General features: G+C 44.2%; 2 protein-coding genes across 4 annotated transcripts; both read right to left on the bottom strand.

Moving 5' to 3' along the window:
• Positions 1-34328: 34328 nt before the first annotated feature.
• thg1l (tRNA-histidine guanylyltransferase 1-like) lies at positions 34329-40231 on the bottom strand. 3 transcript variants are annotated; one of them, XM_024406693.2, is made up of 7 exons: positions 39998-40231; positions 38266-38466; positions 36301-36477; positions 35973-36142; positions 35742-35830; positions 35358-35465; positions 34329-34915 (listed from the first exon to the last, which is right to left on the bottom strand). In XM_024406693.2, exons 1-7 carry the CDS (start codon positions 40051-40053, stop codon positions 34754-34756), a joined length of 963 nt encoding a protein of 320 aa, XP_024262461.1. In that variant the 5' UTR covers positions 40054-40231; the 3' UTR covers positions 34329-34753. The 3 variants fall into 3 exon arrangements, with proteins under 3 accessions (XP_024262461.1, XP_024262462.1, XP_024262463.1); XM_024406694.2 differs by lacking the exon at positions 39998-40231 and adding an exon at positions 39329-39673; XM_024406695.2 differs by lacking the exon at positions 39998-40231 and adding an exon at positions 38959-39305.
• Positions 40232-47409: 7178 nt separating this feature from the next.
• On the bottom strand, positions 47410-67939 carry LOC112238098 (clathrin interactor 1). Its single transcript, XM_042325985.1, has 12 exons — positions 67771-67939; positions 58465-58569; positions 58203-58299; positions 57134-57242; positions 56420-56590; positions 54220-54424; positions 53665-53887; positions 53445-53538; positions 51745-51810; positions 51302-51609; positions 50459-50654; positions 47410-49871 (listed from the first exon to the last, which is right to left on the bottom strand). The coding sequence occupies exons 1-12, from the start codon at positions 67809-67811 to the stop codon at positions 49546-49548; spliced, it is 1941 nt and encodes a 646-aa protein (XP_042181919.1). The 5' UTR covers positions 67812-67939; the 3' UTR covers positions 47410-49545.
• Between the last annotated feature and the right edge of the window lie 4150 nt (positions 67940-72089).

Raw genomic sequence — 72089 nt, 5'->3', positions numbered from 1 at the left:
TACACAGAGAAACAGATATAGGGAGAGATACACAGAGAGAGACAGAGATAGATATACACAGAGAGACAGAAATAAAGAGCAACCCAGACTCAACCCTATTAAAGAAACAATCCTATCTACAACATATACAATCCCAAACCTTTCTGTCCGGTCAGAAAAGCTATTTTTCCCTCCCAGACATTTGGATAATAACATATATAGAGTGACTGTTTGTTTGTCCAACAACACTATGACAGGGCTTTCAGTCAACTCTTCTGGACTTTTCTAACATCCTTACTGAATGGGTACATGTCACACCTGGGTGAACTCATAGTTAGGAGTATGTGATAGTCTGGTCAAACACACACAGATGCTCTATAGACAGACCAACAAACATTCAGGGTCTTGTGCAGATGTTTATTTTTTTGCTCTGATTGGTTCCAAGTCTGTCTCAATCCACTCTTCCTGTTTTCATTCAAATACTAAACCACACTACCAGCTGTTATAGGTCTCTCTCTTTCTCTACCCCTCACTCTCTCTCCCTCTCTCTCCCTCCCTCTCTCTCTCAGATCCATCAAACTAAGGAATGCAGTTGGACCATGCCAAACACACACACACTTGGGAGACATATTTCTTCATCACTGGGTTTGGCTGAGGGCTCACACGAATAGCTAGAACAAACTCAAGATTATCTATACCTCCATCCATCTCTCTATCCATCCATCGTTTCTATACCTCCACCTATTTCTCTATCCATCCATCTCTTCTATTCCTCCGCCCATCTCTCTATCCATATCTTCTATACCTCCACCCATCTCTCTGTCCATTCATCTTTTCTTTACCTCTACCCATCTTGGTCAGATGGTAGTTTCTCCTGAGGGCTAGTTTCAAACACAGAGCCATCAGCAACGATCAACTGCAACGAGCAACAATATTTTATATTTTTATTTTACCTTTATTTAACTAGGCAAGTCAGTTTAGAACAAATTCTTATTTTCAATGACGGCCTAGGAACAGTGGGTTAACTGCCTCTTCGGGGGCAGAACAACAGATTTGAACCTTGTCAGCTTGGGGATTTGAACCTGCAACCTTTCGGTTACTAGTCCAACGCTCTAACCACTAGGCTACCCTGCCGCCCCCGCCTCAAATCTATATACTCAAATCTATATCATCAAATCTACATCATCAATTCAATACTCATCTTTAAAACCAAAACTATTTAGGGCAAAAGAGTTCATCTTAAAAAAGGAAATAGAGGAACTAACAGTACAGATAGATAGCAATAAAAACTAACATAGAGGCACAGAATAAGTTAGAGGAAAACTGAAAGAAATGGAGGGACTTATTTAAGAGTGTAAGTGTAATATATTGTAAAAAATAAAGCAAACTGGATGAAATATGGGTATAAATGCACCAAATTATTGTTTTATCTTCAACATAGAAATTCTAACAAAAATAATGTATAGAAATGTGTTATCCATGATTTATAAAACTATATTTTGAAAGAGGAAGCAAAGTACTTTCATTTCAGTCTCCTCCATTTCCACTAACTGAAGGTACTTCTAGATTCAATTAAAGCCTTCAAGTCTGGGAAAACCCCAGGGCTGGATGTCATACCAGTTGAGGTATATCAAATATTTTTCAATGTACTGAAAGGTACGTTATTAACATGTTTTAACCACTCTTAAAAATGGTAGACTTGTAAACGGCTGTAGTCGGATGAAGAAGGAGACCAAGGTGCAGCGTGGTAGGCGTTCATGATTTTTATTAAAACTGAACACCGCAACAAAATAACAAAGTTGAACCAAACAAAACAGTTCTGTCAGGTGCAGACACTACACAGAAAACAACTACCCACAAAACACAAACAAAAAAGGACAACATACCTGTATATGATCCCCAATCAGAGACAACAATAGACAGCTGCCTCTGATTGGGAACCACACCAACATAGAAATAAAGAAACTAGAATGCCCACCCTAGAAACACCCTGGCCTAACCAAGATAGAGAATAAAAGCCTCTCTATGACCAGGGCGTGACAGACTATCAAATACTCAGCAAGAAGGTCTGATTTCACTATTACTGCCTGAGAGTCACACAGGAAGTATGGCGAAGCCAGGTAGGAGACCTGCGCCAACCTTCCTGTGCTTACCGGAGGGCGAGAGAGACCGGGCAGGCACCGTGTTATGCTGTGGAGTGCACGGTGTCTCCAGTGTGGGTGCATAGCCCGGTGCGGTACATACCAGCTCCGCGTATCGGCCGGGCTAGAGTGGGCATCGAGCCAAGTGCCATGAAGCCGGCTCTACGCATCTGGTCTCCAGTGCGTCTCCTTGGGCCGGCTTACATGGCACCAGCCTTGCGCATGGTGTCCCCGGTTCGCCTGCATAGCTCAGTGCGGGCTATTCTACCTCGCCGCACTGGCAGGGCGACCGGGAGCATTCAACCAGGTAAGGTTGGGAAGGCTCGGTGCTCAAGAGCTCCAGTGCGCCTGCACGGTCCGGTCTATCCGGTACCACCTCCACGCATCAGCCCTCCGGTGGCAGCTCCCCGCACTCGCCCTGAGGTGCGTGTCCTCGGCCCAGTACCACCAGTGCCGGTACCACGCACCAGGCCTACAGTGCGCCTCGTCTGTCCAGCGCTGCCGGAGTCTCCCGCCTGTCCAGCGCTGCCGGAGTCTCCCGCCTGTCCAGCGCTGCCAGAGTCTCCCGCCTGTCCAGCGCTGCCGGAGTCTCCCGCCTGTCCAGTCTGCAAGTAGCCACCAGTGCCGCCAGGAGCCGCCAGTGCCGCCAGTCTGCCAGGAGCCGCCAGTCAGCCAGGATCCGCCAGAGCCGCCAGGATCCGCCAGAGCCGCCAGTCAGCCAGGATCCGCCAGTGCCGCCAGTCAGCCAGGATCCGCCATTCAGCCAGGATCCGCCAGAGCCGCCAGTCAGCCAGGATCCGCCAGAGCCGCCAGTCAGCCAGGATCTGCCAGAGTCGTCAGCCAGTACGGAGCTACCCCTCTGTCCCGAGCTGCCCCTCTGTCCCGAGCTGACCCTCTGTCCCGAGCTGACCCTCTGTCCCGAGCTGACCCTCAGACCAGTGGGGTCATTTTAGAAGGGTCGCCGTGGTTAGGATTCCACGGAAGCGGACAATGAGGCGGACTAAGACTATGGTGAAGTGGGGGCCACGTCCAGCACCAGAGCCGCCACCGCGGATAGATGCCCACCCAGACACTCCCGAATAGGTTCAGGCTTTGCGGCCGGAGTCCGCACCTTGGGGTTGGGGCTACTGTCACACCCTGACCATAGTTTGCTCTGTATGTTTCTATGTTTTGTTTGGTCAGGGTGTGATCTGAGTGGGCATTCTATGTTGGATGTCTTGTTTATCTGTTTCTGTGTTTGGGTCTGATATGGTTCTCAATCAGAGGCAGGTGTTAGTCATTGTCTCTGATTGGGAGCCATATTTAGCTAGCCTGTTTTGTGTTGGGTTTTGTGGGTGGTTGTCTCCTGTGTCAGTGTTTGTACCACACAGGACTGTTTCGGGTTTTCACGTTTCTTGTTTTGTAGTTTATTCATGTATAGTTTCATTATTAAAGAACCATGTATAGTTTCATTATTAAAGAACCATGAATTATAACCACGCTGCATTTTGGAAGAATCCCGTTACATTATCGGATATTATTCATTCAAATCAGACAGGTTTCTTACATGGACGATAGACTGGAGATAATATAAGACGAGTACTGGAAACAATAGAACACTATGAAATATCTGGGAAACTAGGTCTGGTATTCATAGCTGACTTTGAAAAGGCCTTTGATAAAGTAGAAAAAGAGAAACTCTTATACAATGGGTTTAAACTATGTATAGTAACCCCAGGTGCAAAATAGTCAATAATGGCTACTTCTCAGAAAGTATTCAATTGTCAATAGGAGTAAAACAAGGCTGTCCACTATCGCCATATATATTTTATTATGGCCATTGAAATGTCAACTATTAAAATTGGATCCAAAAATAACTTCAAGAGGCTACAAAATTCAGGTCTTAAAAACAAAGGTGTTATTGTACACTGACGATTTATGTTTTCTGTAAAATTATTTGTGGTTCCCTGCACAGCCTCATAGAGGATCTATATACTTTTTCTAACCTCTCTAGATTAAAACTGAATTATGATAAGAGCCCCCTATATTACGTATTGGATCACTGAAAAATGCTACTTTTACATTACCGTGTAGTTTACCAATAAAATGGTCCGACGGTGAAGTGGACAAACTCAGTATTCATATCACAAAAGATACAATGAATTTTAATAGAAAGTTAGCCAAATTAGATAAGATTTTGCAACCATGGAAAGGACAACACTTGTTTATTTGTGGAAATATCACCCTGATTAATTCTTTAGTCAAATCCCAGTTCACTTATCTATGGGATCGGTGTCCCTAAACCGGGACGGTTGTTGCTAACTTGGGCTGTGTGTGAGAGAGTGTGTCTGTGAGAGAGAGTGTGTGTGAGAGAGTGTGTCTGTGAGAGCGAGTGTCTGTGAGAGAGAGTGTGTGTGAGAGAAAGTGTGTGTGACGTAAGCACAGAGAGACACAGCCCATGAAGAAAGCACAGAGAGACACACCCCATGAAGAAAACACAGAGAGACACAGCCCATGAAGAAAGCACACAGAGAGACACAGCCCATGAAGAAAGCACAGAGAGACACAGCCCATGAAGAAAGAGAGACACAGCCCATGAAGAAAGCACAGAGAGACACAGCCCATGAGAAAACACAGAGAGATACACATGAAGAAAGCACAGAGAGACACAGCCCACAGAGAGACACAGCCCATGAAGAAAGCACAGAGAGACACAGCCCATGAAGAAAACACAGAGAGATACAGCCCATGAAGAAAGCACAGAGAGACACAGCCCATGAAGAAAACACAGAGACACAGATGAAGAAAGCACAGAGAGACACAGCCCATGAAGAAAGCACAGAGAGACACAGCCCATGAAGAAGAAAGCACAGAGAGACACAGCCCATGAAGAAAGCACAGAGAGACACAGCCCATGAAGAAAGCACAGAGAGACACAGCCCATGAAGAAAGCACAGAGAGACACAGCCCATGAAGAAAGCACAGCCCATGAAGAAACACAGACACAGCCCATGAAGAAAGCACAGAGAGACACAGCCCATGAAGAAAGCACAGAGAGACACAGCCCATGAAGAAAGCACAGAGAGACACAGCCCATGAAGAAAGCACAGAGAGACACAGCCCATGAAGAAAGCACAGAGAGACACAGCCCATGAAGAAAGCACAGAGAGACACAGCCCATGAAGAAAGCACAGAGAGACACAGCCCATGAAGAAAGCACAGAAGACACAGCCCATGAAGAAAGCACAGAGAGACACAGCCCATGAAGAAAGCACAGAGAGACACAGCCCATGAAGAAAGCACAGAGAGACACAGCCCATGAAGAAAGCACAGAGAGACACAGCCCATGAAGAAAGCACAGAGAGACACAGCCCATGAAGAAAGCACAGAGAGACACAGCCCATGAAGAAAACACAGAGAGACACAGCCCATGAAGAAAGCACAGAGAGACACAGCCCATGAAGAAAGCACACAGAGAGACACAGCCCATGAAGAAAGCACAGAGAGACACAGCCCATGAGAGACACAGCTAACGCTAATGTGACTAGAATGACGCTGTAAACAACGGCGAACTTTCTGGGACATAGACATGTCGTATATAGGCAGAACGCTTACATGCTGCTAATCTAACAGCAGTGGCCAGTTTACAGTGAAAAATACCAGGCTGTTGTTTGAGGAAAGTGCACAACAACAAAACACTTGTATCACGGCAACCGGTTTGATACTTTCACCTCTGAAGGTAAATAATGTACATACATTCAGTAATGCTGCTCTGATTTGTCATCCTGAGAGTCCCAGAGACAAAATATAGCATAGTTTTCTTTGATAAAATACATTTTATACTCAAATGTAGGAACTGGGTTCTACAGTTTGAACCCCTGCTGTCTCTGTATATTCCACTTTATTTAGAACGGCAAGCCAGACAAAATTAAACGGGCCTATTTATATAATGAATATGAATTATTATTGATCACGGGGTGAGCCATTCATACTAATTCACATGACAAACTCTCACTTTCGGTTATTTCAATTTGAAATAATCTCCAAAATAACGCAATTTTTAAAACAAGCAATAGAAAGCTGGTTAAAATGTCAGTTTAATCCAACAGAAAAGACAGAACTAATATAACAAATATTATGGTTAATCTCAAATATAATAATTGATAAAAAAAACATGTATTTTTATTTTTATATATGTAATCTTTGTAAATTATATTATAAATCAGACTAGGGGAGTTATGTTGCACATGCAGTTAACACAAATCTATGGAAATGTTTTCTCTATCCAAAATTACAACGAACTGACTGCAGCATTACTGAAAAAATGGAGGAGGCAAGTGGAAAGAAGAGAAGGAAAGGAAGTTGTCTTTCGGCCCTGCATTAAAGACCAAAATTGGCTAAAGTGATAAATTAAAAAGTATACCAGTTTCATTTAAGGATGAAAAATGTACAGCTGCACCATACAGGTTGCAAAAATAGTTGGGAAGAGATTTTAAATGTACCGATTCCATGGCACATGGTATATGAACTGATACACAAAACGACACCGGATTCAAAACATAGAGTTTTTCAATTTAAATTATTATACAAAATTCTTGCAAGCAATAGAATGATGGCAGTTTTTGGTCGCAGGTTCAGGAATGGCTGAAAAAATGTAACATTTCTTGGAGCTAACTCTGCAAATACCACTGCTGGGTGATTTGATAAGTCATAGTCAATAGATCAATAATATAATAATACTCTTAGCAAAGGTGTTAATCTTTCATTTACAATCCGTAGAAACTGTGAGAATAGGAAGGTTCGGAACTTTTGTGAAAAATCACAGCGCAGTTGAAAAATATCTGGCAAATAGAAAACTGTATGGTCTTCAGAGATAGATGGGAGGGGTTGAAGGTAGCTGAAGGCTGGGACTGGCTGGTCTTCAGAGATAGATGGGAGGGGTTGAGGGGAGCTGAAGGCTGGGACTGGATGGTTTTCAGAGATAGATGGGAGGGGATGAGGGGAGCTGAAGGCTGGGACTGGATGGTCTTCAGAGATAGATGGGAGGGGTTGAGGGGAGCTGAAGGCTGGGACTGGATGGTCTTCAGAGATAGATGGGAGGGGTTGAGGGAGCTGAAGGCTGGGACTGGATGGTCTTCAGAGATAGATGGGAGGGGTTGAGGGGAGCTGAAGGCTGGGACTGGATGGTCTTCAGAGATAGATGGGAGGGGTTGAGGGGAGCTGAAGGCTGGGACTGGATGGTCTTCAGAGATAGATGGGAGGGGTTGAGGGGAGCTGAAGGCTGGGACTGGATGGTCTTCAGAGATAGATGGGAGGGGTTGAGGGGAGCTGAAGGCTGGGACTGGATGGTCTTCAGAGATAGATGGGAGGGGTTGAGGCTGGGGAGCTGAAGGCTGGGACTGGATGGTTTTCAGAGATAGATGGGAGGGGATGAGGAGAGCTGAAGGCTGGGACTGGATGGTCTTCAGAGATAGATGGGAGGGGTTGAGGGGAGCTGAAAGCTGGGACTGGATGGTCTTCAGAGATAGATGGGAGGGGTTGAGGGAGCTGAAGGCTGGGACTGGATGGTCTTCAGAGATATATGGGAGGGGTTGAGGGGAGCTGAAGGCTGGGACTGGATGGTCTTCAGAGATAGATGGGAGGGGTTGAGGGGAGCTGAAGGCTGGGACTGGATGGTCTTCAGAGATAGATGGGAGGGGATGAGGGAGCTGAAGGCTGGGACTGGATGGTCTTCAGAGATAGATGGGAGGGGTTGAGGGGAGCTGAAGGCTGGGACTGGATGGTCTTCAGAGATATATGGGAGGGGTTGAGGGGAGCTGAAGGCTGGGACTGGATGGTCTTCAGAGATAGATGGGAGGGGTTGAGGGGAGCTGAAGGCTGGGACTGGATGGTCTTCAGAGATAGATGGGAGGGGATGAAGGGAGCTGAAGATTGGGACTAAAAAGACAAAAGATAACTAATGTAAAATATACTGTCTGTGAAATGTATGTAGTATGTATGAACTGGAAGATGAAGTAGAAGCCTAAGTATTGTTGTACATTAGTTTACTCCAATTAGGGGAGGGGTGGAAGGGTTAGGGGAAAATAATAAAATATATTTAAATAAATATACAGAACCAGTCAAAAGTTTGGACACACCTACTCATTCTAGGGATTTTCCTTATTTTTACTATTTTCTACATTGAAGAATAATAGTGAAGACATCAAAACTATGAAATAACATATATGGAATCATGTAAATGAAAATGTAAATGATATCCCATTCACCATTCAATTTCTTAGAGGGGGAGTGTACTAAAAGAGAAAACAGGAGGAGTGGGGAAGAGGGGGGAGGAGGATGAGTGAGCATTTTTTGGCTCTCTTGGCTCTCTCCTTTGGAATTCTGGGGCAGAGTAGAGAGAGGGGGGAGACAAGACCTGCTCCATCCCCAACAAACAACCACTCTGATGGTTATCAAGATACAACCTCCCTCCCTCCCTCCAGCACAGGCCACACACAGCCCCCAGCAGCACAACAGGTAACACATGAATACTCATTAGGGTTCACTGTATCTGGTTGACATCCCCCTGCACTGGGCAAAGGTAGACTGTGCTGCTATGACATTTATGTAGAGTCTGCAACCTTTCTCGCTCTCTCCCCCGTATCTCTCATGTAATCTTTTCCCTCTTCCTCCTCCTCCTTCTCTTCCTCCTCCTCCTCCTCCTCTCACCTCTGCTTTGAGAGTAGTCTCTCTCTCTCTCCTCTCTCCTTTTCTCTCATTCTCTCTTTCTCATTTGCCTCTCTCCATCTTTCTCCCTCTTTTTATTATTTCTCTCTTGCTCTCTAACTTCTCCCTCTCTTTCCTCTCTCTCTCTTCTCTCCCTCTCTCTTTATCTGTGTGATACTAATCCCAGTCAGCTATCATCATGCTGAGCAGTACTGAGTTGGCAGTCCTTATGGGAGGTTAAAGCATGACACAGTGATGGTACTAGGGGAGGTTACAGCCTGACACAGTGATGGTTCTAGGGGAGGTTACAGCCTGACACAGTGATGGTACTAGGGGAGTTTACAGCCTGACACAGTGATGGTCCTAGGGGAGGTTACAGCCTGACACAGTGATGGTCCTAGGGGAGGTTACAGCCTGACACAGTGATGGTATTAGGTGAGGTTACAGCCTGTCAGAGTGATGGTACTAGGGAGGTTACAGCCTGACACAGTGATGGTACTAGGGAGGTTACAGCCTGTCACAGTGATGGTACTAGGGGAGGTTACAGCCTGACACAGTGATGGTACTAGGGAGGTTACAGCCTGACAGTGATGGTCCTAGGGAGGTTACAGCCTGACAGTGATGGTCCTAGGGAGGTTACAGCCTGACACAGTGATGGTCCTAGGGGAGGTTACAGCCTGACACAGTGATGGTACTAGGGAGGTTACAGCCTGACAGTGATGGTCCTAGGGGAGGTTACAGCCTGACAGTGATGGCCTGACAGTGATGGTCCTAGGGGAGGTTACAGCCTGACAGTGATGGTCCTAGGGGAGGTTACAGCCTGACACAGTGATGGTCCTAGGGGAGGTTACAGCCTGACACAGTGATGGTACTAGGGGAGGTTACAGCCTGACAGTGATGGTCCTAGGGGAGGTTACAGCCTGACAGTGATGGTCCTAGGGGAGGTTACAGCCTGACAGTGATGGGTCTGACTCCTGACACTACAGTTACAAACACACAGACACAACATGTAATTAAGATGGTACAGGAAACAGTTCTCTGTCTCTCTCTCTTTTGCAGAACATTTACAAGGTTTAAAACGTATTTCTGACAAGTTATAAATAGCTCTCTAATGTATGCAATGACTGACATGACAAGAGGAACTGACGATGCAATACCCAATTTCGAAATTGCAGCGTGTGCATTTTACTATTACAACTTTCAAGAGTAGGTTGAAAGCCAGACTGAGTTCCTTTATTTTGTTGTTGAGTGTATGCACAATGGGTTATGGGTTATGGAGTCCAGGCTCCAGACAGATGCCGTGATTGAGAAACAGCTAGTCTGAGAGCAGGACTAAGACAAAAGACTTGGTTCAGTCACGAATGAACGAAAGACAGAGAGAGATAGAGAGAGGAGGGGGAGAGAAAGAGAGGGAGGAAGAGGGAGAGAGGAGGGGCAAGAAAGAGAGAGAGACAGAGAGAGAGATGGGGATTAGGAAAGATGGATAGATGTGGGTAGAGAGAGATGGGGATTAGGAAAGATGGATAGAGAGAGATGGGGATTAGGAAAGATGGATAGAGAGAGATGGGGATTAGGAAAGATGGATAGAGAGAGAGGGGGATTAGGAAAGATGGACAGAGAGAGAGGGGGATTAGGAAAGATGGATAGATGTGGATAGAGAGAGGGGGATTAGGAAAGATGGAGAGAGAGAGGGGATTAGGAAAGATGGACAGAGAGAGAGGGGGATTAGGAAAGATGGATAGATGTGGATAGAGAGGGGGATTAGGAAAGATGGATAGATGTGGATAGAGAGAGAGGGAGATGAGGAAAGATGGATAGATGTGGATAGAGAGAGAGGGGGATGAGGAAAGATGGATAGATGTGGATAGAGAGAGAGGGGGATGAGGAAAGATGGATAGATGTGGATAGAGAGAGAGGGGGATGAGGAAAGATGGATAGATGTGGATAGAGAGAGAGGGGGATGAGGAAAGATGGATAGATGTGGATAGAGAGAGAGGGGGATGAGGAAAGATGGATAGATGTGGATAGAGAGAGAGGGGGATGAGGAAAGATGGATAGATGTGGATAGAGAGAGAGGGGGATGAGGAAAGATGGATAGATGTGGATAGAGAGAGAGGGGGATGAGGAAAGATGGATAGAGAGAGAGGGGGATGAGGAAAGATGGATAGATGTGGATAGAGAAAGAGGGGGATTAGGAAAGATGGATAGATGTGGATAGAGAGAGAGGGGGAAAAGGGGCGGGTCAGTGGGTCGCATTCTGTCCTGGTATCAGATGACATCATCAGGGTCTCTCAGTGTGTGTGTGTGTGTGTGTGTGTGTGTGTGTGTGTGTGTGTGTGTGTATGTGTGTGTGTGTGACTTCACTAGAGCTAAATGGAGGGGGGCAGGGGATGACGCAACTAGAGGCTACTCAGAAATGAATGATGAAGGGGCTTTTATGGCAGAGCCGGGAGGATGTGTGTGTGTGTGTGTGTGTGTGTGGGTGTCAGACTGTCTTAGCCAGGGGTCAAGCTAAAGTCACACAAGCACATAGATCTGTAGCGGTGAAAGACTAAACATCAACTGAAAGAAAGAAAGACAAGCAAACGTACCAAAGTCACAGAGAGAAGAGATGTCTCTGTTATATATCAAACGTACCAAAGTCACAGAGAGAAGAGATGTCTCTGTTATATATCAAACATACCAAAGTCACAGAGAGAAGAGATGTCTCTGTTATATATCAAACGTACCAAAGTCACAGAGAGAAGAGATGTCTCTGTTATATATCAAATGTACCAAAGTCACAGAGAGAAGAGATGTCTCTGTTATATATCAAAACCAAAGTCACAGAGAGAAGAGATGTCTCTGTTATATATCAAACGTACCAAAGTCACAGAGAGAAGAGATGTCTCTGTTATATATCAAACGTACCAAAGTCACAGAGAGAAGAGATGTCTCTGTTATATATCAAACGTACCAAAGTCACAGAGAGAAGAGATGTCTCTGTTATATATCAAACGTACCAAAGTCACAGAGAGAAGAGATGTCTCTGTTATATATCAAACATACCAAAGTCACAGAGAGAAGAGATGTCTCTGTTATATATCAAACGTACCAAAGTCACAGAGAGAAGAACTGTCTCTGTTATATATCAAACGTACCAAAGTCACAGAGAGAAGAGATGTCTCTGTTATATATCAAATGTACCAAAGTCACAGAGAGAAGAGATGTCTCTGTTATATATCAAACGTACCAAAGTCACAGAGAGAAGAGATGTCTCTGTTATATATCAAACGTACCAAAGTCACAGAGAGAAGAGCTGTCTCTGTTATATATCAAACGTACCAAAGTCACAGAGAGAAGAGATGTCTCTGTTATATATCAAACGTACCAAAGTCACAGAGAGAAGAGATGTCTCTGTTATATATCAAACGTACCAAAGTCACAGAGAGAAGAGATGTCTCTGTTATATATCAAACGTACCAAAGTCACAGAGAGAAGAGATGTCTCTGTTATATATCAAACGTACCAAAGTCACAGAGAGAAGAGATGTCTCTGTTATATATCAAACGTACCAAAGTCACAGAGAGAAGAGATGTCTCTGTTATATATCAAACGTACCAAAGTCACAGAGAGAAGAGATGTCTCTGTTATATATCAAATGTACCAAAGTCACAGAGAGAAGAGATGTCTCTGTCTGGTGTCTGTCTGGTGTCTGTCTGGTATGGTGTCTATCTGGTGTCTGTCTCGTCTGGTGTCTGTTTGGTGTGGCGTCTATCTGGTGTCTGTCTGGTCTGGTTTCTGTCTGTCTGGTTTCTGTCTCTGTGGGTGGTCATCATTCTCTACATCCTGACTGTACAGTGGGGGACTTGTGATGACCTGAAGCTTAAACTACTCTACTGGGAAAAGGATGAGAGGAGAGGTGAGAAGAGGGGTGGAGAGGGATGAGTGGAGATGAGAGGGGAGGAGAGGGAGGAGAGGGAGGAGAGGGGATGAGAGGGGATGATGGAGGAGTGGGGTGGAGAGGATAGGAGTGGAAAGGAGTGGACAGAGGAGAGGGTTGGACAGAGAAAAGGAGAGGGCTGGCCAGAGGAAATGGGTGGACATAGGAGAGGGGTGGACAGAGGAGAGGGCTGGACAGAGAAGAGGGTTGGACAGAGGAGAGGGTTGGACAGAGGAGAGGGTTGGACAGAGGAGAGGGTTGGACAGAGGAGAGGGTTGGACAGAGGAGAGGGTTGGACAGAGAAAAGGAGAGGGGGCCAGAGGAAATGGGTGGACATAGGAGAGGGGTGGACAGAGGAGAGTGGTGGACAGAGAAGAGGGTTGGACAGAGGAGAGGGTTGGACAGAGAAGAGAGAGGGTTGGACAGAGGAGAGGGTTGGACAGAGGAGAGGGTTGGACAGAGGAGAGGGTTGGACAGAGAAAAGGAGAGGGCTGGCCAGAGGAAATGGGTGGACATAGGAGAGGGGTGGACAGAGGAGAGTGGTGGACAGAGAAGAGGGTTGGACAGAGGAGAGGGTTGGACAGAGAAAAGGAGAGGGCTGGCCAGAGGAAATGGGTGGACATAGGAGAGGGGTGGACAGAGGAGAGGGCTGGACAGAGGAGAGGGTTGGACAGAGGAGAGGGTTGGACAGAGAAAAGGAGAGGGCTGGCCAGAGGAAATGGGTGGACATAGGAGAGGGGTGGACAGAGGAGAGGGCTGGACAGAGAAGAGGGTTGGACAGAGGAGAGGGTTGGACAGAGAAAAGGAGAGGGCTAGCCAGAGGAAATGGGTGGACATAGGAGAGGGGTGGACAGAGGAGAGGGCTGGACAGAGGAGAGGGCTGGACAGAGGAGAGGGTTGGACAGAGGAAATGGGTGGACAGAGGAGAGGGCTGGACAGAGGAGAGGGCTGTACAGAGGAGAGGGCTGTACAGAGGAGAGGGGTGGACAGTGGAGAGGGTTGGTCAGAGGAGAGGGTTGGTCAGAGGAAATGGGTGGACAGAGGAGAGGTGTGGACAGAGGAGAGGGTTGGACAGAGGAGAGGGTTGGACAGAGGAGAGGTCTGGACAGAGGAGAGGGGTGGACAGAGGAGAGGGTTGGACAGAGGAGAGGGTTGGACATAGGAGAGGGCTGGACAGAGGAGAGGGCTGGACAGAGGAGAGGGCTGGACAGAGGAGAGGGTTGGACAGAGGAGAGGGTTGGACAGAGGAGAGGGGTGGACAGAGGAGAGGGTTGGACAGAGGAGAGGGTTGGACAGAGGAGAGGGTTGGACAGAAGAGTTCTATTGTCAAGGCAGAGGGTTAATGTACTGTAAGAATGGAGTAGGGAGGGAGGCGAGGTGCAGGGGGAACAGGACAATAAACAGATTTGAAAACCACATAACCCTCCCCCCGCGACCGACCAAATGTCTCCTCTCATTTCTTAACTCCCCCCGTCTTTCCTGACCTCTAACCTTCTCTTGTCCTTCCATGTCTCTCTTTCTCCCTCTCCATCTTTCCGTTTCTCTCTCTCTGCTTCTCTCTCTGTCTCTCTCTGAGTCAGCAGCACAGCCCCGCCTGACTCTTAACCAAATCACCGTCCCCCCCTGGCCCCAACACAGCCTTTCATTAGACTAAAAGCCCTGCAACACTCTCTCTCACACACACACACACACACACACACACACACACACACACACACACACACACACACACACACACACACACACACACACACACACACACACACACACACACACACACGCAAATTCACAGCAGGTTTATTATTAAGTGATTCAAAGACAAGAGCAAAGGAGACAGACTGAAATAGAGAAGGAGAGAGGGAGGAGACATAAGGTGATAGAGATGGGAAGAGAGAGAGAATGAGAGTGGGAGGGGAAGAGAGAGAGAATGAGAGAGGGAGGAGACAAGGTGATAGAGAGGGGAAGAGAGAGAGAAGGACAGCTGGACAACAGGAAAGGAGATGAAAGGAAATAATGATCAAGGTAGAAAGAAGGAGAGAAAACTTAATCTCCTTTATTCCCTCAACCTGATGATAAACATCCATTGACTGGAGGCTGGTGAGGTCTAGGACTGGAGCAGGGGATAAGGCTGGTGAGGTTTAGGACTGGAGCAGGGGATAAGGCTGGTGAGGTCTAGGACTGGAGCAGGGGATAAGGCTGGTGAGGTATAGGACTGGAGCAGGGGATAAGGCTGGTGAGGTCTAGGACTGGAGCAGGGGATAGGGCTGGACTGGAGCAGGGGATAGGGCTGGTGAGGTATAGGACTGGAGCAGGGGATAAGGCTGGTGAGGTCTAGGACTGGAGCAGGGGATAGGGCTGGTGAGGTATAGGACTGGAGCAGGGGATAAGGCTGGTGAGGTTTAGGACTGGAGCATGGGGATAAGGCTGGTGAGGTATAGGACTGGAGCTGGAGTACAGTAGAGGACTGTAGGAGAGGAGAGTTCAAGGACAAGGAAAGAGAGAGCTGAGGCAAAGAGGACTGGTGTACAGGACTGGGGTAGAGGGCTGGTGTAGAGGACTGTAGGAGAGGCGAGTTCAAGGAAAGAGAGAGCTGAGGCAAGGAGGACTGGTGTAGAGGGACTGGGGTAGAGGGCTGGTGTAGAGGAAGAGGAGAGGGGTTCAAAGAGGAGCTGAGGCAAGAGGACTGGTGTAAAGGACTGGGGTAGAAGGCTGGTAAAGAGGACTGGGGAGAGGACTGAGTTCAAGGAAAACAGAGCTGGGGCAAAGGACTGGTTAAAGAGGCTGGGTAGTGGACTGGGGTAAAGAGGACTGGGGTAAAGAGGACTGGGTTAGAGGACTGGTGTAAAGGACCGGGTTAAAGAAGACTGGGTTAAAGAGGACTGGGGTAAAGGACTGGGTTAAACAGGACTGGGTTAAACAGGACTGGGGTAAAGGACTGGGTTAAACAGGACTGGGTTAAAGAGGACTGGGGTAAAGGACTGGGTTAAAGAGGACTGGGGTAAAGAGGACTGGGGTAAAGGACTGGGGTAAAGGACTGGGTTAAACAGGACTGGGTTAAAGAGGACTGGGGTAAAGAGGACTGGGGTAAAGAGGACTGGGTTAAAGAGGACTGGGGTAAAAAGTTATTTGGGTAAAGGACTGGGGTAGAAGACTGGGGTAAAAAGGACTATGGTAAAAAGGACTGGGTAAAGGACTGGGGTAACGAGATCTTTGGGTAGAGGACTGCTGTAGAGGACTGGGGTAGAAGACTGGGGTAAAGAGGACTGGGGTAAAAACAACTGGGGTAAAGAGATCTTTGGGTAGAGGACTGGGGTAAAGAGGACTTGGGTAAAGAGGACTGGGGTAAAGAGGACTGGGGTAAAGAGGACTGGGGTAAAGAGATCTTTGGGTAGAGGACTGGGGTAAAGAGGACTTGGGTAAAGAGGACTGAGGTAAAGAGGACTGGGGTAAAGAGATCTTTGGGTAAAGGACTGGGGTAAAAAGGACTGGGGTAAAGAGATCTTTGGGTAGAGGACTGGGGTAGAAGACTGGGGTAAAAAGGACTGGGTAAAGGACTGGGGTAAAGAGGACTGGGGTAGAAGACTGGGGTAAAGAGATATTTGGGTAAAGGACTGGGGTAAAAAGGACTGGGGTAAAGAGGACTGGGGTAGAATACTGGGGTAAAAAGGACTGGGTAAAGGACTGGGGTAAAGAGATCTTTGGGTAGAGGACTGCTGTAGAGGGCTGGGGTAGAGGGGTAGAGGACTGGGGTAGAAAACTGGGGTAAAAAGGACTAGGGTAAAAAGGACTGGGTAAAGGACTGGGGTAAAGAGGACTGGGGTAAAGAGGACTGGGGTAAAAAGGACTGGGTAAAGGACTGGGGTAAAGAGGACTGGGGTAAAGAGGACTGGGGTAAAGAGGACTGGGGTAGAATACTGGGGTAAAAAGGACTGGGTAAAGGACTGGGGTAAAGAGATCTTTGGGTAGAGGACTGCTGTAGAGGGCTGGGGTAGAGGGGTAGAGGACTGGGGTAGAAAACTGGGGTAAAAAGGACTAGGGTAAAAAGGACTGGGTAAAGGACTGGGGTAAAGAGGACTGGGGTAAAGAGGACTGGGGTAAAAAGGACTGGGTAAAGGACTGGGGTAAAGAGGACTGGGGTAAAGAGGACTGGGGTAAAAAGGACTGGGGTAAAAAGGACTGGGTAAAGGACTGGGGTAAAGAGGACTGGGGTAAAGAGATATTTGGGTAAAGGACTGGGGTAAAAAGGACTGGGGTAAAGAGATCTTTGGGTAGAGGACTGCTGTAGAGGGCTGGGGTAGAGGGGTAGAGGACTGGGGTAGGGGTTGACGTAGGGGTACAAGAGTGGGTTGGGACTGGGGCTTGGGCTGGGAGAAGGCTTTCTTTTCTAGGGTCCTCTGAGGATGTTGAGCAGTCAGATTACTAAAGGTTCCTCTGAGGATGGTGAACAGTCAGATTACTAAAGCACAACCTCAGTAAAATAGTACCTCTTATCTCATTTCAAAGAATGTCTGCTAATGACACACACACACACACACACCCTGATGTTAATCACTCCCCCAGCTGTAATGTGACCACCTGCTGGGGCCTTCTCCCTGAGGGGAGAGTCAGCCAGACACAGCGGAGTCACACTCTTTCTCTCTCTGTGTGTGTGTGTGTGTGTGTCACCGGTCACCACCATAACTTTATTCAACAGGTTTAATCCTACTCCCCACCCCTCATTTTTAACTGATGTTGTCCACTGTCAGAACGGGTTGTCTTTCCATTATGTTTGTTAATAGAAATACATTCAAATCAAATCAAATCATCAAATCAAATTTTATTTGTCACATACACATGGTTAGCAGATGTTAATGCGAGTGTAGCGAAATGCTTGTGCTTCTAGTTCCGACAATGCAGTAATAACGAGCAAGTAATCTAACTAACAATTCCCAAAAAAACTACTGTCATACACAGTGTAAGGGGATAAAGAATATGTACATAAGGATATATGAATGAGTGATGGTACAGAGCAGCATAGGCAAGATACAGTAGATGATATCGAGTACAGTATATACATATGAGATAAGTATGTAAACCAAGTGGCATAGTTAAAGTGGCTAGTGATACATGTATTACATAAGGATGCAGTCGATGATATAGAGTACAGTATCAACGTATGCATATGAAATGAACAATGTAGGGTAAGTAACATTATATAAGGTAGCATTGTTTAAAGTGGCTAGTGATATATTTACATCATTTCCCATCAATTCCCATGATTAAAGTGGCTGGAGTAGAGTCAGTGTCATTGACAGTGTGTTGGCAGTAGCCACTCAATGTTAGTGGTGGCTGTTTAACAGTCTGATGGCCTTGAGATTTAAGCTGTTTTTCAGTCTCTCGGTCCCAGCTTTGATGCACATTCCATACCATTCCATGCGTGACATTCCTATCCTAAAGGTGGAAGTCTGCTGTTCCCTGGAAGTTAATGTAATCCCTCCCTCTGTATTGTGGCCATAGGGACTCAGTCATTGTGTTGTTAGCCAGATGATCTGAGAGACTGTGACACGGGTCAATGTGTCGTTAGCCATTACAGCATCAATGTTGACAGAAAAAATATCCTTCCTCTAAGTCATTTTCTTTTCCTCTAATCACCAGTATTCATCTGTCCATCACTACTTTCAACAGATGGAGAAGATAGTCACTTCCTGTTTCCCCTCAGGTGACATCCCTCTATCTTTCTCTACTCCATCCCCCTCTCCCTCCCTCCATCCCTATGTAAAACACATGTTCACTTTGACATCTGTCTAACTAAACTCAAACATATGGGATAGCCTGAAGGATGAGGTCTGAGACTCCCTTTCTCTGTGTGTGTGTGTGTGTGTGTGTGGTATAGTACAGTGTGATACAGCATGTTATGGTATAATAACAGCATGTTATGGTATAGTACATCATGTTATGGTATAGTACAGTATGTTATGGTATAATAACAGCATGTTATGGTATAATAACAGCATGTTATGGTATAATAACAGCATGTTATGGTATAGTACAGTATGTTATGGTATAGTACATCATGTTATGGTATAGTACACCATGTTATGGTATAGTACATCATGTTATGGTATAGTACAGCATGTTATGGTATAATAACAGCATGTTATGGTATAGTACATCATGTTATGGTATAATAACAGCATGTTATGGTATAGTACAGCATGTTATGGTATAGTACATCATGTTATGGTATAGTACAGTATGTTATGGTATAATACACCATGTTATGGTATAATAACAGCATGTTATGGTATAGTACAGTATGTTATGGTATAGTACATCATGTTATGGTATAGTACAGTATGTTATGGTATAGTACATCATGTTATGGTATAGTACAGCATGTTATGGTATAGTACATCATGTTATGGTATAATACAGCATGTTATGGTATAATACACCATGTTATGGTATAGTACAGTATTTTATGGTATAGTACAGTATGTTATGGTATAATAACAGCATGTTATGGTATAGTACATCTGTAACGGCTCTCTTCTATCTCCTCCTCTGACGAAGAGGTAGAACAAGGATCGGACCAAAATGCAGCGTGATGATGATTCATGATATATTTTAATGAAGGAAAACCTATACATACAGAAACTACAAAACTAACGAAATGAAATAATGAAAACCGAAACAGCCCTATCTGGTGCAAACACAAAGACAGGAACAATCACCCACAAACACACAGTGAAACCCAGGCTACCTAAATATGGTTCCCAATCAGAGACAACGAGAATCACCTGACTCTGATTGAGAACCTCAGGCAGCCATAGACTATGCTAGACACCCCTACTCAGCCACAATCCCAATACCTACTAAAACCCCCAATACCACAACACAACACAAAATAACCCCATGTCACACCCTGGCCTGACCAAATAATTATATAAACACAAAATACTAAGACCAGGGCGTGACAACATCATGTTATGGTATAGTACAGTATTTTATGGTATAGTACAGTATTTTATGGTATAGTACATCATGTTATGGTATAATACAGTATGTTATGGAATAATACAGTAATGTATGGTATAGTACAGTATTGTATGGTATGGTACAGTATGCTATGGAACAGTACAGTAAGGTATAGTATAGTACAGTGTCATGACGTTGGCCTGGGGGTAGGTTTATGACAGTCATAATACCTCGTTCCCCCTTTTTCCTCTCTCTACCCTACTGATGTTACATTTGCAAACCCCTTTGGTTAACATAGAGATTCTGGGAACATCAGAAGGTTGGGGGAAATTAACTATATTCTGGTAATCCGACCAATTGAACATATGCTGTGGTACTTAATGAATATGATGTCAGTTCGGTTGTCATCTGAGACATTCTCATCAATGATAAGGTGAAATAAACTCTACAGTGGAAAGTCTACACATCAGAGTTATCGGATTCACGTGGAATTGTTGTTCAGTTTAAATGATTGAATATGAAATTATTCGTGACGGGATGAAATATGATTTTAGCTTCTAAAATGTGAGAATTGGGTTTTTATAAGGTTAGGGCTCTGCTCAATCAGTGGGCTATAAAACTTTTCAAACACGCCCTCCTCTCCCTTCCTATATAAAGCCTTGACGACAATGTAACCTCCTGTTCCGAGGATGTGAGGACGACGGTCCGATGTCAGAATGGTTCAGATAATAACTACAGAACGAAGCCGACATCAGCATGAGCTTTGGTTACGAATGGTATGAACTCTGAACTCTTATTCACTACAGAAGTGATACCTCCTAGCCGTTAAGTTAGCAACAGCCGCTGCAAACGAGGGTTAGGAAGAACCGACAGAGTATCCCGTCTATCACACAATGACGTTACTACAACGTACCCATATGACCACCAGAGACATTCTTCAAAGGACTCGGTTTGGCAACACGGCCTTCCATCTACCACCAACCTACTGAAGCGCAGCTCAGAGTAAATATTTATTGCATTTTCCTTTTCCAAATGGGCGATAATTTAGAATGCATAAGATATTGTATTTACGATAGCACAGCTTCGCCCTTTGTTCCTCAGACTTCCCGCTCTTTCACTCAAACCCAGCCCCTTTTCTTTTGTGTAACCAGCTGTCATATCTGTTCCGCCTGCTAGGGATGTTTTCCTTTATGATGTAATTTGTAATCAAGTTATGATTTAATTATGTGTATGTGTAAGTCTGTGTGATTAGTTAGGTATTTAGTAAATAAATAATTAAACCCAATTTTGTATTGCTGATTCAACTTGTTAGCCAGGGTTCGTGCAGTTAACCAATAATTTACAACTTTCAGATGAGACTGAATTAAGATGACGATTAATATTTACTGCTATTGATGTAAAATATTACTAGGTCTTTAAGAATTTATTCGGAAGATAACAGCTCTATAAATATTATTTTGTGGTGCCTGACTCTCTAGTTAATTACACTTACGTGATTAGCTCAATCAGGTAATATTAATTACGGAGAAATTAATTTATAGAATTATATAGAATTATTTTATAGAATAGCATGTCATATCACTTAATCCGGCATAGCCAAAGACACGACAACAGTATGGTATGGTACAGTAAGGTTCTTACTCATTCCTGTGCAGACGGAGTGTCATCTCCTCTCCCTCAGCTGTGATGAGGACCTCTGCCTCAGACGGGTGCTGCTGGGTAGAAAAGCAGAGAAATAGAATAATATCTCTCTAGCATTATATCTAACATTATATCTCTCTAGCATCATATCTAACATTATATCTCTCTAGCATTATATCTAACATTATATCTCTCTAACATCATCTCTATCTAACATTATATCTCTCTAGCATTACATCTCTCTAACATCATCTCTAACATTATATATCTCTAGCATCATCTCTTTCTAACATTATATCTAACATTACATCTCTCTAGCATCATCTCTATCTAACATTATATCTCTCTAGCATTATATCTAACATTATATCTCTCTAGCATTATATCTAACATTATATCTCTCTAGCATCACCTCTATCTAACATTATATCTCTCTAGCATTATATCTAACATTATATATCTCTAGCATTATATCTAACATTATATCTCTCTAGCATTATATCTAACATTATATCTCTCTAGCATTATATCTAACATTATATCTCTCTAGCATCACCTCTATCTAACATTATATCTCTCTAGCATTATATCTAACATTATATATCTCTAGCATTATATCTAACATTATATCTCTCTAGCATTATATCTAACATTATATCTCTCTAGCATTATATCTAACATTATATCTCTCTAGCATCACCTCTATCTAACATTATATCTCTCTAGCATCACCTCTATCTAACATTATATCTCTCTAGCATTATATCTAACATTATATCTCTCTAGCATCATATCTAACATTATATCTCTCTAGCATTATATCTAACATTATATCTCTCTAGCATCACCTCTATCTAACATTATATCTCTCTAGCATCATCTCTATCTAACATTATATCTCCATCTAACATTATATCTAACATTATATCTCTCTAGCATCACCTCTATCTAACATTATATCTCTCTAGCATCATCTCTATCTAACATTATATCTCCATCTAACATTATATCTAACATTATATCTCTCTAGCATCACCTCTATCTAACATTATATCTCTCTAGCATCATCTCTATCTAACATTATATCTCTCTAGCATTATATCACTCTTACATTATATATCTAGCATTATATATCTCTAAGATTATATCTCTTTAACATTATATATCTAGCATTATATATCTCTAAGATTATATCTCTTTAACATTATATATCTAGCATTATATATCTCTAAGATTATATCTCTTTAACATTATATATCTAGCATTATATATCTCTAAGATTATATCTCTTTAACATTATATATTTAGCATTATATATCTCTAAGATTATATCTCTTTAACATTATATATCTAGCATTATATTCCTCTAACATTATATCTCTTTAACATTATATCTCTCTTTAACATTATATCTCTCTTTAACATTATATCTCTCTTTAACATTATATCTCTCTTTAACATTAAATAGCTCTAACGTTATATCTATTTAACATTATATCTCCCAAGCACTATATATCTCATACATGATATCTCTCTAACATTATATCTCTCCAACAAGATATCTCTCAAACATCCTATCTCTTGAACATTATATCTCTCTAGCATTGCATCTAACATTATATCTCTCTAACAAGATATCTCTCGAACATTATATCTCTCTAATGCTATATCTCTCTAACATTACATCTATCTAACATTATATCTCTCTAATGTTATATCTCTCTAACATTATATCTCTCTAATGTTATATTTCTCTAACATTATATCTAACATCATATAACTCCATCATTGTATCTCTCTAGCATCATATCTCTCTGGCATTATATCTCTCTAGCATCATATCTCTCTGGCATTATATCTCTCTAGCATCATATCTCTCTGGCATTATATCGCTCTAGCATTATATCTCTCTGGCATTATATCTCTCTAGCATTAAATCTCTCTAGCATTATATCTCTCTAACTTTATATCTAATATTACACAATCCTTTCTCAGAGCGCTACAGACAATTCCTTCGACTTCACGGTTTGGTTTTTGCTCTGACATGCACTGTCAACTGTGGGACTTTATATAGAAAGGTTGACGCCTTTCCAAATCATGTCCAATCAATTGAATGTACCACCTGTTTTGCTTTTTCATTATGGGGTATTGTGTGTAGATTAAGGAGGATTTTAAAAAATCCACTTTAGAATAAGGCTGTAACGTAACAAAATGTGGAAAAAGTCAAGGGGTCTGAATACTTTTCGAATGTACTCTATCTCTCTCTAGCATTATATCTAACATGATACCTCTCTAACATTTAACATGTGAAATGTGTTGTGCCATTTCAGAGGACAATAATGTCTCTCTGAGTTAGTAGGGAATGTCAGTGATAAGATAGGATCTCACCTTCTCTCCATGGACGGACCTCCTGTGTCTTGCAGGCTGCAACCAGTGTGGATATGTAATCTCATAGCTCTCTCTGTGTTCTATTCTGTGGCTGTTCTCCTGAGCGCTCGGTCTCTGCTCCTCTACACAAAGGATTTACAAGCATGTCAACAAAGGGGACAGTAGAAGGTAACAGTTTATTGAAAGATTTGTTGGTTGATTGATTTTTCAATTAAACCAGTGCACTTCATTTTCTTAGACAGGTTTGAATATGATGTTTCCTTATAAACATATAATACAACAAGCTTGTATAGTCATTGTAAAATCAACTGAAATAAATGTCTGTCACATGCTTGGTAAAACAACAGGCATAGACTAACAGTGAAATGCTATTCATTACATGCTTCGTAAAACAGCAGGTATAGACTAACAGTGAAATACTTACTTACGGGCCCTTCCCAACAATGCAGAGAGAAAGACAATAGAGAAATAATAGAAAAGTAAAACGTAAAAATAAAAGTAATAACGAATACACAATGAGTAATGATAACTTGGCTATATGGGTACCAGTACCAAGTCGATGTGCAGGGGTACGAGGTAACTGAGGTAGATATGAACATATAACTAGTTTATGTGACACAACAAGCAATAGAATAGACAAGTGCAGAGAATCATTCTACCATCTAAACCGATGTGAAATCTATTTTCAAAAACCAAAAATATTGTATTTTCAGCTGTTTGAAACTAATGTACAAAACCGGAAGTAAAATACACACAAATGAAACGAGAAGCATAGAAATAGCGCACATAGAGCAGATTAACCGCTTCTTAGACTTGCTTTCAATGCAAATGACAGTTCTATAACTAAAATTTCTATGTAGATTTGGTCAGGTCACCCAAAAAGTTACATAATGCAGTTTTAACTATTTAACTAACTATTTAGTAGTCTTGTAGCTTGGGGCTAGAAGCTGTTCCGGGTCCTGTTGGTTCCAGACTTGGTGCATCGGTACCACTAGCCGTGCAGTAGCAGAGAGAACAGTCTATGACTTGGGTGGCTGGAGTCTTTGACCAATTGTAGGGCCTTCCTCTGACACCGCCTACTACAGAGGTCCTGAATGGTGGGGAACTTGGCCCCACTGATGTTCGCAATACCCTCTGTAGCTTAGTGATGAGCTTGGAGTGCACTATGGTGTTGAATGCTGAGCTGTAGTTAATGAACAGCATTCTCACATAGGTGTTCCTTTTGTCCAGGTGGGAAAGGGCAGTGTGGAGTGCAAAAGAGATTGTGTCATCTGTAGATCTTTTGGGGCAGTATGTGAATTGGAGAGGGTCCAGGGTGTCTGGGATGATGGTGTTGATGTGAGCCATGAAGAAACTTTCAAAGCATTTCATGTCTACAGATGTGAGTGCTAGTCATTTAGACAGGTTACCTTGGCACAGGGACTATGGTGGTCTGATTGAAATATGTAGATATTATATATATATATATATATATATATATATATATATATATATATATATATATATATATATATATATACTTCCATATTAGTGTGTCTATGGTACATACTTGTAAGCACAAATCAGGAGGGTAGAATTATGGTCAGATTTGCCTAATGGAGGGTGAGGGAGAGCTTTGTATGTGTTTTCTGTGTGTGGAGTAAATGTGATCTAGAGTTATTTCATCTCTAGTTGCATATGTGACATGCTCGTAGATTTCAGTATTCCTGCATTAAAATCACAGGCCACTAGGTGCGCCACCTCTGGATGAGCATTTTCTTGTTTGATTATAGCCCTATAGAATGTCACAGTATGAGTCATCATATCCATAAAACCTAGCGGACAAACAAGGAAATGGTTCCAATCATTTTTCACTGTTCATTTTTAGAAACACTTGAAATAAGGGCTGTGTTTTGTGTAGGCTTACCCTGGCGTGAGGTTTTGAGAACCGTGTAAATCTCTCTAGGACAAGGTGACTTTTGTCAATATATTTGCTAGTATTTACCACACAAAAATGAAATGCTAATTAGCTGCTAATGTGGCTTTCACAAAGAATTACAAATACCATGATGATCTGGACGAGACTGCCAAATCGAGGCAAAGGTAAATATCTCTGGATTAGTTATCTAATGTTATCTACATTTAGCAATGAAAAAATTGACAACATTTCTTTAAATTGACAATTCTGTGAACTGCCTTGTGCAAGTTTTAAATTGACACAATACCTGTTAGCAAAGGTGTCAGCTAGAGATGACATGCAGGAGCTTGCAGGGCTTTGTAGTCTTGCATGATGTCTACTTTGATGCTAATTAGCATTTTATAATCTGAGAGTAAATAGATTTGAATATATTGCTAAAAATCACCTTGTCCGAGAGAGATTTATATGGTTAGCAAAAACGTCACTCCAGGGTAAGCCTACACAAAACACAGACCCTATTTTAATGGTTTCTAAAATTCCTTATGAGAAAAATGAATGGTGAAAAAACGATTGGAACCGTTTCCCTGTTTGACTGCTAGGCTTTATGGGTATTATGACACATCTACTGTGGGGCTCTATACAGCTGGGGTAGTCTTGGTTTGTGGTGGTAAATAGAAAGCTATGAACAATATAGCACATAGTATGGTCTACAGCTTATCATGAGGTAGCCAACAGGAAGTTCTTTAGATTACTGAATTTAAAACTGACTTTGGCACATGCTTTTAAAATAATTTAGGCTGCAATTTATAGAAAACTTGCTTATGTTATGAATGAATAAGAAAATGGATTCTTTCAAAACATTCACAATAGCCCAAGAAAGACTAAATAAACCTTGAAACACCAGTAAACACATAGCTATGGACTGAATGAACCAACATTATGCACAGTTCAAAATAAATGATCTTGAAATATTTATCAGCCATCCAGAAAAACTCCATTCATTAACTGATTAGCTGTTGTAATGAATGCACAGACTTACCGGCAGCATCTACGTGACCAGATACAACAGACCCAACACAGCAGATAACGACTGTCAAATACAGACACAGACTCAGAAGGGAATATGCAGAACACCGATTAAAGCGGGTTATCCGTTTTCGTGGACTCATGCTAAAATAAAGGGTTATAGTTTAAACCCTACAATGTAATCGCAAACAACAAAAAATGCATAGGCAAAGGATAAATAATAGCTGCCTGTCGACATATCCTATGAAGCGGATACATGTGTAGGCAACAATAGCACTCTATCGCTCTGTCTGCTTCGGATGCTTCCACAGGGGTGGAGCGCATCTTTTCTGTTTCCAGATTTTACTTTCATTTTCAGCCCCTCCCATTTACCCTATAACTGGCCAATCGATTTCTGTGATTTTGAAAACGTTTGAAGACGAGAGATTGTTTTATGAGAGCCCTAACACAATTCAAAAATTCCTACAGTATGTAATATGATAGGTGAATGTATGTAATATGATAGGTGAATGTATGTAATATGATAGGTGAATGTATGTAATATGATAGGTGAATGTATGTAATATGATAGGTGAATGTATGTAATATGATAGGTGAATGTATGTAATATGATAGGTGAATGTATGTAATATGATAGGTGAATGTATGTAATATGATAGGTGAATGTATGTAATATGATAGGTGAATGTATGTAATATGATAGGTGAATGTATGTAATATGATAGGTGAATGTATGTAATATGATAGGTGAATGTATGTAATATGATAGGTGAATGTGAATTTCTGAAATACAGAATGTCTCATGGCAACAGTCTACTGTAAAACATTTCTGCTAAAGATGAATGATGTTATACAGCTCAGGCTTTGTACTAAAGACACCATATTTCCTATATAGTGCACGGCAGTGTTTTGTTCGAGACCACCCAAAGCGAGACGGATTCAAGACAAAGACCGGAGGAAATCTAGTCCAAGTCAAGACCAATACCGGAGAGGGGGCGAGACCGAGTCAAGACCGAGACCGGGGTGGGGGATGAGAGGTCCGGGAAGAAGTCGAGACCGAGACCAGAAAAATGCGAGTCCAATTCAAGACCATGACTGTAATTTTGTCAAATCGTCACCATAATTAGAGTTCAAAATGTCCAGTATTTCTGTGTTCATATTTCAGAACAACATATGGATTCTTTTGGCATTCAGAATGGTAAAACAAAGACATGCTGAAGGCAAATAGAGCCACTCTACCCATTATTACTGATCCAAACACAATGGGGAACAACGAGGAGCTAGGAACACAAGCATTTCACTACACCCACAATAACATCTGCTAAATATATAGTATGTGACCAATACAATTTGATTTGGTTTGATTTGAGAGCCTTCTCCGGTTTCAGAAAAAAGGCTAAGGATTTATAGCAAAATAAAATAATGATATTATTATTTTCAATGATGTTCTGATTTAATCTCTTCAACTTTTGATAGAGAGGATAAGGTTAACGCTGAAGATTTTTGTTTTTTAGATAAATCTAGCTAGCTAAATCAGCCATTGGCTAAGACATCAGAAGCTTGATAGAAGGCATCTGCCATTCAACTGTATTAGGGCAACATTTTGGAGTGATGGTGGAATCAACCAATCACATTGACTTGTAATGGCCAACAGGTCAAAGGCCGACAGGTCACTATGTAATTTTTTATATTTTTTATTTCACCTTTATTTAACCAGGTAGGCAAGTTGAGAACAAGTTCTCATTTACAATTGCGACCTGGCCAAGATAAAGCAAAGCAGTTCGACACATACAACAACACAGAGTTACACATGGAGTAAAACAAACATACAGTCAATAATACAGTATAAACAAGTCTATATATGATGTGAGCAAATGAGGTGAGATAAGGGAGGTAAAGGCAAAAAAAAGGCCATGGTGGCAAAGTAAATACAATATAGCAAGTAAAACACTGGAATGGTAGATTTGCAGTGGAAGAATGTGCAAAGTAGAAATAAAAATAATGGGGTGCAAAGGAGCAAAATAAATAAAATAAATACAGTAGGGAAAGAGGTAGTTGTTTGGCCTAAACTATAGGTGGGCTATGTACAGGTGCAGTAATCTGTGAGCTGCTCTGACAGTTGGTGCTTAAAGCTAGTGAGGGAGATAAGTGTTTCCAGTTTCAGAGATTTTTGTAGTTCGTTCCAGTCATTGGCAGCAGAGAACTGGAAGGAGAGGCGGCCAAAGAAAGAATTGGTTTTGGGGGTGACCAGAGAGATATACCTGCTGGAGCGCGTGCTACAGGTGGGTGATGCTATGGTGACCAGCGAGCTGAGATAAGGGGGGACTTTATCTAGCAGGGTCTTGTAGATGACATGGAGCCAGTGGGTTTGGCGACAAGTATGAAGCGAGGGCCAGCCAACGAGAGCGTACAGGTCGCAATGGTGGGTAATATATGGGGCTTTGGTGACAAAACGGATTGCACTGTGATAGACTGAATCCAATTTGTTGAGTAGGGTATTGGAGGCTATTTTGTAAATGACATCGCCGAAGTCGAGGATTGGTAGGATGGTCAGTTTTACAAGGGTATGTTTGGCAGCATGAGTGAAGGATGCTTTGTTGCGAAATAGGAAGCCAATTCTAGATTTAACTTTGGATTGGAGATGTTTGATGTGGGTCTGGAAGGAGAGTTTACCTAGGTATTTGTAGTTGTCCACGTATTCTAAGTCAGAGCCGTCCAGAGTAGTAATGTTGGACAGGCGGGCAGGTGCAGGCAGCGATCGGTTGAAATAGTGAGGAGTAGTCTTCCCATGGTCTAAGGAGCTAACTTTTATTGTAGGCTAGTATGCAGCTGCTGCAGCATGTGTTATCGAAGAGGATATTATGGCTAATTTGTTAGCTTCTCCCTTTTCAAGAATAACTTTCAACAAGAAGTTAAAATAACTGATGTGTGTGAAACATTGTTGCATTTAAACTTTAGATCACCCATTACTTTGTGAGCTAAACATGAAACCTTTTTTGCAATGGGAGGTAATAGTTGTAAATTGTGATTGGAAAATGCTTAGCCTAATGATTGTGTTTTTGTATTCTTATGTTTGGGACCTACTGGCTTATAATGTCAGAGTGAATGGACTGCTGTCTTTCCATCGGCCCTATGCAGTGGTGTAGTGATGCCTGGAGAAGTGGGTCCTGTGCGAAGGAAAGGCCCTGCGTGAAAAATCCTATGTTTTCACATAGATTTTCAGATTTTTCCTCTCAAAAAAATATATAATTAAAAGACAAAAATGTGATGTTTAAAGTCCACAATAATTCTTAAACCTCATCAGGAGAACATTTTTTAGATCTGGAAAAATATATATATTTTTGGAGGGTGTAGTTGCCCTTTAATTCAATTGAGCTAAACAAAATGCCCTCCCCATAGATACAAATCAGTTTTGTCAGGTATGCTAACATTGCAGTCAGCATTTAATTGAAAAGGTTTTTTGGGGAGGCCTTTAGAAATATTGATGCAAACAGCGCTTGATGACACATCGCAAATAACCTACAAACCAAGATTTGTATTACCTTTATTTAACTAGGCAAGTCAGTTAAGAACAAATTCTAATTTTCAATGACGGCCTAGGAACAGTGGGTTAACTGCCCGTTCAGGGGCAGAACAACAGATTTGTACCTTGTCAGCTCGGGGGTTTGAACTTGAAGTCAAATGCTCCAACCACTAGGCTACCTGCCACTGTAGAAACTATGATAATAGAAATGTTCAGAACGTTTGTGAAACAGCACAGTTGAAAAATATTTGGCTAATAGAACTGGATGGTGTTCAGAGATAGATGGGAGGGCTTGAGTGATGCTGAAAGATGGGACTAAAAACAAACTAAATATAATTATTACAAAATATACTGTGTCCGTAAAATGTTTATAGTCTGTATAAAGTAGAAGCCCAAGTGTTGTTGTCCATTAGTTTAATCCAATTAGGGGAGGGGTGGTAGGGTTAGGGGTAAATAATAAACAAAATATATTTATTTTTTTAAACAAATTTATCTATAGAGTACCAGTCAAAAGTTTGGACAACACCTACTCATTCAAGGGGTTTTCTTTATTTGTACCATTTTCTACATTGTAGAATAATAGTGAAGATTTCAAAACTATGAAATAACACATATGGAATCATGTAGTAACCAAAAAGTGTTAAACAAATCAGAATGTATTTTATATTTGAGGTTCTTCAAAGTAGCCACCCTTTGCCTTGATGACAGCTGTGCACACTCTTTGCATTCTCTCAACCAGCTTCATAAGGAATCCTTTTCCAACAGTCTTTAAGGAGTTCCTACATATGCTGAGCACTTGATGGCTGCTTTTCCTTCACTCTGCAGTATAAGTCACCCCAAACCATCTCAATTGGGTTGAGGTCAGTTGATTGTGGAGACCAGGTCATCTGATGCAACCCTCCATCACTCTCCTTCTTTGTCAAATAGCCCTTACACAGCCTGAAGGTGTGTTGGGTCATTGTCCTGTTAAAAAAACAAATTGTAGTTCCACTAAGTGCAAACCAGATGGGATGGCGTATCACTGCAGAATGCTGTGGTAGCCATGATGGTTAAGTGTGCCTTGAATTCTAAATAAATCACAGACAGTGTCACCAGCAAAGCACCCCTACACCATCACACCTCCTCTTCCATGCTTCACGGTGGGAACCACACATACGGAGATCATCCATTCACCTACTCTGCATCTCACAAAGACACAGCGGTTGGAGCCAAAAAACTCAAACTTGGACTCAACATACCAAAGGACAGATTTCCACCGGTCTAATGTCCATTGCTCATGTTTCTTGGCCCAATCAAGTCTCTTCTTGTTATTGGTGTCCTTTAGTAGTGGTTTCTTTGCAGCAATTCGACCATGAAGGCCTGATTCACGCAGTCTCCTCTGAACAGTTGATGTTGACGTGTCTGTTACTTGAACTCTGGGAAGCATTTCTTTGGGCTGCAATCTGAGGTGCAATTAACTCCAATGAGCTTATGCTCTGCAGCAGAGGTAACTCTGGGTCTTCCTTCCTGTGGCAGTCCTCATGAGAGCCAATTTATTTCATCACAGCACTGTATGGTTTGAAGAAACTTTCAAACTTTTAAAGTCTTAAAGTAATGATATTGTTCCTCTTTGCTTATTTGAGCTGTTCTTGACATAATATGGACTTGGACTTTTACCAGGTGACTACCTCATGAAGCTGGTTGAGAGAATGCCAAGAGTGCGCAAAGCTGTAATCAAGGCAAATATACTATAAAATATATTTAGATTTTTTTAACACTTCTTTGGTTACTTTATGATTCCATAAGTGTTATTTCATAGTGTTGATGTCTTCACTATTATTAATAAAACAACATGCAATTTTTGACTGGTACTGTAAAAATGTACAAAAGATATATATTGGGTATTTGAAATTATGTAGACAATCACATTGATGGAAGCCCCAATCTATCTGCAATTTTAAAGCTGATCCACCCCCTAAAAAAAAGACTAAGGACCAAACATTTTCACTACCTGGTGTGCATACCCATTGTTGCCTTAGTTAGCATTTACTGGTAGATACACTACATGACCAAAAGTATGTGGACACCTGCTTGTTGAACATCTCTTTCCAAAATCATGGGCATTAATATGGAATTGGTCCACCCTTTGCTGCTAAAACAGCCTCCACTCTTCTTGGAAGGCTTTCACTCTAGATGTTCGGACATTGCTGCGTGGACTTGCTTCCATTCAGCCACAAGAGCATTAGTGAGGTTGGGCACTAATGTTGGGCGATTAGTCCTGGCTCGCAGTCCGTGTTCCAATTCCTCCCAAAGGTGTTTGATGTGGTTGAGGTCAGCACTCTGTGCAGGTCAGTCAAGTTCTTCCACACCGATCTCGACAAACCATTTCTGTATGGACCTCACCATGTGCACAGGGGCATTGTCATGCTGAAACAGGAAAGGGCCTTTCCCAAACTGTTGCCGCAAAGCTGGAAGCACAGAATCGTCTAGAATGTCATTGTATTCTGTAGCGTTAAGATTCCCTTCACTGGAACTAAGAGGCCTAGCCTGAACCATGAAAAACTGCCCCAGACCATTATTCCTCCTCCACCATACTTTACAGTTGGCACTATGCATTGGGGCAGGTAGCGTTCTCTTGGCATCCGCCAAACCCAGATCCAGAAGGTGAAACATGATTCATGACTCCAGAGAACACGTTTCCACTGCTCCAGAGTCCAATGGCGGCAAGCTTTACACCACTCCAGCCAAAGCTTGGATTTACACATGGTGGTCTTAGACTGTGTGAGGCTGCTTGGCCATGGAAACCATTTCCTTAAGCTCCCGACGAACAGTTATTGTGCTGACATTGCTTCCAGAGGCAGTTTGGAACTCGGTAGTGAGTGTTGCAACCGAGGACAGACGATTTATATGCGCTATGCGCTTCAGCACCCTGCAGTCCGGTTCGGTGAGCTTGTGTGGCTTACCTTTTTACAGCTAAGTCATTGTCGCTCCTAGAAGATTCCACTTCACAATAACAACACTTACAGTTGACGGGAGCAGCTCTAGCAGGGTAGAAATTTGACAAACTGACTTGTTGGAAAGGTGTCATCCTATGATGGTGCCAAGTTGAAAGTCACTGAGTTCTTCAGTAAGGCCATTCTACTGCCAATATTTGTCTACGGATGGCTGTGTGCTCGATTTTATACACCTGTCAGTTGTGGCTGAATTAGCCGAATCCACTAATTTGAAGGGATGTCCACATACTTTTGTATATATAGTGTATCATAAGTTGAAACGTCTTTCCTACCTACCGGCTACCGATGTCAAAAAGTGGGTATAGGATGTATATAGCCTCCACTACACCACCGGCCCTTTCTTTTTTTTACAAAAAGTGCGCTTTCATATGTGAGTGCGCTGGTGCTATGGTTGCTGTCCTTTCAGCATCACGAGCCTGAAGGACTAGGTTCAATAGGTTCGCCACTGCGCAAATGTCTATAACAGATATAAAGACCTAGAATTTCACCGTCTCCCCTTTACTAATAGTGAGCGCGCAACTTTCCAACAATTTCCCTCACTCTTCCCTACCAGCGAGTCAAGGATATTGGACAAAGTTTGAGGATTTCTTTCAGTGAAGTTGAAGGACAGTAATGTTACGAGTAAAGTCGGAATCTCAGGTTTAAATAGGTCATAGGGTATTAATATTTCAAAAAGAAGTGTATATATTTGACCTGGCAAAGTGCTTTTATGGCTGACTGAATGGAAGCTGATAATGAGTTTTTAACTCCACTGGTCTGGGTAAGAAATTACGAGTCCTCAATATCTGAGATACCGAGTACAACACTGGTGCATTGCCTTTGAACAGGGCCATATGGCTGTCGGCACCCGGGGTGATAGTTATTGCAAGCACAGGTAGTTTCTGGGCAGAGCGGCAGGTAGTGTTCAGTACAACATGCCATGACCATGCTGGGGTTGGCACCATTTCTGGGCAGGGATTGTAGTGGAGAGCAATCTGGTTTATGTAGGCCTACTGTACCAGCATTGTGCATGGTGATACCTACCTGAGAAACTAGGTTCCATCTTGTTTTTGCTGTCCCACCAAAAGCAATAACCTGGTCAGCCCAACTAGTATACATTTATCAGCCACTGTAAACCAGTGTGTAGAGAGAGAATCAGACAGATGCTTCTCAGTGAGACAATCAGATCTCTATGTCGTTAACTTGCACATGCCCAACAGTAAGCCTACTAGTTTATTATGATGATATAATATGCCAGCATCACCACCGGAAAAACAAACAGTACATATTCTCTTGGTTTAATGGATCCAGACATAAAAAGAGCGGTCGTATTTAATCACAGTAAAATATTTGTATACAGTACATGAGCAAAGAGAATGATGGTGTGGAGTTATGAAAGACCTCTTGTTTTACAAACCGTAGACAGTTTGTTCCAATCAAGAGTTGGTTGTTAACAGTATCTGTCCATGCAGAGTGAGAGCTCTCAACCCTCTCCATCCCACAGCAGGAGCATTTGGGAGTACGAAGAACTCCCCCTAGACTCTGTCCATGTTCAACGTTATCCACAAAGGGCTGGTGTCTGCTGGTTTTTCTCCGACAGGAAAAGTTATGTTCCCCGTCAGCTCAGCAGTTGTCGTCTTCTAGAATGTTGGGGTGTTCCTCCCAGAACTGGTTCCCTATGACATCACAGTGGTGGGCACTGACACGCCTCCTGGTGCGTGTCACTAGCACCTCCTCCCCCGCCTCGTTGGGGAGCTTCACACTCTTGGTCACTGTTTCTTCCAGCTGGGACAGAGGGATGAAGGAAGGGGGTTGAGAATTTGAGAGTGAGAGAAGCGAAGGATAGGACAAAATGTAAGCACCTACCTAATTATTAATGTATTATAGGTGTGAATTGTATAGCCCTAATCCTTCATATCCCACTCCCCCAGACACCCTTGGAGTGAGCCATTATTGACGGTGACCCTGGAGCAATTAGGATTAAGTGCAATGCTCAAGGGCACGTCGACAGACTTTCACCTAGTCATCTTAGTGATTGGAACCAGCAACGTTCAGTTACTGGCCCAGCACTGTTAACCGCTAGGCTACCTAACGCCCTCACACACACACGCCTCTATTTTTTATGAATGTATCTGAAATGGCATCCAATTGTCTATATAGTGCACTACCTCAGACAAGAGGCTCTATATAGGGAATAGGGTGCATTAAGGACAACCGGAGTTCTCACCTTCTCCCAGATGAGGGTGGTTCCTTTCCTGTGGACCAGAGGCTCCTTGTTGTAATTGATATCAAACTCAGAAAACATGATCTCATTCTTATCTGCTGCCAACGTTCCCTGGGAGGGAGAGAGAGAGAGACATACATCACAGAGATTTGATTATGTATCTAAAAGGTTCTTGGTAAATGGAACGGTCAACTGTGAGTTGGTTTTCAGTGAAAGTAAACAGCATGAAGTAGTCATCCATTCTAAAGCTATTAACATAATAATTATAGTTATGACTAACAAGCAGATGCCCCTTAGCAAATGACACACCTCAAAAATAACAGATATTTGAAGCCTGACACACCCCCACACCTGTAATTATGCTAATCTCACTGGAGTAACTCTCACCTTTAGTCTGTCCTCTGCCTGTGTAGTGGTGAGTCCGCCTTTCTGCACCAACGTCCAAAACACTGTGTTATACAGGTTGTTGACGTGACCTGGCAAACACACACACCATTACGAAACAGAACCACAAATGTGGAAGAGAATCTACTGTAGTCAAAGCACACACACACACACACACACACACACACGATAATGTATTGGGGGATAGGAGTGTGTGTTTGTGTGTATTTTTACAGTCAGCCTGCCTCCAGCTGAGGTAGTCCCGGAGGTTGCGGTTGCTAGGATACAGAACCACCCGCCCGTCAAACCCCGGGGGGTAAAGGAGGGGCTGGTCTCCGAAGTAGTCCTTCCAGTAGAACACATAGGAAGAGGAGAACTGGGATGCTACATGGGTCATCAGCTTACTGGAGGGGGAGTGGAAGGGGAGAGGGAGGAGACCAGAAAAGTGTCACTCAAATGCAATAAACATTTCTTGTGTGTGTCTGTGTGGTTGGGGAGTGTCTGTGTGGTTGGGGAGTGTCTGTGTGACGGTGTGTGCGTCTCTGTACATGTGTGTTATTACCTGGCTCTCCTCTTAAACCAGTTGGAGGTCCTCTTGAAGACGAAGCTGAACTCGTCACTTTGTCCGTACGAGATGATGATGTCATCCAGGTCCTCCATGACAGACCTGGCGCTGCACGTCATCAGGCCCAGAGCTCTGTTGTCGTTGGGCTTCATGAAGTTGTGCTGCTCTGCAAACCTACAGCAACACAGGGTCAGTCATTGGGTCAGTCAGTGAGTGGGTCAGTCAGTCAGTCAGTGAGTGGGTCAGTCAGTCAGTCAGTCAGTGAGTGGGTCAGTCAGTCAGTCAGTGAGTGGGTCAGTCAGTCAGTCAGTGAGTGGGTCAGTCAGTCAGTCAGTGAGTGGGTCAGTCAGTCAGTCAGTGAGTGGGTCAGTCAGTCAGTCAGTGAGTGGGTCAGTCAGTGGGTCAGTCAGTGGGTCAGTCAGTGGGTCAGTGAGTGGGTCAGTCAGCAGGTGGGTCAGTCAGCAGGTGGGTCAGTCAGCAGGTGGGTCAGTCAGTCGGTGGGTCAGTCAGTCGGTGGGTCAGTCAGTCGGCGGGTCAGTCAGTGGGTCAGTCAGTCAGTCAGCGGGTCAGTCAGTCAGCGGGTCAGTCAGTCGATGGGTCAGTCAGTCGGTGGGTCAGTCAGCCATTCGGCGGATCAGTCAGTCAGTGGAGCTACAGATACTAACACACTAGTCGTAATTTGTCACCTGGCTTCTCATTCAGTCCCTCAGTCCACTTCAAGGGTGCGTCTCAATAATAAAATACATTGTTCTTGTCCTGCTTGGTCACTAAGCAATTGACTGTGAAATGTGACAGGATGGTAACGATTTTCTCCACATATTTGATCTGCACAGATCATTCAGTGCAGAAGAGAGGAGAGGATGCCACTGCAGACACACCACCAGATATTCTCTGGAGTTACAGATACATCCCCAGCTATTCTGTGGAGCGACAGATACACCCCCAGCTATTCTGTGGAGCGACAGATACACCCCCAGCTATTCTGTGGAGCGACAGATACACCCCCAGCTATTCTGTGGAGCGACAGATACACCCCCAAGTATTCTGTGGAGCGACAGATACACAGCTATTCTGTGGAGCCAGATACACCCCCAGCTATTCTGTGGAGCGACAGATACACCCCCAGCTATTCTGTGGAGCGACAGATACACCCCCAGCTATTCTGTGGAGCGACAGATACACCCCCAGCTATTCTGTGGAGCGACAGATACACCCCAGCTATTCTGGAGTACAGATACAGCCCCAGCTATTCTCTGAGCTACAGATACACCCCCAGCTATTCTCTGGAGCGAGAGATACACCCCCAGCTATTCTCTGAGCTACAGATACAGCCCCAGCTATTCTCTGAGCTACAGATACACCCCCAGCTATTCTCTGAGCTACAGATACCCCCAGCCTGAGCTATACACCCCCAGCTATTTTCTGGAGCGACAGATACACCCCAGCTAGATACACCCCCAGCTATTCTCTGGAGCTACAGCAGCTATTCTCTGGAGCTACAGATACACCCCCCTATTCTGTGGAGATTTAGCTACCCCTGCTATTCTCTGGAGCTACAGATACACCCCCAGCTATTCTCTGGAGCGACAGATACACCCCCAGCTATTCTCTGGAGCGACAGATACACCCCCAGCTATTCTCTGGAGCGACAGATACACCCCCAGCTATTCTCTGGAGCGACAGATACACCCCCAGCTATTCTCTGGAGCGACAGATACACCCCCAGCTATTCTCTGAGCTACAGATACACCCCCAGCTATTCTCTGGAGCTACAGATACACCCCTGCTATTCTGTGGAGATTTAGATACACCCCCAGCTATTCTCTGGAGCGACAGATACACCCCCAGCTATTCTCTGGAGCTACAGATACACCCCCTGCTATTCTGTGGAGATTTAGATACACCCCCTGCTATTCTGTGGAGATTTAGATACACCCCCTGCTATTCTCTGGAGCTACTTACTTGTGGAAGTTCCTTCCATCCAAACGCACCACGATGTAACAGTTTTTCAGACAGGTGTCGTCTGTCTCAAAGTTACGGACGTACTCAAACTTGCTCTTGGCCATTCTGGAGCTGCTGGTGAAAACACTGGCTACTGGCCGGAGGATGCGCGTCTTGATGCCTCCTGGTAATCTACACAGCACTGGACCAAACATGAGGGTTCTATGAGAAAGGACAGACCAGATCAAATCAAAGTAGGTTCTGTTGTAAAAGAAGAAGCAGTAGCACAAGGTTGGCTGTGGTCTTCATGTCTGAAATTCTGCTCGCTTTTAGACTGGAGCATTTCTTATTATTCTGTAAGGAAATTCAAGACACTATTTACTATGATGTTAAGTTTCGTTTGGTATGTATTCATCTGTCCATCATCCATTTCATATGTTACAAATTACAATTTGTATGATATTTTACTAATTGCAATTAATACAATATGCTACGAATTTGCAAAAGATACAATATGTTACAAATTACAATTTGTTGTGGCTAACGCTAGCTAGCTGGCTAACCATAGCCAGGCTAGGGGTTAAGGTGGGCTAACATGCTAAGTAGTTAAAATTAGTAAGTAGTTGCAAAGTATATATATATATATATATATATATATATATATATAACCTTTATTTAACTAGGCAAGTGAGTTAAGAACAAATTCTTATTTACCATGACGGCCTACCCCACCAAACCCTAACCCGGACGACGCTGGGCCAATTGTGGGCCGCCCTATGGGACTGCCAAACACAGCCGGTTCTGAACAGCCTGGAATCGAACCGGGGTCTGTAGTGATGCCTTTAGCAATGACACGCAGTGCCCTTGATCGCTGCGCCACAATTAGCTAAAAGTATCAATTCGAGATTCGACCATGTATTTTTTAGGTTGCTACCCATCCACCCTGACCGACTGACCGATCAACCTCATTCCGTTTTAGCATTAAGTAGTCTTCTGTTTTATGTAACATATCATACTATTTTGACCATCCCTGATGATACGTTTAGTCTATAAGACCAGGCTGACAGGCTAGCTAGCTACTTACAAATTATTGGCATCATCTTCGGTTCATGATGAATACTTCCTAAATACAATGCTATAACTTAGTTTACTTTAGTTGAAACTATGTAAGTGATGCTATTGTCGAGGCAAAGCTTTAAGTTGTTATTTTAATTTCACTGTCTGAATGTATCTGGCAAATAACAGAACACATGTTGTTTTCGCCAGTGGGTGCAACCCTGTCCGTCCACCAAATAAGTCCTACTAGAACAGATACTGCGTATTTAAATTCCGGGACAGTATCTCATCTACGATCTCACAAAACAAAAACAACTAAAGAACATAAATTGTTTTAATTGTAGTTGTCGATTGTCTTTTAGCTGAGTTCCTGGACATAATTTCATTTAAAAAACAATAAAAACAAAGACTACAGACGACTAATGTGCAAATCTGCTTCATAGTACTTCAGCGCCCCCTTCTGGTGAACATCGAGAAATGCAGCGGAAGAAGACTAAGTTTCCCATGATACTTAGCGTCGTGCATGTCTGCGGTTGTTTCAAACGTGGAGGAGAGGGAAAGAAGAGGAGATAAACACCAAAAATGTAAAACATCAGAAAAGAAAGAAAGAGAGAGGATCAACAAGTGCATGTCCTTCAGATGCAACCGAACATACGGCAGAAGAAGAAGATGCTATCGTGGCAAAGTTGGACGTCACCTCCGATAGATTTGATCCACTCCTGGAACACTACTCCCCTGCAGCGCCTCTTCCATACCCCAACGTGAAGTGCTTCAACAACATAGCCGAGTATGAGAGCTGTCTGGAGGGGGGTCGCGCCAAGCGGAAAAAAACGTGGAGAGAAAACTGAGTAAATCCAGGAAAGGTGTAGCGGATCCGGAGAGGATAGAGAAACTGGAGAGGATGATGGTGAACAACCCGACAGAGGGAGAGGAGGGTACCAGCGCCACTGCCCAACGTTGTAGAATGCACAATAATGTCCTGACAAGGATGCTACGTATGGCGTGAATTATTTATAGCTTTTGTAGGCCTGCTTTGAATCATTTCGTTTTTGATGGTGGTGTCAGATCAAAACATTCCCATTTCATTCATACTTTACTTATATGATCGTTGTCTCATATTGCCACATATATAAAAGCGAATTAAAACTCTATATTGATATGTGGGGCTTTATTGACGTGTCAAACTTGTGATTGACAGCCAGGTGAATTCTATTTCATGTCTCCTTTCTGTTTATACAGTCCATACAGGAAGCCCTCTGTGGGAGCTGTACTGCTGCGTTGAAGAGAGGATAAGGGTGAAAGTTCACATCAGAACCTTTAAGGGGCTCCGTGGTGTGTGTTCTGGCTTCATAGTGGCCTTCGACAAGTTCTGGAACTTGGTGAGAGCTCACCCCCTTCCCTCGCCCTTACCCGTCCTTCCCTCACCCTGTACCTGTCCTTCCCTCACCCTTTACCTGTCCTTCCCTCACCCTTTACCTGTCCTTCCCTCACCCTTACCCGTCCTTCCCTCACCCTGTACCTGTCCTTCCCTCACCCTTACCCGTCCTTCCCTCACCCTTACCCGTCCTTCCCTCACCCTTACCCGTCCTTCCCTTACCCGTTCTTCCCTCACCCTTACCCGTCCTTCCCTCACCCTTACCCGTCCTTCCCTCACCCTTACCCGTCCTTCCCTCACCCTTACCTGTCCTTCCCTCACCCTTACCCGTCCTTCCCTCACCCTTACCCGTCCTTCCCTCACCCTTACCCGTCCTTCCCTTACCCGTCCTTCCCTCACCCTTACCCGTCCTTCCCTCACCCTTACCCGTCCTTCCCTCACCTGTTCTTCCCTCACCCTTACCCATCCTTCCCTCACCCGTCCTTCCCTCACCCTTACCCGTCCTTCCCTCACCTTTACCCATGCCCTCCACCACCTCTTGACAGGTGGCTTGTAGACTAGACTGTAGTCTGATGTAAAATGGGTGGCTTGCAGACGACTGTAGTCTGATGTAAGACAGTGCGCACATCATTGTCCTCACTCTCTCCCCTCTCTCTTTCTCTCTGGCGATGGTGGGTGAAGCTCTCAACCACGAGAAGGCCCTCACTGTCACACAGGTAGGTCTGGCTGCCAATGAAGGGCTCTGATCCTCTAGTCTAGTGGTGCATTCTAGAGAGTAGGGTGTTGTTTTGGATGCAGGCTATGACATATCCAGATCATGTGCCACCCACTAAAAAAGGTACAGCCATTTTCATTCTCTGCAATCAGAAAACAAACTCATTAGCTATCGCAAAGACTCTTTTAACCCCTTTGTCTCCCCTCTCCTTCTGTAGCTCTCTGACAAGCTGAAACTCCAGGAGAGTGGGGCTCTGAGAGAATGTGAGAAGAAGAAGCAGATAGACAAGAGGAAAGCTGAGCCTCCCCAGGGTTCCAAACTCAAATTAGAGACAGCAGATGAGGGGAACCCAATACAGGGGACCCTAGGGCAGTGGATCCCCAACTTCCGAGGACCACAGTGGGGCCACAGGCCATCCCTAGATGGCGTAGCAGTCGGACGTGTGTGTTTGTCTTTGTCTTATCCCCTGTAAATAGCAGTTTTTTTAATCATATATATCTTATTCTCACTTTCAATCTATGAACTAAATATACTTTCCTGCAACCCGCCTCACCCAATGTGGTACAGATCTATTTTATTCCTTATAACTGGAACCTCCATCAGGAGCTAGCCAGCTAACTAGCAACTAGTCTTTGTTAGCCATGGTTAGCGGTCTTCACCTTTTAGCTCGGTCACCAGCCAGCCTTAGCTTGGACAATACCTGCCAGTCTGCACAGCGCGATATCAACCCAGAGCATATCGGACTGCTTCCCTCTACCACATCACCAGATTCCTGCTGCTCTGGATCATTACACCAGATCATTGCAGCTAGCTAGCTGCAAATGAGTGGCTGCTGTTAGCTAACACCTCTGTCCCGAAGCAAGCACCAGTTAGCCTTGAGCTAGCCTCGAGCTAGGCCTATATAACAGCTAATTCTAGGGCTCTTTTGCCAATTGGCATGGACCCTTTATTGTCGTCAGGGAGCCCCGCCTATCCATCACGACTGAACTGGTTTCATGCATGTTAACATTAGAAGCCTACTCCCTAAGTTTGTTTTACTCACTGCTTTAGCACACTCTGCCAACCCGGATGTCTTAGCCGTGTCTGAATCCTGGCTTAGGAAAACCACCAAAAACTCTGAAATCTCCACCGCTAACTATAACATTTTCCGCCAAGATAGAACTGCCAAAGGGGGCGGTGTTGCAATCTACTGCAAAGATAGCCTGCAGAGTTCTGTCTTACTATCCAGGTCTGTACCCAAACAATTCAAGCTTCTACTTCTAAAAATTCACCTTTCCAGAAACAAGTCTCTCACTGTTGCCGCTTGCTATCGACCTCCCTCTGCCCCCAGCTGTGCCCTCGATACCATATGTGAATTGATTGCTCCCCATCTATCTTCTGAGCTCATGCTACTTGGTGACCTAAACTGGGACATGCTTAACACCCCGGCCATAATCCTAACCAACTCGCCCTCCAAATACACCTCTGCTGTTTTCAACCAAGATCTCAGCGATCACTGCCTCATTGCCTGCATCCGTCATGGGTCTGCGACCAAACGACCACCCCTCATCACTGTCAAACGCTCCCTAAAACACTTCTGCGAGCAGGCCTTTCTAATTGACCTGGCCGGGGTATCCTGGAATGACATTGACCTCATTCCGTCAGTTGATGATGCCTGGCTATTCTTTAAAAGTGCCTTCCTCACCATCTTAAATAAGCATTCCCCATTCAAAAAATGTAGAACTAGGAGTAGATATAGTCCTTGGTTCATCCCAGACCTGTCTGCCCTTGACCAGCACAAAAACATCCTGTGGCGTTCTGCATTAGTATCGAATAGCCCCCGTGATATGCAACTTTTCAGGGAAGTTAGGAAAGCTAAGGCTAGCTTTTTCAAACAGAAAAGAGCTCACTGCTCTCATTAAGCATTTCTCTACGGCTGGCTATGCTTTCCACCTGGCAACCTCTACCCCGGTCAACTGCCCGGCACCCTCCACAGCAACCCGCCATAGCCCCCACCATTTCTCCTTTAACCAAATCCAGATAGCTGATGTTCTGAAAGAGCGGCAAAATCTGGACCCCAACAAATCAGCCGGGCTAGACAATCTGGACCCTCTCTTTCTTTCTAAAATTATCTGCAGAAATTGTTGCAACCCCTATTACTAGCCTGTTCAACCTCTCTTTCGTATCGCCGGAGATTCCCAATGATTGGAATGCTGCCGCGGTCATTCCCCTCTTCAAAGGGGGAGACAGTCTAGACCCAAACTGCTACAGACCTATATCTATCCTACCCTGTCTTTCTAAGTTCTTCGAAAGCCAAGTTAACAAACAGATTACTGACCATTTCGAATCCCACCGTACCTTCTCCGCTATGCAATCTGGTTTCAGAGCTGGTCATGGGTGCACATCAGCCACGCTCAAGGTTCTAAACGACATCATAACCGCCATCGATAAGAGACATTTACTGTGCAGCCGTATTCAAATCAAATCAAATCAAATTTTATTTGTCACATACACATGGTTAGCAGATGTTAATGCGAGTGTAGCGAAATGCTTGTGCTTCAAGTTCCGACAATGCAGTAATAACCAACAAGTAATCTAACTAACAATTCCAAAACTACTGTCTTAGTGGCTAGTGATACATGTATTACATAAGGATACAGTCGATGATATAGAGTACAGTATATACGTATGCATATGAGATGAATAATGTAGGGTAAGTAACATTATATAAGGTAGCATTGTTTAAAGTGGCTAGTGATATATTTACATCATTTCCCATCAATTCCCATTATTAAAGTGGCTGGAGTTGAGTCAGTGTCAGTGTGTTGGCAGCAGCCACTCAATGTTAGTGGTGGCTGTTTAACAGTCTGATGGCCTTGAGATAGAAGACGCTGAAGTTTAGCCCGTAAGTAGCCTGTAAAGAATCCAATTTGTCTTGAAACTCTTGGTACATTTCCCCAAAAGTATTTTGGGTTAGGATACACATGGCCTGGGGCACAAAGCAAGATTTACAACCGTGGAAGAAACAACCTTTGTACTCATACACGGTCTCAACCCGTCAATCTGGGTGTATCCATCTACATGGTAAGAGCCAAATGCCTTCTCCCCCCTCATCGACCTGGCCAAGGCTTTCGACTCTGTCAATCACCACATTCTCATTGGCAGACTCGACAGCCTTGGTTTCTCAAATGATTGCCTCGCCTGGTTTACCAACTACTTCTCTGATAGAGTTCAGTGTGTCAAATCAGAGGGCCTGTTGTCTGGACCTCTGGTAGTCTCTATGGGGGTGCCACAGGGTTCAATTCTCGGGCCGACTCTTTTCTCTGTATACATCAATGATGTTGCTCTTGCTGCTGGTAATTCTCTGATACACCTCTACGCAGACGACACCATTCTGTATACTTCTGGCCCCTCTTTGGACACTGTGTTAACTAACCTCCAGACGAGCTTCAATGGCCATACAATTCTCCTTCCGTGGCCTCCAACTGCTCTTAAACGCAAGTAAAACTAAATGCATGCTATTCAACCGATCACTGCCCGCACCTGCTCGCCCGTCCAGCATCACTACTCTGGACGGCTCTGACTTAGAATACGTGGACAACTACAAATACCTATGTGTCTGGCTAGACTGTAAACTCTCCTTCCAGACTCACATTAAGCATCTCCAATCCAAAATTAAATCTAGAATTGGCTTCCTATATCGCAACAAAGCATCCATCACTCATGCTGCCAAACATACCCTCGTAAAACTGACCATCCTACTGATCCTCGACTTTGGTGATGTCATCTATAAAATAGCCTCCAACACTCTACTCAGCAAATTGGATGCAGTCTATCACAGTGCCATCCGTTTTGTCACCAAAGCACAATATACCACCCACCACTGTGACCTGTATGCTCTCGTTGGCTGGCCCTCGCTTCATATTCGTTGCCAAATCCACTGGCTTTAGGTCATCTATAAGTCTTTGCTCGGTAAAGCCCCACCTTATCTTAGCTCACTCGTCACCATAGTAACACCCACCCATAGCACGCGCTCCAGCAGGTATATTTCACTGGTCATCCCCAAATTTGTCCGCCTTTCCTGCCAGTTCTCTGCTGAGAATGACTAGAACGAATTGCAAAAATCACTGAAGCTGGAGACATATCTCCCTCACTAACTAAGCATCAGCTGTCAGAGCAGCTTACTGATCATTGCTGCTGTACATAGCCCAACCAACTACCTACCTCACCCCCCCTTGTTGTTCCTTTGCACCCCAGTATCTCTACTTGCACATCATCTTCTGCACATAACACTCCAGTGTTAATGCTACATTGTAATTATTTTGCCACTATGGCATTTTTATTGCCTTAACTCCCTAATCTTAATAAATTTGCACACATTGTGTATAGATTTTTCTATTGTGTTATTGACTACGTTTGTTTATCCCATGTGTAACTCTGTGTTGTTTGTGTCGCACTGCTTTGCTTTATCTTGGCCACGTCGCAGTTGTAAATGAGAACTTGTTCTCAACTGGCCTACCTGATTAAATAAAGGTGAAATAAATAAAAAAAATAGACCCAGGGGTCAAATGTTAAAGGTCAGGAATCAGGGACTGAGGGGCCCCAGAGAAGACGGTCCCAGAAGAAAGTAGTGTCCCGGCCCGATGGGAGGGTTCACACGCAACCAGCTCTTCATACGGGGAGAGAACGTGCTTCTAGTCAACCTACAACCACTCTGAACCTGTTGTCTATTTCATCGAGCAGGGGTGGCAACCTAGCCTGGACTTGGAAGCCAGTTTCTGCTCTCTTGCCGACTCCTTGTGGAGTTTCCATGCCAAGCAGAAGCAGAAAGACTGGCACCCGGGCTAGTGACAAATCTCCAGGAAAGTTACTTGACCAGAAGAAACAAGCTGAAGCTTTACCAAGACTGACCCATCAACACCTACTACAGTATCTACACTGGTTTAGACCAAGTCGGAGTGAACCATGAAGTCTCACTGCTACTGTATATCATATTGATATGTATTCTCTGCTTTACGCAGACAAGAAATAAAACAAATGACCAAGCTGTCTTCCCTTGTCTGTCTTCTCATCTGGGTCATATTCACAAGCATTTCGCTACACTCGCATTAACATCTGCTAACCATGTGTATGTGACAAATAAAATTTGATTTGATATGAAACAGTATTGGAATGCAGGCATGGAGTGCACCACTGTAAATAACCACCAGAGGGCAGTGTAGACCCATTCTAAGACATTTGAGTCAATTGAAATTTAAAAAACAATGTATATAAATCATTGTGAAAAACAGGTCTAAAAGTATTCATATAACTAAAGAGAAATATAATTTCACATTATCCTGATATAGTGAGGATCAAAATGATCACCTAACCCAATGAATGTCGTTACATTTTTCTTATAAATATGCAGATTATAATCTCAAAACAACTGCATCAATGCAGAAAACCCATATAAATGTCATCCATGCTATGCCCAGACTGCCAACTCCAGATAACACATGTAGGCACATTGCCTCTAAAAAGAGGAAAGCCTGTTTGTCCCATTATCTTGCTTTTCTGTCAGCTGGAGCACAAATGGCAGCGTGGTCTGATCTCAGAAGACCTCATATGTGTGTTATGAATAATGGAGATGGGGAACGTTCAGATTGCAGATGGCACTAAGCTGCAAATCTTATGTCTAGACATTTCAGATTGTTTTATTCTTTAATGCCCACATTAAACAGCATGATCTAACTGCATGTCATTGCTTCTGTGTAGCTTCTGCTTCCTGTCTCTAAACTAGAGGCTACCAAATCATTTCCATAATATTTTAGAGCCGTGAAGGATCTGTTAATTGCTCAAACTTCATCTGAGACAAGCCATTGTCCTACAGTATCTGGGTTTAATTAGTCTGCACTTCTTATACCTCAATCTGATCTATACAATCCCACTGGCTGTGTCTCTGTAGGGCTGCACTGTGTGTGTCTGTCTCAGCAGGTTCCAAGGCCATCTAAAAGTTGCCACTAAATTGGTATTAAGTGAAATAAACACTTCGTTAGAAAACTGTAATCAACTGTTTTAATGCCGTAGATAAAATGATCATGGGACAATCAAACAAAAACATTCTCAAGGCTCTTTTCGTTGGTGATGCCTCACTTTTTCTTTTTAGACATTTGCATAAACTAGTGTTTTTATTTTATGTAACAATACCACATTACAGAAGATCTCAGAACAATTGTAATAAGTAGAAAAAAAATAAACCAACAAAAGAATAAAACACAACCCCCTAAGGACATCATCTCTTAGAAAAAACAAGAGTTGCTACATTTTGGTCATTTCCAGCAGGTGAAGCCTCAGCTCAGACAGAAGGCTACTGTGTTTTCATCTGTGCAGGGTTGGGGTCAATTCCATTTCAGTCCATTTAGAAAGTAAAACTACATTCAACATTTTCCTTATGAAAAGCATTGAAGAAAACTGGAATATCAGTGTACTTCCAGAATTGAAATGGAATTGACCTGAACTCCTGGAAGAGGACATAGCTCTGAAACAGGAGTCTAGTTTACATGCGAGGTACTCGCTGACCTTGTTCCACATGTACCCATTTCCTATATAGGGCACTACTTTTGACCCGAGTCCTATGGGCTCTGGTCAGAAGTAGTGCACTATAAAGTGTATAGGGTGCCATATAAGATGTACGACCCCCCCCCCCAAAAAAAACCAAACAAACAAGAGGAATCCTCTCCTAGACCTGCACTGTCTGAGAAACCTTTCCTTCAGAGATCCACTCCGGGGTGAATTTTCCCCTAAGTACAGAGCTAGGATCAGCTTCCCCACCCCCAATCCTAACCTAAACCACTAGTGGAGGGAAACGCAAAACTGAACCAAGATCAGCATCTAGGAACATCTTCCCCCCTAATCCACGAGGGTCCCAGGGGACAGAGGGAGCAGTAAGAACCACACATACTGTGCTGTAGACGCCTAACAGTAACGGTCATGAACACTATAGTTGTATCGTGTCTCCGTCTGTCTCCTGTAAGTTATAATGAAGGGAAAAGGCCTCCGTCTCACAGGCACCATGTGCAGTACTTAAAGAACACAGCCTACCAGGAGGTTGTTCCTACATCTACTGATCATCTTATTTGGATGCAAGGAAAAAAAGATTATAGTTCTTTAAAAAATATATACCCATAAGAAAGGCCACAAAGGAGATCTGTGTTATCGTTACCACAGCTTCTTCAATTAACAACTTTCAATCATCTCATTCATTCACTTATTAAATCCATCCATCAATAAACGATTGATTGATTTGTTAAATCTAATATTGAACAGAAACTCCACATTTGGAGTGTGGAACGCTGTTATATAAAGTAGGTATTAAAGACCGGCTCCGTGGCAATGTAGCGTGCAATAGCAACGTCTTGATTGACATCTGGTTCCGTCCAATTGACACCCACCTCTTCACGACGACATCATCATATCATAATCAAGTACTCAATAATTTATTTGTCTGTCGCACCAGTAATATTTACAGTTGTAGGGAAGGGACCGGTCAAGAGAACCTGACATTCTAAAAGAGGTGGATGGGGAGTTATTGGGGTGGGATCATCATATAAAACTATATTTTTGCTACTCTGGACAATTAATTGGTTAAGTAAAGCAAAACCCCAACTGACATTCTCTTGAAGTTTCACCTGGACAATTCCATGGTAACAGAATGGTGCTTTAAAAAGCAATACAAACAAAAAACTGTTAGAGAAGTTAAACAAACCATACAAGTTTAAAAGCCGTCCTTGTGCATAGAGTTGTATGGGTTGTTTAACTTTGCAGTCATTGGTTTTTGTTTGGCATACATTTTAAAGTGAAAAATCTCTGCATTATTCTGGCACCGTGTTTTTGCTCTCTGTTGTTCTCTCCGATTCAAACCTTAACAGCACACAACCATTACTGGACTGAATACACTCTAAAAGGTACTTGATTGCAAGTTCCAACTGATTAAAAGATGCATACAATCGTGTATATTCATGTCTCTATATATATCACTTAAAGGAAAGAAACAGGAAGTGGAGGGGTGGCAGTCAGTATTTGATATTTGACAACATTCAAGTACTCTTTGTTTGCAGCTCTTTACAATCCTTCATGGACAGTCTGTTGGGAGAGAAAAACAGAAACACCCCTTTCCTTCACGGCACATCTTCCCTCACTTCCTGAAGTTGCCGAAATCCGCGAAGGCGTCCACTCCTTGCTTGGGCTGCTGCTGTACCATGCCAGAACCCATAGACATGGCTGGCATCCTCATCCCCATGGTCATGTTAGCCTGGGGCATAGCACCCATGTTCATGCCCATTCCCATCATGCCCTGGCTGGGGGCCATGCCCATTCCCATCATGCCCTGACTGGGGGCCATGCCCATCCCAGCACCGGGGTACATCATGGGAGTTGTAGGGGTTCTGATGGGGGAGGGGGCGAGGCCCATGCCGGCGAATCCCTGCGAGAGCATGTTGACAGGTGGGAGGGGCTGGACTCCTAGAAGACAGAAACAGGAAGAAGTGGAGTCAGAAGACCGCATGACCTCACACACACAGGTTCACACACACTCCACACTGAACAAGTAGTCCCAAGCATCCTCCTATTCCACACTGAACAAGTAGTCCCAAGCATCCTCCTATTCCACACTGAACAAGTAGTCCCAAGCATCCTCCTATTCCACACTGAACAAGTAGTCCCAAGCATCCTTCTATTCCACACTGAACAAGTAGTCCCAAGCATCCTTCTATTCCACACTGAACAAGTAGTCCCAAGCATCCTTCTATTCCACACTGAACAAGTAGTCCCAAGCATCCTTCTATTCCACACTGAACAAGTAGTCCCAAGCATCCTTCTATTCCACACTGAACAAGTAGTCCCAAGCATCCTTCTATTCCATTCTGACTGAACCTAAAGCCTTTTGAATCGTCTTGTGACCATCCTGATGAAAAGGAAGAAAGTCCCACACGCTGAGGATCTTGGATACTCCACAAACAGTTGAATGGATCTCAAACCAACGTTTTGGTCAACAGACATTCAGCAGCGTTTTGAACCCTCTCCAGACAGTCTACACCCTGTAGGCTCACCTTGGAGGGTTTTGAGGGTGGGCTGGGCGGGTTTGGGAGGCTGCACGCCAGGTGCCAGGAAGTCCAGACTGATGTTGACCGAGGAGTCAGACCAGGTGGAGGGGATCGCTGACCCCATGGAACCCTGGGTACCCAGCATGACTTGCTGCTGCTGCTGCTGCTGGGGCTGCAACGGACCGCTCATCACCTGGAAGGGCTGAGGGAGAGAGAGAAGAAGAAGAGAGAGAGAAGAGAAGAAGAGAGAGAGAGAAGAGAGAGAGAGAGGGGAGAGAGAGAGGGGGAGAGAGAGAGAGAGAGGGGAGAGAGAGAGGGGGGAGAGAGAGAGAGAGGGGGAGAGAGAGAGGGGGAGAGAGAGAGGGGGAGAGAGAGGGGGAGAGAGAGAGAGAGGGGGAGAGAGAGGGGGAGAGAGAGAGGGGGAGAGAGAGGGGGAGAGAGAGAGAATTTGGTAGCAAGTTCCAATAGATAGTAATGCGAAGGTACCTATATAATGGTGACATATGAAGATTGAACTACAGTCTCTATAGTAATCTACATAAAAACACATCCCATCTAACCAGAATGAACAGGTTGGGAAGGGGCAGGTTTGATTCATCTGCAAAACTAAGCTTGTATTTTTTAAAGTAGGTCAGGTTTTTAACATGCAAATATGTAAACACAACCTCGTATTAGATTGAATGGTTTTCTAACTCAAACTGGTTCCTTCTCAATGTGTGTTTTTGTCCCTCTCAACCACAGCAGTTACTGTCACGCCTCTCCTTAACAGTGCATCAGGCACAATATGGACAATTTACAATGTGAATTCATTTACGGTTTGTGTGAACCATGTCTGTCCTATATTCTTACCAGTGATGTGGAATGTGGCATGGTACTGGTCACGTTCTGTGTGCTGGTCATATTGAAGGTGAGGCTCTGAGAGGCAGAGAGAGACTGAGTCTGGACCGGACCCATCAGATCAAACAGGTCAGCTGAGGCTGGAGCCAGGGCAGAGCTGGGAGCCAGGGCAGAGCTGGGAGCCAGGGGAGAGCTGGGAGCCAGAGCCCCAAACAGGTCAGTGTTGCTAGGTGCCAGAGGCTGGGCAAAAGGGGTGGGGACGGGGGCCTGGCCGTCAGGGAAAGCATTCCAGTCCCCAAAATCACTGTTCCCACTAGAGGCTGGAGGAGGAGCAAAGAGAGGAATAAGGTTATAGTGGACTTAAATCTCTCACACACACACACACGTTAGCAGGCTCCTCATGGCCAGACCTCCTCCCCTCCATCTCTCAGAATATTCTAGTGCTTTAAACTCACCAGGTACTGTGGAGAGGCCGACAGAGGCAGCAGGAGAAGAAAAGTCAGCAAATCCTCCTATCAGGTCTGGAAAGAGACATACCATTTGATTTGTATTGGTCCCGTAACTACACTACCCCCTCCCCCAACTCGCCATGATGTCCCCACTACCCCCCAACCCGCCATGATGTCCCGTAACTACACTACCCCCAACCCTCCATGATGTCCGTAACTACACTACCCCCAACCCTCCATGATGTCCCGTAACTACACTACCCCCCCAACCCTCCATGATGTGATGTACCCCCCAACCCTCCATGATGTCCCCTAACTACACTCCCGTAACTACACCCCCCAACCCTCCATGATGTCCCGTAACTACCCCCCCCAACCCTCCATGATGTCCCGTAACTACACCCCCCCAACCCTCCATGATGTCCCGTAACTACACTACTACCCCCCAACCCTCCATGATGTCCCGTAACTACACTACCCCCCAACCCTCCATGATGTCCCGTAACTACACTACCCCCCAACCCTCCATGATGTCCCGTAACTACACTACCCCCCCCAACCCTCCATGATGTCCCGTAAACTACCCCCAACCCTCCATGATGTCCCCCCACTACCCCCAACCCTCCATGATGTCCCGTAACTACACTACCCCCAACCCTCCATGATGTCCCGTAACTACACTACCCCCCAACCCTCCATGATGTCCCGTAACTACACTACCCCCCAACCCTCCATGATGTCCCGTAACTACACTACCCCCCCCAACCCTCCATGATGTCCCGTAACTACACTACCCCCAACCCTCCATGATGTCCCGTAACTACACTACCCCCCAACCCTCCATGATGTCCCGTAACTACACCCCTCCATGATGTCCCGTAACTACACTACCCCCCAACCCTCCATGATGTCCCGTAACTACACTACCCCCAACCCTCCATGATGTCCCCCCACTACCCCCCAACCCTCCATGATGTCCCGTAACTACACTACCCCCCAACCCCCCATGATGTCCCCCACACCCCCCAACCCTCCATGATGTCCCGTAACTACACTACCCCCCCAACCCTCCATGATGTCCCGTAACTACACTACCCCCAACCCTCCATGATGTCCCGTAACTACACTACCCCCTCCCAACCCTCCATGATGTCCCCCCTACCCCCAACCCTCCATGATGTCCCGTAACTACACTACCCCCTCCCAACCCTCCATGATGTCCCCCCAACCCTCCCAACCCTCCATGATGTCCCGTAACTACACTACCCCCTCCCCCCTCCCCCCAACCCTCCATGATGTCCCGTAACTACACTACCCCCCCCAACCCTCCATGAACTCCCCCAACCCTCCCCAACCCTCCACTGATGTCCCCCCTCCCCCAACCCTCCATGATGTCCCCAACCCTCCATGATGTCCCGTAACTACACTACCCCTCCCCCAACCCTCCATGATGTCCCGTAACTACACTACCCCCTCCCCCAACCCTCCATGATGTCCCGTAACTACACTACCCCCTCCCCCAACCCTCCATGATGTCCCCCAACCCTCCAACCCTCCATGATGTGTAACTACACTACCCCCTCCCCCAACCCTCCATGATGTCCCATGACTACCCCCTCCTCCAACCCTCCATGATGTCCCATGACTACACTTACACGCACACCCCCCCAACCCCTCCATGATGTCCTCTCAGTGTGTGTAGTTACCGGTGGCTGCTGCAGGCTGGATGGGTCCTGTATCTACCATGAATAGGTCAGCCAGACCACTACTGGAGGGCTGAGGTGCTGCTGCAGACGGAGTCTGGAACAGAGAGGAGGAGAGATGTGAGTAGAGAAACAGGGAGCGAGACTGCACTGTCCACATCAGATAGCAGCAATAAGCTAGAGTGGACCAGCGTGGACTGAATATGCACGGATGCACACACACCTGCTTGGCGGAGGTATCGGGGCTTTTGTCTCCTGTGTAGTGGGCCGCGGCTCCCAGGGACACAGTTTTGGATGGAATCCCGCCTCTCTTCCTGGTTGCTGTAGTTTCTGTTGCCTGAACGATCTGGACACTCTTGGTCGTCACGGTTTCCTCCTCGTCTTTGAACACCGACCTCCCAGACTGGCCGTTCCGTGACGGGCGACTTCGCTCCTCCTCGTTGTCACTACGGAGACCAGAGGACGCAAACCGGGTGAAAAAGACGACAATTTGTTTTGGGGATAGTTCAATTCAAATAGTGTGACTAAAGTATGACAGAACAGCGGGAAGCTCTAACATTCTGTAATGTGATATGAGGAGGACAGCGGGAAGCTCTAACATTCTGTAATGTGATATGAGGAGGACAGCGGGAAGCTCTAACTTCTCCCTGTACCTCAGTACTGCCCCCCCCCCTCTATTTGAGTCATTAATTTCCTTCCTCTTTCTCTCAATCTCACCCAGTGGAACTCTTCTCTCTCCTAACCTGAATCATGTCTGGTGAGTCGTCCCTTTCCTAACCTGAATCGGTCTGGTGAATCGTCTCTGCTCTGCTTCCTGAACTTGTTGATTGTGTCATCGATGGTGCTGCCGATCTTATCACTGATCTCCCCCAGTTTCTCACTGAAGGGGAACTGGCCTTGGTCTCTCTTCCAGTCCTCATCCCACTTCCCTCTGCTGCTTCCCTCATTACCGCCAGAGCTGCTGGAGTCATAGCGATCACCCGCTGGGGGGAGGGGGGAATAGACAGAGAAAGAGTGAGAGAACGGTGAGTTTGTGTTAGAGGCCAATAAGAACAGAAGACACTCCAACGTATACAGCGCATTCGGAAAGAATTCAGACCCCTTGACTTTTTCCACATTTTGTTACAGCTGAATAATTTAAAAAACTTTTTTTTTTTAATCAATCATTCATTCATTCAATCTATACACAATACCCCATTCAACTGTTTCGACAACTTGGAGTCCACCTGTGGTAATTTCAATTGATTGGAAATTACTTGTAAAGGCACACACCTGTCTATATAAGGTCCTACAGTTGACAGTGTATGTCAGATCAAAAACCAAGTCATGAAGTCGAAGGAATTGTCCGTAGAGCTCCGATACAGGATTGTGTCGAGGCACAGATCTGGGGAAGGGTACCAACACATTTCTGCAGCTTTGAAGGTCCCCAAGAACACAGTGGCCTCCATTTTTAAATGGAAGAAGTTCCTAGAGCTGGCCACCCGGCCAAACTGAGCAAAGGGGGGAGAAGGGCCTTGGTCAGAGAGGTGACCAAGAACCTGATGGTCACTCTGACAGAGCTCTAGAGTTCCTCTGTGGAGATGGGAGCTGGGATAACCTTCCAGAAGGATAATCATCTCTATAGTGCTCCACCTATCTGGCCTTTATGGTAGAGTGGTCAGACAGAAGCCACTCTTCAGTAAAAGGTACATGACAACCCGCTTGGAGTTTGCCAAAAGGCACCTAAAGGACTCAGACCATGAGAAACAAGATTCTCTGGTCTAATGAAACCAATATTGAATTATTTGGCCTGAATGCCAAGTGTCACTTTTGGAGGAAACCTGGCACCATCCATACAGTGAAGCATGGTGGTGGCAGCATCATGCTGTGGGGATGTTTTTCAATGGCAGGGACTGGGAGACAAGTCAGGATCGAGGTAAAGATGAACAGAGCAAAGTACAAAGAGATCCTTGATGAAAACCTGCTCCAGAGCACTCCGGACCTCAGACTGGGGCGAAGGTTCACCTTCCAACAGGACAACAACCCTAAATACACAGCCAAGACAATGCAGCAGTGGATTCGGGACCAGTCTCTGAATGTACTTGAGTGGCCCAGCCAGGGCCCAGACTTGAACCCAATCCAACATCTCTGGAGAGACCTGAAAATAGCTGTGCATCTACACTCCCCATCCAACCTGACAGAGCTTGAGAGGATCTGCAGAGAAGAATGGGGGAAACTCCCAAAATACAGGTGTGCCAAGCTTGTAGTGTCATACCCAAGAAGACTGGAGGCTGTAATTGCCCAATGTGCTTCAACATAGTACTGAGTAAAGGGTCTGAATACTTATGTAAATGTGATATTTCCAGTTGTTTTTTGGCAAAAGTGTATAAAAACTTGTTTTCACTTTGTCATTATGGGGTATTGTGATGTCATTATGGGGTATTGTGTGTAGATTGATGAGGGAAAAAAAATCTATTTAATCAATTTTAGAATAATGCTGTAACTTAACAAAATGTTGAAAAAGTCAAGGGAGCTAAATACTTTCCGAATGCCCTGTATGTGTGAGTGTTTGTGTTCTAGATTGACTTACTGTATCTGCCGAACCCTCCCCCCACGCTGTCAGAGGACTTACTGTATCTGCTGAACCCTCCCCCCATACTGTCAGAGGACTTACTGTATCTGCTGAACCCTCCCCCAATACTGTCAGAGGACTTACTGTATCTGCTGAACCCTCCACCAATGCTATCAGAGGACTTACTGTATCTGCTGAACCCTCCACCAATGCTATCAGAGGACTTACTGTAAGAGGAACCCTCCACCAATGCTATCAGAGGACTTACTGTATCTGCTGAACCCTCCACCAATGCTATCAGAGGACTTACTGAGGACTCCACCAATGCTATCAGAGGACTTACTGTATCTGCTGAACCCTCCACCAATGCTATCAGAGGACTTACTGTATCTGCTGAACCCTCCACCAATGCTATCAGAGGACTTACTGTATCTGCTGAACCCTCCACCAATGCTATCAGAGGACACTCCAATGTATTTGTCTTTGTTCTTCTTTGCCTTCTTCCTCTCCTCTCTCAGTCTATCATCATCCTGGATTAGATCCACCATCTCCTTCACCTTCTGCCGTACGTTCACTCCCTGGTCCTTACCGTTCTCATCTACACAGAGGGAGAAAAGAGATAGAGAGGTAGCTGAAGGTTATTGGCAAACTGTTAGTGTTCCATTCCCCTATAAACACGTCTTCTCAACGTGTAGGAAGCTGATCAGTGTAATCAGAATGTCAGGTGGGACAACATGTTTCGAGAAGACAAAATGTAGAAGAAGTGTCCACAGTACTGTGTGAATAAAATAAATAAAAACGTGTAAAACAGCTTATCAGTCTGGGTTCACAAGGCTAAATGGTGGTAAGGGGAGAGATTTACCTTTCACTTTGTCTGCTATAGGGCAGAGCAGTGTGTGGTGGAGCTGGTTATGGTTTAAGCAGTTCTTAGTGCACCAGCTCTTCCTGAATGCTACAACACCGACTGAACACTGGCCCCTTTGTCTGGTTCTAAACTAACATTTCATTACAAACTCGCACACTGGTGTACTGAGGACAGGCAACAAGCCTTAACATTTAACACAGATTCTACACTACAGTCAAGAGACAGCCATAGAGTAGGGATTCTGTTTCTATAGTGGCAGCCAGAGAGATTACTTGCCTACGAAGTGGTAGCTCTCTAGAGATCGTAGGTCGTAGATGTGTTCTCTGGCGCTGGTGACAACTCTCTCTGAACCGTTCCTGATGAGGTGGGACAACAACAGCAGAGACTGGGGGAGAAGAGATGGAAAACTATTGTTAGACCTGCTTATGATGGCCCCTCTGTCATTATTATGACAGGTCATAGTCTCAATCGTTTCTGATGATCTGGGGCAACAACAGAGACTGGGAGAGCAGACCTCAGCCCTCGAGGTCTGGAGTTGAATATCCATGGGTTATGTCTTGGTTGTAAAAAGAAAGGGAGTCACACTATGCTGCCAACCTAACCAAGGTTTACCCATTACAATGTTGGTAACAAAACATTAGGAACACCTGCTCTTTTCATGAAAGACCAACCAGGTGAAAACTGTCACTTGTTAAATCCACTTCAATCTGTGCAGATGAAGGGGAGGAGCCAGGTTACAGATGAAGGGGAGGAGCCAGGTTACAGATGAAGGGGAGGAGCCAGGTTACAGATGAAGGGGAGGAGCCAGGTTACAGATGAAGGGGAGGAGCCAGGTTACAGATGAAGGGGAGGAGCCAGGTTACAGAAGGATTTGTAAGATTTGGGACATGGGTTGTGTGTGTGTGCCATTCAGAGGGTGATGGGCAAGAAGAAAAGATTGAAGAGCCTTTGAACGGGGTTTGGTAGTAGGTACCGGGTGCACCGCTTTGAGTGAGTCAAGAACTGCAACGCTGATACATACAGTTTCCTGTGTGTATCAAGAATGGTCAACCGGCTAAAGGACATCCAGCCAACTTGACAACTGTGGGTAGCATTGGAGTCAACAATGTAGAGTCCATGCGTCAACAAATCGAGGCTGTTCTGAGGGCAAAAGGGGGCAGTGCAACTCAATATTAGGAAGGTGCTCCTAAAGTTGTCCACTAAGTATATATACAGGGAGTGACTTACTTTGTCTTTCTACAGTTTATTTAGCAGCTCTACAAACATTTTGGGGTGTGGGTCAGCTCATGCTTTTTACCAGGCGATGACAGGTTGTCATGCTTGTGACAGGTTATAGCTCTCTGACCTTGTAGACCCTTCTCCAGTTCTTCTTGTTGTCCCGGAGCATCCTGTTCCAAAGCATGTTTATCACCTCAGGAAACTGCTCATACATAAACGTACATCTGAGGAGAGAGAGAAAGAGAGAGAAAGAGAGAGAAAGAAAAGAGACACACACGGAGCAAGAGGTGTACAGGAGTTAGTCGACATAATTCAACCCAAGTAGAACGTTGCAGATACTGTATAAAAGTTGTTGCAATCTAACTTGTGTGTGTGAACAGCGGCCCTACCTGGAAATCTCTGCCATCTGCTGTCCTGAAGGTCCCCAGGGGTCATCGTTGGTGGCCTCCCTCACCTTAGTCTCCACCTCCGAGTAGTTCATCACCACATTGGTTCTACAGGGGGAGGTAAAGGTAAGAGATATTATGACTCTTATGAAAATAATGATGTCAAACAAGGAGACAAAGGAGGGTTTGCACTCAAGAGTTAAAAATAAATAAATACATTGTGTCTTAACAAAAAAGGCGCCCTAGACCGAGGCCCCCAGACCGAGGCCCCCCAGACCTAGCTTTGGACAGCCTATTTATGGTAACGGTCAAGACACACAGCCTCTATTTACATTAAACTGTTCATTCCTCCTGTTTCTCAAGGAACACAGAGTCAAATAACCCTCATGATATAACGTGGTCCTGTGTGGCTCAGTTGGTAGAGCATGACGCGTGCTACTCCAAGGATAGTGGGTTCAATCAGAGTAGAAGGGGCAGAAGAGAGCAGAGTAGAACGGACAGAAGAGAGAGCAGAGTAGAGAGAGCAGAGTAGAACGGACAGAAGAGAGAGCAGAGTAGAGAGCAGAGTAGAGGGGACAGAGTAGAGGGGACAGAAGAGAGAGTAGAGGGGACAGAAGAGAGAGCAGAGTAGAGAGAGCAGAGTAGAGAGAGCAGAGTAGAGAGAGCAGAGTAGAGGGGACAGAAGAGAGAGTAGAGGGGACAGTAGAGAGAGCAGAGTAGAGAGAGCAGAGTAGAGAGAGCAGAGTACAGGGGACAGAAGAGAGCAATGAAGGTTAAGTGCTTTGCTGAAGGTCGGCTCAGGGATTCACACTACCGACCTTTCGCTTACTGGCCCAACGCTCTTAACCAGGCAGACCAAGACAGAGACACTGAGAGAAAACGTAGGTGGAGTGAGTGGTGGGTGTGGTCGTGATGAAGGTGAATGAAGGGTGGGTCGCCTGAAGCAGCGTCGTACCAAGGTCTCTGCTATACCTATGGTCCATAGAGACTGACTATAGTGTATAATATACAGTTCTACTGGTTCTCCAGGCTTCTATGTAAATGTGTAAACAAACACAAGCTGCAACAGGCAGAATCAGTTATTACCCACCTCCACAACACCCACACCCTCAACAATACCCTCCTTGCGCAAGAAACTTAACAAGGTCAAGCAGGTTTAGTGACCTGAAAAACTCCACTAAGCATGAGCATTACCAATCAAGGACAGCTGCAGCAACGGAACGCAGTTCATTTTGTAGCCTAACTATGAAAGCAAACCACAGAGAAATAGGCCTAGATTGAGCACCGATATTCAACACAGGCTGAGGCCTAGCATAGGCTACAATAGGCCTACAGTTACCCAGAACAAAGATTATCCACAGTATAGAGGTCAACCGATTAAATCGGAATGGCCGATTAATTAGGGGCGATTTCAAGTTTTCATAACAATCGGAAATCGGTATTTTTGGACCCCGATTTTTTTTTACACCTTTATTTAATCTTATTTAACGAGGCAAGAACATGTTCTTATTTTCAATGACGGCCTCGGAACGGTGGGTCAACTGCCTCATTCAGGGGCAGAAAGACAGACTTTCACCTTGTCAGCTCGGGGGATTCAATCTTGCAACTGTACAGTTAACTAGTCCAACGCAATAACAACCTGCCTCTCTCTCGTTGCACTCCACAAGAAGACTGCCTGTTACACGAATGCAGTAAACCAAGGTAAGTTGCTAGCTAGCATTAAACTTATCATAATCACTAGTTAACGACACATGGTTGATGATATTACTAGATATTATCTAGCGTGTCCTGTGTTGCATATAATCTGACTGAGCATACAAGCATACAAGTATCTAAGTATCTGACTGAGCGGTGGTAGGCAGAAGCAGGCGAGTAAACATTCATTCAAACAGCACTTTCGTGCGTTTTGCCAGCAGCTCTGCGTTGTGCGTCAAGCATTGCGCTGTTTATGACTTCAAACCTATCAACTCCCGAGATGAGGCTGGTGTGACCGAAGTGAAATGGCTGGCTAGTTAGCGTGCGCTAATAGCGTTTCAAACTTCACTCGCTCTGAGCCTTGGAGTGGTTGTTCCCCTTGCTCTGCATGGGTAACACTGCTTCCATGTAGTGGCTGTTGTCGTTGTGTTGCTGGTTCGAGCCCAGGGAGGAGCGAGGAGAGGGACGGAAGCTATACTGTTACACTGGCAATACTAAAGTGCCTATAAGAACTTCCAATAGTCAAAGGTTAATGAAATACAAATGGTATAGAGGGAAATAGTCCTATAATAACTACAACCTAAAACTTTACCTGGGAATATTGAAGACTCATGTTAAAAGGAACCACCAGCTTTCATATGTTCTCATGTTCTGAGCAAGGAACTGAAACGTTAGCTTTCTTACATGGCACATATTGCACTTTTACGTTCTTCTCCAAAACTTTGTTTTTGCATTATTTAAACCAAATTGAACATGTTTCATTATCTACTTGAGGCTAAATTGATTTTATTGATGTATTATATTAAGTGTTAATTCAGTATTTTAGTCATTATTACATGTTTATATGTATATATCTCAAAAAATAAAAGGGAACACCCAAATAACACATCCTAGATCTGAATGAATGATTCTTATTAAATACTTTATATATATATATAATAAAATCATAATCGGTCGACCTCTACAGTATATACTGACTTCCTATCAACTCGGACACAAACCCCACGGAGCACCGACCCAGCTCGGACACAAACCCCACGGAGCACCGACCCAGCTCGGACACAAACCCCACGGAGCACCGACCCAGCTCGGACACAAACCCCACGGAGCACCGACCCAGCTCGGACACAAACCCCACGGAGCACCGACCCAGCTCGGACACAAACCCCACGGAGCACCGACCCAGCTCGGACACAAACCCCACGGAGCACCGACCCAGCTCAGACACAAACCCCACGGAGCACGACTCAGCTCGGACACAAACCCCACGGAGCACCGACCCAGCTCGGACAAACCCCACGGAGCACCGACCCAGCTCGGACACAACCCCACGGAGTAAGACGCAGGAGGCAGTAAAGTCTGTCAGTTTTTCCCTCCCATATGGCTAAAGTTTTAATTTAGAGAGGGTAAGCTGATCTTAGATCTGTGCCTACAACTTCTACCCAGAGCTAGGAGAAGGTGCATAGACTTAGCATTGCAGAAGGCTGAAGGCGTAGAGCAGGTAAAGGGGCACCTCCACTCACTGGCCGCTCCACTCACTGGCCCCTCCACTCACTGTGCCCTGCCACATCACCCCCGGCCCCCTTCCCCTCACTGTCAGACAGACAGAGCAGCATTGACACACAGCTGAGAGGAGAGGACACACCCTGCGCGGTTCTGGAGTCAGAGCCTAAAGTACTGTAGTTGACAGTGACGGTTGTAATGTTGTAATCAAAGTTATAAATAGCATGGCTCTAAAAGACTGGGAAACAGCTAGTTGGTGAAAACGGCCATTCAAATAGCCTGTGAGTTGTTCAATTATAGACTGTAGCATGTCTGCCTGGGGATACAGGCCTATAAGGCTTTTTCACTATGTTTCAAAGATTTTAGACTATATTGTGTGTACTATCTAGCCCAATACTGTAGTTATACAATATTGGTTTCTCTCCCTGTGCCTTGTGTGATTGGGTTACCATAATGCCATATTTGCATGTGTCATGACGTTGGGCTGGGGGTAGGTTTTATGACAATCATAAATACCTCTTCCCCCCTGATGTTACATTGGCAAAACCCTTGGTTAACATAGAGATTCTGAGAACATCAGAAGGTGGGGGGGGGAATGAACTATATTCTGGTAATCCGACCAATTGAACATATGTGGTGGTACTTAATGAATATGATGTCAGTTCGGTTGTCATCTGAGACATTCTCATCAATGATAAGGTGACAAACTCTACAGTGGAATGTCTACACATCAGAGTTATCGGATTCACATGAAATTGTTGTTCAATTTAAATGTTTGAATATTAAATTATTTGTGATGGGATGAAATGTGATTTTAGCTTCTAAAATATGAGATTTGGGTTTTCATAAGGTAGGGCTCTGCTCAATCAGTGGCCCGCCCCTGTGAAGGGACATGGGCTATAAAACTTTTCAAACACGCCCCTCTCCCTTCCTATATAAAGCCTTGACGACAATATAACCTCCTGTTCCGAGGATGTGAGGACGACGGTCCGATGTCAGAATGGTTCAGATAATAACTACAGAACGAAGCCGACATCAGCATGAGCTTTGGTTGCGAATGGTATGAACTCTGAACTCTTATTCACTACAGAAGTGATACCTCCTAGCCGTTAAGTTCGCAACAGCCGCTGCAAACGAGGGTTAGGAAGGAACAGACAGAGTATCCCGTCTATCACACAATGACGTTACTACAACGTATACAATTGACCACCAGAGACATTCTTCAAAGGACAAAGGACTCGGTTTGGCAACACGGCCTTACATCTACCACCAACCTACCGATGCGCAGCTCAGAGTAAATATTTAATGCATTTTCCTTTTCCAAATGGGCGGTAATTTAGAATGCATAAGATATTGTATTTACGATAGCACAGCTTCGCCCTTTGTCCCTCAGTCTTCCCGTCCTTTCACTCAAACCCAGCCCCTTTTCTTTTGTGTAACCAGCTGTCATATCTGTTCCGCCTGCTAGGGACATTTTCCTTTATGACGTAATTTGTAATCAAGTTGATTAATTATATGTATGTGTAATTCTGTGTGATTAGTTAGGTATTTAGTAAATAAATAAACCCAATTTTGTATTGCTGATTCAACTTGTTAGCCAGGGTTCATGCAGATAACCAAGAATTTACATCTTTCAGATGAGACTGAATTAAGGTGACAATTAATATTGACTGCTATTGATGTAAAATATTACTAGGTATTTAAGAGTTTATTCAGAAGATAACAGCTCTATAAATATTATTTTGTGGTGCCCCGACTCTCTAACTAATTACATTTACATGATTAGCTCAATCAGGAATATTAATTACGGAGAAATTATTTTATAGAATAGCATGTCATATCACTTAATCCGGCATAGCCAAAGACACGACACATGCAACTTCATAATCAAATATGATTTGTTACACTTCTCAACAACGCAGAGAGAGAGAAAGAAAATAGAGAAATAAAACACGTAAACAATAAAAGTAATAATAAATACACACTGAGTAAAAGTGTGTTCCCTGACCGGGAATCAATAGGATCATTAATACCGTCATGTTTGCATGGGTGACGCCACAGGCACTACCATACAGAGGGAGTGATATAGCCTTAGCACTTACAAGAGACAGCTAAGCAAGTCTACTGAGAGGAGAGAACTACCTCTGGCTCACATTATCAACTTGATCAAATGGAAGCCTCTGATCTTCTCTGTGTGTGTGTGTGTGTGTGTAAAATCACACAATATGGCAAAGGCTTCTGTTTCGTTGCAAGTCTGTCTAATGCACACACACCCATTTCCTTCCTCCTATGACAAGTCCAAATAAAGTCTTTAGGACTATTTATTCAGCATTGTATCAATTTGTCCATGTGACCGCCGGGAGGACTTGGAAACAAGAATTGCCAGTTTCTTCATTTAGTTTTAGGCCTCTAGATATCCTCCACAGTGAGCCAGCATTCAGACAGCCTTTCAAGGAGATTCCATGTTGCTTTTGTGGAATAGACCTCCACTGATGGGTGTTGCCCACTCACTCACAACGTCTCCACTCAAGGCCCTTAGAACTCTGGGCCTCATTTCTCATAGCGTTCAGATAGTTGGAACCTTCTTACGATGAGTCTTTAGTAGCCAAGGTGTTTCCCCAGAGCTTTCGCTAGTAACATGGCTCTTAAAAACCGTTGTACATCTTATGAGTGATCCAGACCAAATATAGAGCAGCCAAAGTGCATCGTTAGGTACTTTATTCACAGAACACCTCCGCAAAACATAGAATCTAGGTCAGAACAAAGTTGACTACAAAGTTGCAAAAGTATTTGCAAACAAGTGAAGGATAATATGATGCTTCAAATGAAATCCAAGATGACTTCATTAAAAGATAGAGGCTACATGGGGTTATAATGGCCATTTCATGTTCAATTAAATGAGTTCCCATTTTGCAACTAAGCTACTGTCAAATATTTTGCCTCAATGTGTTATGTGTGTCAACATGTGCCCAATCTGTCATTTAATTAATTATTATTGGGTAAGCATAATAAGTTACCTCAATAGTGTATTTGCAGCCATAGGTGGTAATATCTCTCTAGGAGCTGATCCGTCATCAGTATTGTGCAATAATTTGAATGTTAAGGTAAAATTTGAATGGAGAAATCTGATCAGAGAGAATTGCAGTTCTTTGGATCCTATAAGTGTCAACACATGGTTTAGTGACACACTTAGTGACCGTTCTCTCTACGTGCGTGTTTGGGAAACACTTAAAAAGTTGTCTCATAAATAATGACTCATCAGGTATGATCATTGTAATGCTTAAGTTACATTGCAACTGGGAAACAAGGCCCGGGTCTTCTACAACACAGCAGCACACTAAAACCACTGACTTCAATACAACTGGGAAACAAGGCCCGGGTCTTCTACAACACAGCAGCACACTAAAACCACTGACTTCAATACAACTGGGAAACAAGGCCCGGGTCTTCTACAACACACTAAAACCACTGACTTCAATACAACTGGGAAACAAGGCCCGGGTCTTCTACAACACAGCAGCACACTAAAACCACTGACTTCAATACAACAGGGAAACAAGGCCCAGTTCCTCTACAACACACTAAAACCACTGACTTCAATACAACAGGGAAACAAGGCCCAGTTCCTCTACAACACACTAAAACCACTGACTTCAATACAACAGGGAGGAAACGGAGTCCCAACTCTACTTCCTTCACCCATTACAACGCAAAGCCCAGTCCTCTTCCTGCTTGCTCTTTCTCTTCCTGACCCTCTCGCTGTACCTCTGCCCCCCTCCCTCTCTCTCTGAAGAGGTCACCCAGTAGGGGAGACTAGCAGAGGGGACTTGACTTTTAGCAGGAATGCATTCTTGGACAGGAACTGTGTGCTCCTGCTGTTGCCACAGCTTGCCAAACCAACCGTTAAAGCTTTGAAGTGGAGATTGCGCAATCCCACTACTTCCCATAGCTCTACAGTAGGCCTGTGTGTGTGCTGCATGGCCTCTCAGGTCATTACTCAGCAGGGACTAGGACAGTAAATTATACAAGAGGAGGACAAAAGACGACAATAAGCCGGTTAAACCAGGTGTGGCTCTCACTCAGAGGTGGAAACATTCAGCCATTCATGCAATACTTTAGTTTCAATCTCTGCTGACAGCGACTGTACAGGTTTAGGCTAATGTTTAGGCTAGTGTAGGGTGTACTATCCATGGTAGTGTAGGGTGTGTCCCAAATGCGACCAGTATTTAAACTTGCACATCCTCATCTGCACATAAATCACTCCAGTGTAAAATGTCTAAATTGTAATTACTTTGCCACTATTGGCCTATTTATTGCCTAACCTCCTTACTTCATTTGCACACACTGTATACAGATGTTTCTATTGCATTATTGACTGTACGTTTGTTTATCCCATATCCTCTGTTGTTTGTGTCACACTGCTTTGCTTTATCTTGGCCGGGTCGCAGTTGTAAATGAGAACTTGTTCTCAACTAGCCTACCTGGTTCAATAAAGGTGAATTAAAATGAATAAATAATGACCTTTATTTTGAATCCAGATACTCTAGCTAATAGGGCAGTGACAGCAATGTCTTCACAACGCAACTGTATGCAGCGTGACATTGCCTCTTAATTGTGCAATCTATTGTTGCATTCAGCAAGTCATTGTTTATCACAGAGTCATACATTACAACACGGTATTGTACTGTATCAACAGTCACTCTGGTTGATCATGGTCTGGGCTCCACCTTTCTGCTTCTGCATGCAAGGTACCTCCATTTTGCAAATGCAAAAGGCCCATATGGCCAGATCAGTCATACACTACAGTGAAATATATTGTACTTGTTTTGATAATTTAGCCTATAGTATACTTAAGCAATGAGGCCCGAGGAGGTGTGGTATATGGTCAATATGCCACGACTATGGTCTGAATTAAGCGCTACGCAACGCAGTGCCTGGATACAGCCCTTAACCATGGTATATTGGCCTGAGCAACGCAGAGTGCCTGGATACAGCCCTTAATCGTGGTATATTGGCCTTATATCACAAACCCTCACGGTGCCTTATTGCTATTATAAAACTGGTTGCCAACGTAATTACAGCAGTAAAAATAAATGTTTTGTTATACCTGTGGTATACCACGGCTGTAAGCCAAATCAGCATCCAGGGCTCGAACCACCCAGTGTATAATAAGTATACAGGTAGCTAGGCAGAAGATGCGTTATCCAGGTGTTCTAGGTTTACTTAGATTATCCTATACTCTAAAAAACAGCAACAAAAACAAATACATTATAGTCAAGTCAACTGAGCTGTGGCAGCTTTGATAGACCTGTGACATGAGAAAAGCTAAATGTTCTGGTTGTTATGCTAGATACTTTCACACCTGGAAGTTGGATTGTCAGAATATATCGAGTTAGCATTCAAGGCCTTTGGCACAACTAACAGTAGCTACAATTACAAACAAATGTACCCTCACGTAAGTATACGTGTGGTCTTTTGATCTGGCTAACTACCTAGTTCAGTTAGTTAGCTAACCCAAAAAAAAATAAACTGACAAGTGACTGTCAAACTGATAAGAAAAAAGACCCAAGACAACGTTAAATATTGGCCAATGGGAACTCTGAAAATATGAGGTCAAATCATGACGTCAAATCATGGCGTCAGTGATCTTCAGGTCGAAAAGTCGGAGCTCTAGAAAGAGGCCCGAAATGAATCGCGTTCCCGTTAATCGATTTTCCCAGTCGGAGCTCGTTTTTCCCTGTTCCCATTTGTTTTGAACACACAAAAGACGGAGATAATCCGAATTCCCATTTGTTTTTAACCCAGCATAATTTACTCTAGGCTAACGTTAGCTAGTTAGCTAATTACCATCTCAACTTTCTAAGGCAGTAAACGCGGCTAGAAAGTTGAGTTATCAATCGCTCGTCGAATAGTTCAAGACGAGATTAAAATGGGAATATAGTCGAATGGCAAAAAAGTTGAATTTGTCCTGTGTTTGATTGTCACAACTTTCTATTGAAGCTAACTGGCTAACTAGCTTCCTGCTGCTACGTGACGTCAAAGTGTTGGGTACGTGTCTCTTTCAAATAGGTACACTCAAGAGTTTAGCTCGGATAGAGTGAGAATACTTACGCTTTATCAACCAATTCCCGGACTTTCCACATGTTCATCATCTTGGCTCTCTACAGCGGGGCTGTCCGCCTCAGTAACCGTATTCCAAGCTCTCAAAACCCGATAGAGCGGAGCGCTGTCACCGAAATCAAACCTTGAACCAAAGACAGTGTACAGTATTTCTTCATCTGTGGGTTTTATATGGCGGTTGGCAACCATTTTAAAGCTGCATTACCGCCACCAACTGGACTGGAGTGTGGACCAGAGACAGTGAGCTTCTAATAATCCTACCCGATATTCTCGTCTCCCCAACGAAACGAAATATATAAATACTACCTCCCCTGAAGACGTCCCCAGCAGTTCACTTAATCCGGACTCTTCAAATCTAATAACAATCGCCCCCTTTCTCTTACATATTTCTGGCACTGAAATAGAACATGTTTCACTGGCTTCATCTCCTCTTGACAGTCACACACACACACACACACACACACACACACACACACACACACACACACACACACACACACACACACACACACACACACACACACACACACGGATTTTCCCCACCAATTTCAATGTACTATTGAGCCTTGTGTGTTCCAGTCTCAGCTTTGAGAATACACGTTCCTCCATTCTCTCTCGGCCTGAGGACCTCCCTTTTCCTGGGTTTTATCCGTGTATCTTCCCTTTCTCTCCCTGTTCCACAACTCTTGCCATTTGTTTTTAACCACTGTTCTTATTAAAACCCCTTGGCTTCTGCTTTACTGATGAATTCCATCTCAACATTAGGATGTTTATGATAACATCCACCTCCTCATTCCACTCTACTCCCATATGAGCTGGTACCCAGAGGAACAGCACAAATACCTCCATCTGTTTCACCCTATACAATCACTGCAGAACCTCATACAATACATCCTGTCGGCTCTGATACACAAATGATTTTAAGCTCATCAGTGCTGCACAGGAGTCGGAGCAGATGACTACTCTGTCTGGCCTCACCTCCACCCACTCTGCAGCCAATAGTATGGCCAACAACTCCATTGCGTAAACAGATACATTTACCGTTGCTATTTTTGTCCCTGACAAATTAAACTCAGGAACACCATTTGTAGCCTAACCCTAGCTTCATGTCCACCTCCGGGTTCAACCCAACCCTGGCCTCAACCACAACCCTAACCCTAGCTTCATGTCCACCTCTGGGTTCAACTCAACCCTGGCTTGAAGGAAAGTTGAAAATATGTCATTTATAGGATTGGTTCAGATTTGGTCATGTAGGCCAGCAGTAGAATTCTAGGAATGCACATTTACAGTACCAGTTAAAGGTTTGGACACACCTACTTATTCCAGGTTTTTTCTTTATTTTTTACTATTTTATACATTGTAGTATAGTAGTGAAGACATAAAAAACATGAAATAACATATGGAATCATGTAGTAACCAAAAAAGTGTTAAACAAATCAAAATATATTTTGCGTTTGAGATTCTTCAAAGTTGACACCCTTTGCCTTGATGACAGCTTTGCACACTCTTGGCATTCTCACAACCAGTTTCACGAGGTAGAAAGGGAGATGTCATATGTATGTACCTGGAGTGTCATGTGAATGTACCTGGAGTGTCATGTGTATGTACCTGGAGTGTCATGTGAATGTACCTGGAGTGTCATGTGTATGTACCTGGAGTGTCATGTGAATGTACCTGGAGTGTCATGTGTATGTACCTGGAGTGTCATGTGAATGTACCTGGAGTGCCTGAGGGTGGCGCTGTTACTAATTACTTCATGTGTTCATCTGTACTTGCACTTGACCCTTGACATCGGATAAACATTGTTCTTCTACCCACATCCCTGCCTCAGTGTGCTAATATATTACAGCTACATTAGCTAACGTTGGCTAGCAAGCTCACAAAGGACTTGTGGGCTCAAAGTTTTCCCCATACTAAACAAACTCATCAAATATGACACAATATTGTGTAAAACATTGAATTTGTAGACTTTATGCCCCCTTTTTCCCATGTTTTAGACATGAGGCGTGACATGCGGAACATCAGGCTCACCCCATGAGAAGCAGTGCATGATCCACGCCACCCTCAGCAAGGAGATCTGCTGGAGGTGATGTACTGTCTCTCTCACTCTGGGGGTAAAACATAATTTAAACATCAAATATAAATTCTGACTGTGCCCATGATAAAATGCAATGTGAATTGTGTTGTATTACTGAACGAAAGTGAATAGATTGTATGTACCGTATATAGCCTATTATAGGAGCCTATTATAGGAGCCTATTGTTTGTGTATGATCTTTATTCATTGTTAACTTGTTTTTCAACAATGTCAGGTACAGACAGGAATTACTGGGGCCTTCAGCAAGTAAGATACAGGGGGTAAGAAATAATTTGATCATCACAGATATAAATTCCCACTGTGCCCATGATAAAGTTAACAATACCAAACAAAAATATAAATGCAACGTGTAAAGATTTGGTCCCATGTTTCATGAGCTGAAATAAAAGATCCCCAAAATGTTCCATACGCACAAAAAGCTTATTTCTCTCAAATTTTGTGTACAAATTTGTGTACATCCCTGTTAGTGAGTATTTCTCCTTTGCCAAGCTAATCCATCCACCTGACAGGTGTGGCATATAAAGAAGCTGATCAAACAGCATGATCATTACACAGGTGCACCTTGTGCTGGAGACAATAAAAGGCCATTCTAAAATGTGCAGTTGTCACACAACACAATACCACAGAAATTGCAAGTTGAGGCAGCATGCAATTGGCCGGAATGTCCACCAGAGCTGTTGCCAGAGAATCTAATGTTAATTTCTCTACCACAAGCCGCCTCCAACGTCGTTTTAGAGAATTTGGCAGTACGTCCAACCGGCCTCACAAATGCAGACCATGTGTATGGAGTCATGTGGGCGAGTGGTTTGCTGATGTTAATGTTGTGTGCCCCATGGTGGCGGTGGGGTTATGGTAAGGGCAGGCATAAGCTATGGATAATGATCACAATTGCATTTTATTGATGGCAATTTGAATGCACAGAGATACCGGGATGAGATCCTGAAGCCCATTGTCATGCCGTTCATCCTCCACCACCACATCATGGTTCAACATGATAATGATATATATGATAAATATGATAATGATATATATCTGTATTCCCAGTCATGTGAAATTCATAGATTAGGGCCTAATTTATTTATTTTAATTGACTGGTTTCCTTATATAAACTGTAACTCAGTAAAGTCTTTGAAATAGTTGCATGCTGCGTTTTTATTTTTGTTCAGTATACATGACTTTATTTGGCTATTTTGAGCAAAACTTGTATGTAATATTACCTATTCTGGGAGCAATGTGGAATATTTTTGGACCATCGTCTTCCCTGAAAACGGTGCTGACAGCAGTCTTATGGCTTGGTGGTAGAAGCTGTTAAGGAGCCTTTTGGTCCTAGACTTTGCGCTCCTGTACCGCTTGCCGTGCGGTAGCAGAGAAAACAGTCTATAACTTGGGTGACTGGAGTCTCTGCCAATTTTATTGGCTTTCCTCTGACACAGCCTATTATATAGGTCCTGGATGGCAGGAAGCTTGGCCCCAGTGATGTTCTGGGTCGTACGCACTACACTCTGTAGCACCTTACGGTCAGATGCCGAGCAGTTGCCATACCAGGCGGTGATGCAACCAGTCAGGTGCTCTCAATGGTGCAGCTGTATAACTTTTTGAGGATCTGAGGACCCATGCCAAATCTTTTCAGTTTCCTGAAGGAGAAAATGTTTTGTCGTGCCCTCTTCACGACTGTCTTTGTGTGTTTCAAGGAACTTGAAACTCTCGACCCGCTCCGCCTGTTCGACCCACCTATTCCTGTAGTCCACAATCAGCTCCTTTGTCTTGCTCACATTGAGGGAGAGGTTGTTATCCTGGCACCACACTGCCAGTTTTCTATCCTCCACCCTATAGGCTGCCTCATCGTTGTTGGTGATCAGGCCTACCACTATTGTGTCGTCAGCAAACTTAATGATAGTGTTGGAGTCGTGTTTGGCCACACAGTTGTTGGTGAACAGGGAGTACAGGAGAGGACTAAGTACACACCCCTGAGGGGCCCCAGTGATGAAGATCAGTGTGGCAGATGTGTTGTTGCCTACCCTTAACACCTGGGGGAGGCCCGTCAGGAAGTCCAGGATCCAGTTGCAGTGGGAGGACGTGTAGTCCCAGGGCCCTTAGCTTAGTGATGAGCTTCATGGGCATTATGGTGTTGAACGCTGAGCTATAGTCAATGAACAGCATTCTCACATAGGTGTTCCTTTTGTCCAGGTGGGAAGGGGCAGTGTGGAGTGCGA

The sequence above is a fragment of the Oncorhynchus tshawytscha genome, linkage group LG08 (assembly GCF_018296145.1).
Source record: "Oncorhynchus tshawytscha isolate Ot180627B linkage group LG08, Otsh_v2.0, whole genome shotgun sequence".
Lineage (NCBI taxonomy): Eukaryota > Metazoa > Chordata > Actinopteri > Salmoniformes > Salmonidae > Oncorhynchus > Oncorhynchus tshawytscha.
The sequence above is the reverse complement of the archived record's forward strand: the minus strand, read 5'-3'. Positions and strand labels throughout refer to the sequence as shown.

Excerpts from the sequence above, each read along its gene's own strand:
- thg1l (XM_024406693.2), bottom strand. The coding sequence starts at position 40,053 with ATGGAAGAGGCGCTGCAGGGGAGTAGTGTTCCAGGAGTGGATCAAATC. Across the intron at positions 38,467-39,997 it reads GTGGATCAAATCTATCGGAG|AACCCTCATGTTTGGTCCAG; the intron begins GTGACGTCCAAC and ends CCTTTCTCATAG. Across the intron at positions 35,831-35,972 it reads CAGCTGGAGGCAGGCTGACT|GTCACGTCAACAACCTGTAT; the intron begins GTAAAAATACAC and ends TGTGTTTGCCAG.
- LOC112238098 (XM_042325985.1), bottom strand. The coding sequence starts at position 67,811 with ATGATGAACATGTGGAAAGTCCGGGAATTGGTTGATAAAGC. Across the intron at positions 50,655-51,301 it reads TGCCACATTCCACATCACTG|CCCTTCCAGGTGATGAGCGG; the intron begins GTAAGAATATAG and ends TCTCTCCCTCAG. Across the intron at positions 49,872-50,458 it reads CACCCTCAAAACCCTCCAAG|GAGTCCAGCCCCTCCCACCT; the intron begins GTGAGCCTACAG and ends TCTGTCTTCTAG.